We start from the raw sequence: 72089 nt of genomic DNA on the forward strand, positions 1-72089 counted from the left end.
CTTGCAAGTGCTCTTGGACTCTCACAGTGGGTTCCTTGGAAAGCTGGTCTGCATTTCATTTGATTTCTCCAATTAATATTAAGTACAGTACAAACTATATATACTCCATAGTTTCAATTTTTCATTTGTTAAAGATGCTGTGTCTCCTCTCCCTCTACCCTATTCCCCATTTTCTCTTTTCCTATTCGTAATATTTAGTTAAAAAAATGCTCCTAGCACTTCAGTTCCATATTAATAGCAAGTAGCATTTGGCCCCCCCAAGTGCCTCACAAACTAAAAAGAAATATATGACATTGCTCAGATGTAGCCACACTGGGAAAGAAAGCTGGCAAAGGCTGAAAAGGACAATTCTCCATGTTGGATTAGATGAGAAAACTTAGATTTTCGTAACTTGGGTGCCAAGAATTAGACCCTTAAATTTACACTAATTTCATAATTCGTACTAACAGTGTTTGAATCTGGTTTTCTAGGATGCTGAGTAACAGGCAGCTCCAAAGGAGCTTTTCTGGGTCATGTATTTAGATGTTTAAAGATGGAATTGGAAGTTGGGCTGTAGGTCCCCGTTTTTCCTGTGGCAGGGGTGGGTCACTGCCACCTACTCGCTGCATAGGGGGTTGGTTCCCAGCCACGGGTGCAGCTGGGACTCTGCACTACCACCTCGGCCGGGGGAAGCGTGTACACACCACCTGCACTGTCTGTCACCTCCCCAGTGCCTTCTGACTTTGGCTTTGCATCAACATCCCTCTAAAAATGCCCATCCCCTTCCCATGCTCCACAGAGGTGTCCCTGTCTGAGGAGGGGCTGGGGGACTCCTGCAGAGCCAGGTCACTTCCCCCAGGTCCATGAACTCAAGGCCAGGCTGTTTGGCTGCCCCTTTTATAGACCAGTGTCACTGCTACCCCACATCTCCCTTCTGGGATGTGCCTACAACTCCCGCTACAGAGTTAAAAATACTTCCCTGCCCCTCATTATTCACCTCAGCAGGTCAAGGCAGGGCTTTGATTTAAAGGGAAAGGCATTCCCAGAGATATGGTTACATGAAACACATGCTAAAAGGGCTCCTCGGCATCAGCCTTTATCTTTGCTTGGTAAGTTCTAATGACATGCACATGACGAGGGTGCCGCGGGAATGAAGCGAGCCTGTGGTAGGACCCTGTTTGATTTAATAAATCTAAAAATCATGATTAAAAGGGGCTATTCCCTGGTTTCCGTTCCCTGCTCTGTGCTTCCTTCCTTGGTGGCCTTTTGGTGAGAACACATTTACCTTAATGTTTGTTTTCACGCAAAGTGGCTCATGGTTTATCCAGCAGACAGAAAATATGTAGTCTGGGACAAATTCTCAGCTTCTACAGCCCTGTGCTCTCCTGTTTATGTTATAGCACATGATAAGTGAGTTCTTTTACTGTTTGGAGTTTTGACAACCACTCGTCCCCAGGGACTCCAGGCAACGGATGCTGCTGGATCCTCAGTTTCTCCTTTGTTCAACACGTGGATCGTGTTTGTGGTCAACTGCAGGTGACTTCATCACCCTCTTTCTGTTTGTTGTTTTATATCAGACAAAAATACAATAGGCCATCTTTCAATAATTACTGTAGCAGAGAGCTATACAGCTCCTCATCTTCACAAACAAGGAAAGGGAATATTTTAAAAATTGCTTATGAAAAGTTTGTGTGGTTATTAGAGCTGGAGCTTTGTTTCTTTTGGGTGTGTTCGTAAGGGGTTTGTGCCACTTGCTTAGGTCAGCTCTGAGTGAGGGTTTTGCTGGAGGTGTTTGGTTTAAAGCTCTCTCTTTTGTTGGTGGCAGCTGTGGGTGAGCCCAAACTCTCTGAAGAGCTGATATTTCTTCTTCTTTTTTTTTGGCTTGCAGATTTTTTTGCCATTCCAGCGCCTCAGGTTTTATATTTTCTTAAGTATTTTTGGAACAGAGTAGGGAGCTGAGGGGGTAAAATCAGTTTCTATAGAATGAGTCATATCCACTGATATTGCTGGTCATCACCAGTGCCGAGCTGTGGTTCATCTCAGCCTGAGGTTCAGCTGCACCCATTTCAGTGTCTGGTGCTGACTGCACCTGGAGCAGACTGAACAGAAGAAATAAAGACACATTAGCTCTGATTCTTGTCCCACCAACGTGACTACAAACCCAAAGGCTCCCCATTAAAGTCAGCGACATCACACGGGTGTGAGAAGTTGCTCAGTACAGCCGCCAGACTTATCTCACTGTAATCCCGGCAGCTATTTTTCACATGGGTGCCATTGCTTTGCCCATTAAACCTTGTTGGGGGAATGGAGAGCAGTTTTTCTCTGACAAGAATGCTGACAAAGTGCAGCTCTGCCATCTTTGCCTGTGCATTGCAGGTGAGCAGGGCACCGTGCGGCTGCTCGGGGGCTGCCCTGCATCTCTGCTGCAGGCAGCTCAGTTGCGTGGGGCAGCGGCAAGGGAGCAGAGAAGTAAGGTACAGGAGGTACCAAACTGGCTGTCAGGAGTCTGAAGCTGAAGAGGAGACTGAGGGGTGACCTCAATAATGTTTATAAATATGTAAACGGTGAGTGTCATGAGGATGGAGCCAGGCTCTTCTCAGTGACAACCAGTGGTAGGACAAGGGGTAATGGGTTGAAATTGGAACACAGTAGGTTCCACTTAAATATGAGAAGAAACTTCTTCACAGTGAGGGTGACAGAGCACTGGAACAGGCTGCCCAGGGAGGTTGTGGAGTCTCCTTCTCTGGAGACATTCAAAACCCACCTGGACACCTTCCTGTGTAACCTCATCTGGGTGTTCCTGCTCCAGCAGGGGGATTGAACTGCATGATCTTTTGAGGTCCCTTCCAATTCCTAACAGTCTGTGATTCTGTGAGTCTACCCTGAGCCAGAGCTGCTGCTGGCCCCGAGCTGCCATCGGGAATTAAATAAAGCAGCCTTGACACACGTGTAAGTAGGAGAAAATGTCTTTAAATCCAAGACCAGTAGTGAGGTACCACCTGTCCATCACTAAGGGTTTGAGGTCCACCAATGCTGTTCCTCCACTACTCACCGCTGATGTTCAGGCAACCCTTTCCACCCCAGTTAGGGTTGCATCTTGCCTTGCCTCTGCCTCTCCTGTTTTGGCTGACAAGTGAATGCTCTAGAGTAACGCTCTGGTTGCAGCAAGGTAACTCAGAAACCACTGCACAGCTGTCCAGCAGAGGCAAGGTACAGCTCTGCACACGTGTTCAGAGTGATGAATATCTTGCAGAGCATGGCAGCCCTTCCCTTGGGACTCAAGGCTATAGCTTGAAGTAAAGGGCTCCCGCTCCTCACAAGGAGCCATGGCCACAGGATACCCAAGTCGGGGGAGAGCCCTGTCCCACTGACCCACCTGAGAGATCCCAAACAGCTCCATGCTGGAGCAGGGTGCTCAGAGGAGAGATGGACTTTTGGTCTTCTGCTCCTGCTGCTGGTCAAATATAGTCCACACCAAGAGTGAACACATCATCTCGAGATGCCCCTGAATGCTCCCTACCTTACATATCGCGAACAGCTGTCTTTGGGCAGGGTTCAGATCTTTCAGGCTGCGGGGGGCACTAAATATAAACTTTGGGTATTTTGGAGGAATGCAGTGGAGGAAGGAGGCATGGGATCTTGCCCTCTGATTACAGAAGTTTTAACCAGAAAAATGTTTTTCTAAGTGAAACCCCCTAGTGAATTCAGTTTAACTTTATGCTTAATTACAGGATGATGTGGGGGCACAGCTCCTGGCGAATTTACTGTTTGCCAGAACTGTGTTTTTAAAATAACCTCTCAATCACAGACAAGACTGACCAGATTGAAAGAAAACAAACACACAACAATTAAAAAACCCCCACAAAACAAACAAAAAAATGCAAAAAAACAACAAAACAAAGCAAACAAACAAACAAACAAAAAAACCCAAAACAAAACAAAAACAAAAAAACAACCAAACAAACAAACCAAATCTGTGTCTCTCATTGCTTCCCATTCTTGACTTCCCAATGGACAGGATGGGGAAGAAGGAGTTTCTAATGTACCCCAGAAGTCACAAGGTTTTGACCTGTATCAGGCAGACAGTGGTACCGTGAACACACAGTCATCAGCCCCTTCTCCTGTACCTGCGTATCACCTGCCCACAGGCCCCAGCAACTGTGCGGGGAAGCAGGAATCAGGATTGGAACCCTTTTTCCAAAGCCAGAGGAAACTCATTAACAACGTGGAAGTGCAAAATCAAATGGCATGTGAAGTTTCCAAGGTCGATGTGTGTCTCAGAGAGGGCATCTGCAGAGTCAGGAGGTATGGTTAGTCTATTATTTTGTTGCAGTTTCTGCCTGGGGACCTGGATGTTATGGGAATTTCTGCTAAAAAGGGAAAAAGGACAGAATCATACTTTCTTTCAGATCATGCCAGCAGATCAACTAGAATAAATCTAGAAGTAGCATACAGAAAGGAGAACTATCGCTGTCTCTAATATACCTACTGAGGCTGATGTGAATAAAAATTATTTAAGGTATCTCCATGGGGCTGCATGTGAGGGATGACAACTCTTGACAAGAATAAAAGCATGAGAACCTGCTCTTAAATTAATGTGCCATGCAAAATGAGTTGGACATTGTCAAGACCTGACCAGCAAAGACCTACAGACAGCCCAGCTCACTGCTCCTGGCCCTCAGCTGCAGTATGGAAAAGTGTTGCTTCTTATAGGGTTTATTGACAAAATGTTCTTTACATCTGCTAGCAAAATATGGATAACTGCTCACATTTTTCAATAAGGATACCCTTGCCCAGAGTAATCTCATCTATGTTTAAGCACTTTCTTTGAACACCTGAGATTAGGTGTTTCATCACTTTAGACTTCCTCTGTAGATGCCCTCCCTACCCCGCTTTGCTGTTGGTGGGGCAGCCAGGGTGGGAACCATTTCTGGTGGTGTCCCAGCAGGTCCATGAACATCTGCTTTTTCAGGTTTTCAGGAAGGTGGTCCATGCCGTATCTCTACCTCTCCAGCACAGTCCCATGTATCACAGCTTTTAGGACTGAATGGTGCATAGAATGATTTTGTGAACTAATCCCAGCCACAAGAGAAAACACCGTGTGTTGACGAGGTCCAGAAAAGTCTGTGCCCATCATAAGCTGTTGTCTTATCTGCTCCAGCTCGTGAAGCCACATCCAAAAGCCCATTAGAAACTGGAGGACACTGTGTTACCCTAATCCATTAAAAGGCTGCAGCCCTGGGGGAGAGAGCACACAGCAGGGAGCGAAAAGTGCTTCTGCACAGAGGACAGCCAGACCCAAATACATTTTCTTGGAAGGCACTTTCTGCTTTTTATTTTGTTAGCAGCCTGCTATCAGGCTGCCTGCTGAGGATATCTGAAATGCACAGTCGTGGTCTTTAAGTACATGCCATCATTTACAAGACATGTTGTCCTTCTAAAAAACATCAGGGTAACTTCTCTGCAATCTGGAGCCTTTGCGCCCGTGTCATACCGGTCCGTGGCACCGCAAGACATAAAACACAGCTACTGGAGAGCCCGCACGGATTCCTCACAATGCGCGTAATGGAAACAGGTGAAATTTAAACAGTACACTTAAGCACTCGTCTAGTCCCCATTAGGGTTTTGTAACTCTCCTTTATTTAAAGAATAAATTTCTGACACTTAGAAGAAGTTAACCAACTGTGTTTGAAAGCTTTAACATAAAACAGCCTCAGCACTGTTCTTTCTCTTGGGAAAATTGTTCAAATCACTGTTAAAATGTCTCTGTTGAGAGTATGGAAATATTTGGATTAAACAGCATATTTACTTTCTAAAAATGGATGCAAAGTACAAAATAGAATCCAAATATATGAATGCAAGGAAAACACACATGTACACAAAAGCAGTTAAGAAACAACCAATGCAACACAGGTTTGGAAAGAAGTTTGTTCCAGGGGTGTCCAGGAAAGAATGCTCCTCGAAATACTGAGCTTTGGGTATTTTAGCTAATGTGGTACTATTTGTACAGAATAATACATGTCAACATAAGTAAATGAAATCAAGATTATTTTAAGGTCACATTGTGTGATGACCTGTGCTTAAAGTGTTATCCTAGAAGAAAAGGGTTGAAAAAGTTACAAATCCCCTTGGATCCATCACACATCCCTAAAAGAAAATCACAGAATCACAGGATCACAGAATGTCAGGGATTGGAAGGGACCTCAAAAGATCATCCAGTCCAATCCCCCTGCCGGAGCAGGAACACCCAGATGAGGTTGCAGTCATTTCTTACACACCTGTTTTGCTAAGTAAGGGGACAACTCCTGAGTGATTAATAGGACTACTGATGTTGGACAAAAAATATTTTGTCTATGTGATTTTCCCTGCTGTTTCTGCATTTCTTACAGTGTGCTTGGAAACTACAATGAGGAGGCAGGTATTCCATAATTTTGTGCAAGGGGTACGTGGTGATAGCAAACCTTTCTTACTTGGGCTGTTTATTTCCCCCTTTTAAACACTGCTACAGGCTCATCCTTCTGGCCACATGCTGCAACCTCCATTAGTGTCCAAGATTTATTAAAGTGTAACATCTGCTGTCTCAGTGCCAGCGCACCTCAGATAATATTTTGGATATAAGCTGTAGTGATCAGTGAATTTTAATTGGCTAGCAGTTACCGTTTAACATCCCTTTCAGTTACTGCTGAATAGAAAACAACACAATGCTAAATATAATCCAAATGAGGCACAAAAGTGTTTACTAACCGTGTGCATCCAGCCTGCATTGTTACTGATCATGTGTTGCAGTTGTCTGGCACCACAGTGAGGTATTTCCCAAAGCTTTTTTAAGTTTAAGACCATAGGATGACAGGACCACTCAGGTGGAAAGGGACCTCAGGAGGGCATTCTCCTGGACACCAATTCTTCACTGGTTCATTTTGCTTCTCTTCTTGTTCGCATCACTGTTTACATCTTCACTGCTATAACCTTCCTCTTAACCAGTTACCCGTTGGCTGCCCAGATTGGGCCCCTAGTTTGCAGTGAATGAACAAACCCTCCTGAAGAAGGTGCCTAATTGTCTCCCACAGTCAGCAGAGAAAAATATGTGGATTCAAGGGTTTCCAAGAGAAACTTTGTCTGCATTATTTGCCTATAGCCAGATGTCTAAATTAGGTAGATCAACTTCCATACTTCTTTGTTTATTCTCTCTCTTCCTTTCTACACCACACTGCTTTTCTTAACTCTCTCTATATGTGTCTAATGTGTTTGTGGGATCACAATTTTAGGACACAGAGTAACATGGTCTTAACTTCCAAACATTGCTCACAATTGTCTGGGTCAGCTTTCTTTACACTTGATTTTTCTCATAAGTATTTTCAGCTTTGGTAAATTGGCCATTCTTGAAAGCTAATTGTCCCTCCTGCTCTGGCCAGGGTGCAATAGGAAACAGACTATTTTCAGCTGTTACTGGAATAAAAGAATACATTGGGATGACTGATGGCCCAGAGTCCAGCCCTGCTCGAGCCCTGTGGGCTGGAGTCCAGCACCACTTCACCCTCCCAAAGGTCCCCGGGGAAATTCTCCTCTGCAGGAGAGGGACCTACAGACACCCCTGGACAACAGAGAGTTAACGCACTCCTTCATCCAGATGCTTAATTATTTCCATACAAGCAAGTCAGGCTGCGCACATTTAGTTTTGGTGATCTGTCAATTTAATTTTGGAGGTGAGGGCAGGAGGCGGGGAGGTGACAGCTGAGACTGTGCTGGCAGCAAGCCCCAGCAGTGCAGAAATGTTGCTGCAGCAGCAGAGCAGCAGGCTTGCTCCCCGGCTCTTACTCTGAGTCCACATCCCCGGCTCACGATGACAGACTTCGCAGCTGTGTTCACGCCCCCACGCTGATGTTGAGCAGACTTGACACCAGTACAAAATGTCCCTGTGATATGGGATTTTTCAAGTTTCACCAGAGCTAGATCCGTGTTTTTGAAGTCTGTTTGCAAAGCCAGTATCACCAAGTCACTCTCTGACTGCAAGGGCAAATCTGGAAACCTGGTTGTTTCAGACACGTGTGAAGTTACTGGACTGGGAGCATGTATCCTTCCTGCATATGTTAGTTATCCTGACCAATTTTTACTGCTGAGGAAACCAGAGATAGAGCCAAATACAAAGCAGAAATAGCCATTCCTTTTGTGTTATTTGATTTTTGTCCATTAGTGACAACAGGCACCATGTAAAACTCCATAGGAGCTTGTGTCACCCCACTCAGGTGGAGAAACGAAAGTAAATAAAGGAACATGTTTTTCAAGAAATGGGATTTGCCTTAAAAACAAAGCAGGATTGACAGCTAACCAGGAAACTCCACGTAACAGTCACAGCATTATACTCTGCTGTCTGTGGAAACATTTGCCAAGTGAATCACAACAAACCCCTAACAATTTCTGCACTTCTGAGAAGATGGAAACAGGCAGTATTACCAGTGAAATCATTAGCACTCCAGTTGATGAATGATAGGAAACATTTGGTATAGTGTCTTTCTGGTAAACTCTAGAAACTTCTTTCCCCTCTGGTGAAGGAAATCTCACCTGCTCAAAGGAAGGTCCTTTTCAAAGTTACAGCAGGTTGCCCAGCTGAGTTTTGTAACCCCCTGAGGATGGAGATGTCACTGCCTCTTTAGGCTCCTGTTCTCCTATTCATCCTTCCTCAGAATAATTTTTCTTTATGCAGAATTAGGGTTACCTATGTTGCAACTTGTTTCTATTGCCTCTTGCCTTCCTCTGTGCACCTTCAAGAAAAGTCCAGCTTCATCTTCTCTGTAACCCTCTTTAGGCAGCTCATGATGCAGTTAGGTTCCACGCAGGCATCTTGTCTGATGGCTAAACAAGATCAGTTCTCTCAGCATCTCCTCCTAGCCATGTGCTCCAGTCCCTCAACAGCTCGGTGGCCTCTTCTGGACTCACTCATGTGTGTCCATGTCTCTCTTGCACTGGGAGCCCAGAACTCAACCCAGGACTCCAGATGTGTCTCACCAGGGCTGAACAGAGGAGAAGGATCATCTCCCTCAACCTGCTGGCCTAATGCAGCCCAGGACACCACTGGACTTTGCTGCAAAGGCACACTGCTGGCTCACACTGCTTTTTGTTCACAGGATCCCCAGGTCCTCCTTTGCAAAGCTTCTTCCCAGCCAGTGGACCCACAGCTTGCATCGTGATAGTGGGTTATTCCGTGCCCCCCAGCTAGACTTTACATCTGTCTTCACTGAACTTTATGAGGGCTCTGCCAGTCCGTGTGTCCAGGTTGCTGATATCTCTCTGAAATCTCTGATAACTCTCTTGACCACAGAGATCTCACTGCAGAAAGCAATTGATTTGGTCAGGCACGATTTGCTCTTGGTAAGCTCGGTGGGGCTGGATGCCCATCACCTTCTTCGCCTTCACACGCTGGACATATCTTCCAGGAGGATTTGCTCCATAATCTTCCCAAGAGCTGCAACAAAGCTGACCAGCCTGCAGTCCCCTGCAGCCTCCTCCTTGCCCTTCATGAGGACAGGAGTGATGTTTACCTTTTTCCAGTCTGTTTCTGGCTCTGTCCATCTCATGAAGTCCACAACTACTTCCCTGTGCTCTCTTTTTCTGATTAAGGATTCCTCTCTGCTGAATCATGTTCTTATACTGTTAGAGGACATCAGAGACATCTGCTCCAATACATCCAATCACACAGCACAGAGGCAGGATGACTGTTCTGGTGGGATTTTGGTTCTTATTAATTTTGCTTTGGCAAGAGAAGAACTGCTGTAGGAAAAAAGTCAGCTGTGGTGAGTTTAGTTGCTGTCTTTCTGGGAAGGAGTGCCTTTGGAGGGTGACACTGGGATTGCCCCCATTGCACCAGCCGCAAGTGCTGTGACTTGTCAGTGGCAGATGTTACCATTAGTTAGATGTGCCAGATGCAATTAAAACATGTATGTGCAGGTATCTCCTAGAGCCAGAGTCTCCCTGTGGAGGACAAACCTCTGTGCTGGTGATCAGGGGCCAGCCCGGAGTGAGACGCTCTCCACTGCCTCTGAGGATGCCATGAATGAAAGGCAGCATGTGGACAGCCTCCAGAAAACAGGTCGTTGTTTGGAGAAAAATCCTTACTTTGTTACCACGTTACCATGTGGCACAGCCAAGGGGCCTGGCAAATAACCCTCTTTATGTGCCTATGTGCCAAGGGAAGGGCAGCGAGGAGAGGGAAGGATGCTGACAGGGCTTTACTCATGCATGGGTATGTGAGTAAAAGCACAGGGTTAAGTGCATTTCACCTAGATATAGATACATGTGTGTATGTGCTCATCTAGATACAGTTGGTGGGTAGGTAAAATGGCTGATAGTGTTAATTACTGTTTACAGTGCCAAATCAAGAAACAGCTGCAACATTTTAAAAACGAGGGAGTAGCTCTTTTCTCTCACCAAACTGGAAGGAAATTCAGGTTGAGCCACTGAATCCGGGATCTGCTCTAGTATAAAACTGCATAGGGAGAAAGCCAGTATCACTACCAGGACGATACACTCTGTGGAGCCAGCAGTGAGAAAGAAGTTAATTTTGAGCTCGAAGTGTGAAGGGGAACAAGATCTTGCCTTCAGGACAGATACTGGTGTCAAATTTGGTTGTGAAGACATACAGCGGGGTTTGTTAGAAGGAATGACTGCAAGATGCTCCATGCATTTGCTTGCTGGGAAGATGTTAAACCATCATGGATGTTGGACATCTTGTGGGAGAGAGAAAATTCCTTCCTCCAAGAGCTTTTTGAGCAAGTGAAAGCTGTGAAGCAACTTAATGTTCTTGCATCTTGTGATGCCTTTTAAGGGCTAATCAAAGCCCACAATCAGGGAGCTGATTTTTATCTGAGGACCTGGCAGGACCAGCTGGCTGCAGTGAGATGAGCGTTCTCTGGCCTCATGAGCTCCAGGAGAAAATAGCTTTTCCCACCAGTCCTGTCTATCATCTGCCCAGTCCTGCTGTGATACGAGGCAATACATGCAGAATCAGCTCTGTAGTGCCAGAAAAATCAGAGCTCATTTCCCTGCTGACATTTCAGGACAGGACACCTTTGCAGGGCGGATTGTGCTGTGTCTCCCCATGGGACTGTGGGTGTCACTTTCCTTCAGCCAAGGCACCACTGGAAGAGAATGACAAGCCCAGCCTCCAGCAGGGCTGGGCAAAGCTTTAATAAGCCATTCATCAAGCTTATTAAAGCATCTATGAGATGCAGCAGATTTGCAGGATCCCTCTGAGTGAGATAGGTGCATTTCCCAAACCCTCAAGGGCGCACACTTGGCAGAGTCACTGGGGCAGGGGAAACCAGAGGGCCAGCACAGAGCCTGTGCACCAGTTTGGTACCATTTAAACAGTGTTTTAAGGAGAAGTACAACACACAGGGCTTGTTCTGGCACACAACCGTGCAAAAAACCATTTTGAGGCTAGAGAGAAAATCTGCGTCCACTGGATGTAGGGAGTGAGAGAAGCGGGGACAGGACATTAATTTAAATTGTGAAAGCTAGCCTGTCTCAAGGTTGGCTTTGCAAAATCTGCTTATTTGCATTCCCCTGATATTTCCTGTCCTTCTCCAAGCACAGGGTAAATTAGTCATTCAGATTATGAGTTATTTGAGCAAGATAAAAAATAAATGACAGCTCACCTCTGTCTGTGAGGTTGAGTTATCTGAGAAGCAGTGCTGTTTGTGTTTGGCATAAGCCTTACCATGGGAAATGATGGAGGAGGAGAGAGGAGAAATTTTTGGCCAAAATGGAAAAATTCCTAAGTTCGTCACTGCTGAGCTGGAGCTTTACAGGGGTGTCTCACAGCTTCTAGCATGTGGGGAGTGGATGAACTGGGGCCAGTATTATTCAATATATTAATCAATGATTTGGACGAGGGAGTAGAGTGAACTATCAGCAAGTTTGCTGATGACACCAAGCTGGGAGGAGTGGCTGACACGCCAGAAGGCTGTGCTGCCATCCAGTGAGACCTGGACAGGCTGGAGAGTTGGGCGGGGAAAAATTTAATGGAATATAACAAGGACAAGTGTAGAGTATTTCATCTGGGCACGAAAAACCCCAGCTTCCATTATAAATTGGGGAATGACCTATTAGAGTGCAGCATAGGGGAAAAGGACCTGGGGATCCTGGTGGACAGCAGGATGGCCATGAGCCAGCACTGTGCCCTTGTGGCCGAGAAGGCCAATGGCATCCTGGGGTGTATTAGAAGGGGGGTGGTTAGTAGGTCCAAGGAGGTTCTCCTTCCCCTCTACTCTGCCCTGGTGAGACCACACCTGGAATATTGTGTCCAGTTCTGGGCCCCTCAGTTCAAGAACCACAGGGAACTGCTGGAGAGAGTCCAGCGCAGGACAACAAAGATGATTAAGGGAGTGGAGCATCTCCCTTATGAGGAAAGGCTGAGGGAGCTGGGTCTCTTTAGTTTGGAGAAGAGGAGACTGAGGGGTGACCTCATTAATGTTTATAAATATATAAAGGGTGAGTGTCACGAGGATGGAGCCAGGCTCTTCTCAGAGACAACCAGTGGTAGGACAAGGGGTAATGGGTTGATATTGGAACACAAGAGGTTCCACTTAAATATCAGAAACTTCTCAGTGAGGGTAACAGAGCACTGGAACAGGCTGCCCAGGGGGGTTGTGGAGTCTCCTACTCCGGAGACATTCAAGACCCGCCTGGACACCTTCCTGTGTAACCTCATCTGGGTGTTCCTGCTCCGGCAGAGGGATTGGACTGGATGATCTTTTGAGGTCCCTTCCAATACCTGACATTCTGTGATCCTGTGATTCTGTGATTCTGTGAACTTCAACATCTGAAAATTAGGAATGACAAGACTAAGTCACACATAAAGTTAGCAGCAAGATCTTTCTTATAGGGATCCCTTCTTTTCAACCCCTATGACCATCAACAACAAAAAGGGAAAGGGCAGATTTCTGGGATCACTAATAAAACATCCGTTTGAGCTGCCTCGAAACCTAGGAAAGTTTAACTGAACTTTCTGGTGCTCAGACCTAGTTTCCTCACTTACAAACAGAAACCCTCTGGCTTAAGGGGAATTGAAAACAAAACCCATCAAGTAGATAGATAAACAGGATAATAATAACAAGTCTTTAAAGCAACTATTTCACTGTCTGTCTTCTCAACTACAGCAAAAAGGGGGCTTGGTCCAGACACCATAAGTAGGAGTTGTTGAGCATTGCTCAGACTTTGACCAAGGCTGCATAAACCACCCTCCATCATTAAATGTTATCTTTGGTTCATATGTGCCCAAGTAACTCCATCTGAGACCCCTCAGTACACCTCAGAGACAAAAAAGTGTCAGTGGCATGGCACAGAAGTGCACAAGTGCATCCCTCTGCAGGCATGTTTCAAAATTCAGTGGTGCTGTGCTCACTGCTGCTGGGGACTCAGGAGTTTATGCAAACAGATGCTGTAATCCAGCACCAGGCAAATATTGGCACAAGCTTGGAGTGCTTCTCAATGTTTATTTATTATGAACTGTAGTGAAACCTTTCCCAGTGGCTCCTGCCAGCTCTGGGCAGCAGAGCCATTGTGTGCTGAGTGGGTTGATGGGCTTGGACTTTGTGTTGCCAGAGGTTTACACTGGCACAACCCTCCACCTCCTCAGTCTCACAGCTTCTAGCCGAGCTGCTCCTCAAGAAGCACAGGTGAGCATGTCCCAGGTGCTCACCAGGAGCTGCCAAACATTGCTGGGGACACCACTAGTGTCACAGGTTAGTACCATGCCAGGGTGTGCACTAAAAATGGGCTGGTGCTCATCGCTTTCCCCATTCTCTTCCTTTTCATAGTGCTTGTACAGCTTCAGGCACTATCAATCCACCTTGGGAATGACATTCTGGAGCAGTTTAGAAATGTGCTTACTCAGGGGATGAGAGTGCTGTTCATCATGCCAGCCACGACTGTATCATTTCCAGCATCCTTCCCACTTGCTATGGCAAGTTACCCCTGTTGCCTCCTTTTCCATGTTTGTGAGTTTTCTGAGGTGTAGAATATCTTCTTATGCAGTTTGTATATCTTCTTACATGGTCTTCCCAAGTCTTCTCAATGCATAAATAATGAGAAATAATCTTTTCCAAACTCTAGACACTAAAGCTGGTCAGGAAAAAAAAAACAAACGCTCATTTTGTGGATCAGCAGGAAACAGCAATTCACACACCTGCATTTTCTTTGGCATAGCAATATCGTTCTTTGCCTTGCCTTCATTTACTTGCCACACAACTTTCTTCAGATTTGGACAGGACTCTTTTGAGATAAGAACGCTTTCAGATGTAGAAAATGAAATCTGTACACTTTAAAAAAGCAGTTTTAAGTGTCTTTTCCCCTGCCAACATATTTTAATGGTGTAGCAAAAATGTATTCCAAATATGATCATCCCACTTTACAAATCTTGTGCAGTCAACTAACTGGCAGCTGTTGGGCCAACTGTTTCCCATTTCAAAAAAAACACCCCAATATTTATTTATAAAAGGAAATGTCCAGTCAGACATTCTCTCCTTTCTGTTTTATAGATGCCTGTTTAAATAAAACCTTATTGCATTACTCATCTATACAGTCCACTCTGCTCTGCTCAAGGTTTAATTACAGCTTTGTCAGGAGCAAGACAGAGTAAATAGCAACATATAGTGGATCTGGGTACTGGGGCTTATTTAAGAGCTGACACAACTTAATCTCTTGACCTCTGCCCTTTCCTCTCACACTCACTCGGCCACTTCCCCCAGACCTCCACATCTCTCTGTCAGGCAAGTGATGGCTGCCCTGGGATGCTTGGGCAGAAAGCTGGGTCAGGTCCTGCTGTGCCCCTTCTTCTGCTGCCAGCCTTGGGCATCAGTGGCCAAAGCCCCTGAGCATCCTCAGCTCTGTTCCATCCATCTCCCTAATCCCCAGGATCTTCTTCCCATGTTTTTTCTTTGTGAGATCAATTATTGACAGAGACTTTTGGGTTTTGGGACAAGCTCTTCTCTCCAGAACTCCAAGCCCTTGGTTTTCCCAACCTAAGTGGCCCATGTGGAGAAGCCTGGTGTGTGATCAGCCTCCTACTTGGTGACTGTCTCATGGCTCTTTATTAACTGGGGTATTCAGGTTGTGCTGTTTTTCTTTATCTCATGTATTATCAAAATTTGCAAGCAGACCATCCCAGCAAGTAGCAAGTTTCTGCTTCAGAGTTCAAAAGTTCGATTTTGGATAGTCACACACCCACACACATACCCAGTGATCTGCTGCCTGTCAATGTTCACAATTTAAGCTATTTTTTCGCCTACAACAAGCTTCAATAGTGTGTTCTTCCAGAGAATGGAAATTAGCTACAATTACATTTACTCACTTTAATTCCTTCCCTGTGATGAAATTGCTGGTCCCAACTATTGACATTTTCTCTGGATGATATGTCAAGTACCAATGTAAGCAGGTTGCTTTTTTCCATTCTAGAAAATGTGTTACACAAGTTTGCAGTCCAATGTTAATCTACAGCAAATTGTCTGGGGAGACAGAAGACATACTACACTGAAGGAAAATGCATAGAAGATGTAGGAAAAATAATGGGTTTATGCCCTTGGCATATTTTTCCAAGAACATTGCTCTGCATGAACCTCTTAAGTGCAAGGTTTTAACTCGAGCACAGTTCAGGAGGGCTAAGACATTTCAGACAACTTGAGAGAAGACTCTGCAGTTGCTGCAAGACCCTTGCCTCCTACTATAGCAGCCATAAGAAATGGAAGGTGTTAGTAATGCTTGTCTGAAAGAGGTTCAGCTTTGGTCAGCTGTCTGTGGCAGTAAGTTTGGAAATGGCATCCACCTCTTGAGTCAAAGGAGAACACCAAGCAGGAGCCAGAGAAACCAGTGATGGCCCCAAGCACAGTCGAAAGCTGGGGTGAAAGTCAAGAAAGTGGAAAATACGTGGCATGTCAGATGCTGGGTGCAGGACTTGATTGTCGGGCAGGCACTGAGAAAAGCTGACAGCCTGTCCTATCCAAATGAAGGAGCAATTTTCATTTGTTAAATTCAGCTTGTTTCCCAGCAATTGAATAGTTTACCACTCACCCAGTGTGAGGTTCATTCCCATTCTTTCGGGGATGCCTGTCGCACACAGTCCTAGAGATCCTGTTTTGCTGCCAGGCTGCTTGTTTGGCTTTGATGTGGCTGTTGCACTGCATGCCCAGACACATGCTAAGACTCAGCATGATGGCACCTGCAAAATGTGTTCACAAAACCAAAGAAATTCATTAGAGAACACAGTGGTGTGAGAACAGCAATCCAGACCTGGGGTGAATGAGGACCTGCCTGATCCTGAAAGCATCAGCTCATCCTTTACCATTTCAGGAGAAAGGCAGAGACAGAAGCAGCATCTCCCAGGACAAAAGACAAAATGTAAGATCTCCATATTTTCTAAGACAAAATGCAGCTTGGATCTTCTTGCTGCCTCTTGTGCATATAGGCAGATGTAGAGTAATTGCCTTTTTTATTAGACTGTAGGCTGTTAATGGGGTTTTGCTAGGCAGCCTTGTGAATGATTACTGGGAAGTTTGCAGAACTCAGCCAATGCCTTTTTTTCCTCACATCTCAGTCTTTTCTGAGCAGAGCACCTCAGTGCACAACACTAAGGCACAGCAGCTCTGCCATGCATGCACAAACAGCAATGTCAGTCCTGATATTTCTGTATAGCAACATAAAAAGTGGGAGTGCAGCATGCTTGCACGCACTGGACGATGTGGATGTGGTCATGTGCGCTGGAGGAAGAAGCAAAAACATCCAGGGCTTGAGGTAAACAAGCAGATGATCTGGGCTTGACTTGTAGTCATCCAGAGGTTTTTCTGTCCTGATGTGTTCTTGCTATGCAAAAAGTACGTCCAGCACAGGAGTGGCACCTGACTGCCCACCACCACATCCAACCCCAGTTCCAGCATGGAAGCTGATACCTTCTCTATCAGATGGTGGAGCTTTCTGGCCAAAGGCTCTGGCAGGGGAAGAGCTCTCCCCTTGCTCCTTGAAGGAAATGTCCTGCTTCAAAGCAGCACTAACCAAAGCCAGGTGTCCTTACAGCTGTCTCTGTCTTTGTTGCTACAACCATCCCCACCTTCTCCCCAGAACAGGAACCATAGCCAGGCCCTCCTCGCTGCTCTTGCTTCTCTTCCTGTCTACCCTTACAGCTGGTGCTTAGCTTCACCTTGTCTTGCTTGTGACCTATGTTGTACAAGTCACTTCAGGTGCCACCAAGGACAGCAGTGGAAGAGCTCAAGAGAAGGGCAATCTCTGCCCAGCCCCTTACTAAAATGCCAATTTTAGGTAAAATTGGCTGTACCCCAAAACTGGGCCATGATGTGTTGTGCCTGTTCACAAGATCTCCCCAGTCTGGAGGTTGTGGGAACCTGGACACCACCTGCTGCAAAGGACCGGGCACGTTCAGTTTCTCCCATTTCAGACCATCTGTCTGAAGTATAGGCAGGTTCTTGGGTTTGGGGGAAAGCTCAGCTGTGCGTTACTTACACCAGTGGTAGTTCATGTCAAATACAGAAAATGTGGTCTACTTCTGACCGTGGGCTACTTGGTAGCAACATGTGGATGTTTCATACCGTTATGGTAGTCCACCTGCATGGCACTGCTTCACTGGAAGAGTGCAATGCTCTGTGCCACTATGGGCAGGCTTGCAGAGATACGGAACAGCTTCTGTTGCATACAGAGGTGCATTTTATGCTCTACCTTCCCTTGGCTGTTTTTTTTCGTTTGTTGTTTGGTTGGTTGGGGTTTTTGGGTTTTGTTTGTTTGTTTGGGGTTTTTGTTTTGTTTTGTTTTTAATTGTGCAAGCATGGAGTTAGCCGTTATGTTGGTTCTTTCTTCTTTCCTATGTTTCTATATTATTTTTCTCCACAGAAACAACTGTTCTAATGCCATGTGGGAGCCTAGAGTTAAGGTTATGTTAACATTTAGATACACTGTCTTACTTTCTGAAATTTATAAGTTAGTAGTAAAGAAAAACACTCAAAGAAGAGATTTGTCTGGCAAGATTTCCAGTGAGAAATTTATGCAGAGCTTGGAGTTAAGGAAAAAATCACTTCAGGCTTGAATTATGCAAGTCAAAATGTTTTGAAGTTTATTTTATTAGTTTGGAATAGTCTGACAAAAGAAAACATTGCAATATCTGAAGTTAGAAAATGAGGTCATTAATTGATTTTATCATTGAATAGCTTCTTATATGAGGAGAGTTCAGTTTAATGCAGCTACTAAGCACAGGATATTTTTCCATAGATTGTCAGGTACCAGTTGTGCTGTCTAGCATTTATCTGTTGGAATAGTCCTGGTACCACCAATTAAATTATTTGTGTAACTGCTGGAAAAGAGAGCAGGATGGGATGTGGTTCCTCGCAACCATGAGTAAATCCAACCTGGTCATTCAAAGCTGAAAGGCATGAGACAGGGAAGACAAGGATTACGTGTTCCTTCTGCTGTTGGAGAACTGCAAGTAAGTAAGCAATATCCCAAGAAATTGAAACATTTGTTTCTACTTTCTTAGATTTTGTGTGTTTTAATAATTGATAAGAGAAATGAAAAGAGAAGGAAGAGAGGTAAAGGAAATACGTGGATGAAATTCTTGACATACAGAGTAAGGCTGATGTGTTGGTGTACACATGTCAAACATGGGTGAAAATTTTGATTAAATAACATTTCACATTTCAAATATAATTCAGCTGAAACATCCACAGCCTTCTATAGTGGAGATTCAGGTGAGAAGTAGTTTTTGACAACTGCAGAAAGATTTAAGTTTTATTACTCTTTCAATGAAACAGAGCATATACCACAGGAATTCCCACATACATCACCCTGTCCATGGGCAAAACTGTGAACTTTCAATTCCTACCAGGGAGAATTCTAGGGAAAATTAGAGGCTAAAATTTCTCCAGGTGTCTATGCCATTCTTCAAATCGCTGATGTTTGAAACCTTCTGAAAAACTACAGTCTAGCCAGACTCAGTTTGTAACAAAACATATTATGTTCGACCTGGGCAGTGCTCATTGCAAACTATTCATTTTATGTTACTCTTGCCCACAAAACACATGAAGGTGAAAGTATGCCCTTAATTTTAGTGCTCTTGGTGAATGTGTTAAAGAGGCCTGTATAAAACCAGTACTCGTCTGTGTCTACATTTATGAAGAATAACATGCATGAGTATATAAGGATAGGGAAGATAAGATTTAGGCTAAAAATACTTGCTGTTAAATGTAAAATGTCTCCCATAACTTTAAGGGCAGTCGTTTCTATTTAATGCCTGTTTACATGTTCATAGCTGGGAGTTACCTGGGGTCTGTGGTTAGAAGAGAAGCTAGACGGGGGAAACTGAGTGTGCTGATAGCTGCTACAGGGTGGTCAGAGGAAACTCTTGGCTGTGTATGACAAGCTTCAGACAACCTATAAAGCCCAGGAGTGCTAGACCACCCCAAAGGACATCTGATGGACTCTTGCAGGCCACGCCTTACACAGGCACTGAGACCAAATATGATCCCAAAAGAGGTAGGCGTGAGACCAGGTTGGAGAGATTTCTGCAAAGCAGTTCCTGTGTAAACCAAGTCAAGTAAATAAAAATATGTGGTGCTTACTCTGGCCGTTGGAAGTGGGCATTTCTCTGTAGGACCTCAGAGGAGCCAGACCAGTGCTGCTGAGACTGGGGTGGAGGTGTTTCTGTACGCCTTGTGGTGGCTAAATAAAAAGATGGTCCTAGAAAGATAGTCTTTTCCTTATCTCTATCTTTCTTTCATGTTTGTATTTACAGCCTTTAAGTATTTTGTAACTATTTCCTCTCACTTGGTCTTCATCCTGTTCTGCATCCATTCATTGTTCCATCCATCCACACAGCCTCCCAAGAAAAGGATTCCTTTCACCATGCCAGCACTGCTCTCTTTTGTAGAACAAGGTCTGTAGGCAGGAATGAGCTGGGGAGGGAAAATTTTCTCTCTCCTTCCCCCCGTTCTTACTTTAATTGTAGACACCTTTGTTTTCCTGATGGGCAAAACTTCAGGATGGCCAAGACTAGGAAACCTGAGGCTGGTCTGCTCTGAGAGACCCATAGCCTTAGCCCTACAAACAGATTCAGAGAGGCCAGATACCCCATTACTCAGGGAGGGCACTGAACAACCGTTTCACTCAGCTAGAAAGCCTGGATTGTACCTGAGTGCCTGGGAATATCCCCAGGCTGTCTACCCTGTTAAGTTGATAGCACAATCTCATAATTGTCTTGGGGAAGAACAGCTATCCCACCCCAAACAGTTGCTGGACACAGTTCAAGAGGCATTCACGATAAGCCATTTCAGTGCAAGCATCTTGTTGCTTCAGTGCTGGCCCAGCACTGGGCATGCCCCATATGCCAGCACAGGCAGTCCCTGGGCTCACAGGGCAACCTGTGCACTCCATGGCTGCCCTTGTAGGAAAAGCTGTCATTGCCAGGAGGCACTTAGAGGAGCATCTGTGAGGTGTGGGAGCAATGCAGACTGACAGGAGACATGCAACCCCTTCGGGAACCACTGATGGCACGAGTTCAAGAAGAAGAACATGGAAGTGATGTTTGTATTTTGGGCAGGGTTGCTGGAGAACTCAGTGCTGGAAAGATGGGCATCAGTGGTTGAGTGGCTGTAGTTAGTTCAAACCTGGTAGCATCACAGATGCCTTTTTTAGAGAGGACTCCTCACGTGTGCACCTGGCTCAGAGGCTGAGGGAGGTGGGTTTGTTCACAGCCCATTTAACCGGTGTTCAAATGCGTGGTGAGAGCAGCAAGTGTCAGGCATGGCCAGGCCTTGGCATCCCAGGCTTTGCTGCACCATTGGAGTGAGCAAACCTGACTGTCTGGGTGACTTGATCACTGATTTTCTTTAGGGAAAGATGATTTAAAAAATGAGAAAATAATTTCGAAGTGAGGGCTTATTTTTCAGGCAGCAGCACAGGCTGGAGCTCCAGACACTATGCCAAGACCTGACAATGCAATAATAGGAGTCCTCAAAATAGCACAAGGGCATGAGCTAGCCTGCTCTCAGACCCCTTTTTTTCATGACTAATTTTGTTCCTGATAACACATTTCTCACCTTCGTTTCACTATTTCTGGGCTGTCTTGTTATGCACTAAAATGTTGTTTCCTTTGGCTATTTGCTGTAAAAATTACTCTAAAAAGCAGATTGTGAATGAAGAACAACATGTGCCAGTTCTGTTAGAAAAAGGAGACTCAGCCCACAGTTTGGCAGAGTAACAGGAGGAGCTTGAGACTGTGCCAAGGAGGGGGCCAAGCCCAAAATAGACCCTAGTCTGAATAGATGTGTAGTGATGCCTTTGGGCCAAGCAGCTTGAACACCTCTTTCTGCCGGCAAGCCATCTGCTTGCCTTAGACCTGCAGTGTTCCAGTTTGTACGTGTTTGCAGGGACAGAAGGAAGGAAGAAGAGAGGGAGGGAGGGAGGGGGGGAGGGAGGGAAAGAAGGAAGGCGAGGATAAGCAAATGGGTATGTGTTGTTGTAGGGACAGAATAGTTTCTGCAGTGACACACTGCTACTCCAACCAGCTGCTGTTACAGAGAAAGCCTTCCCTCTTCAACATTATCAGACAAATGTTTTCTTGCATCTTCTCGTTGTTCCTCAAAATCCTCTTGACAACCTCTCACAAAGCATATTCGGCAAACATCCTGCCTTCTCTGTTCCCTGTATCTGTAAGCTCTTCCAGACCTGTACCCCTAAGGCCTCTACCAGCTTTTTCTTGATCTTCTGAATTACTATGTTTGTCAACACCGGGCAATTGAGGCTGACCACCTCCAGGGCCTTTGGTGAGCTTCACATTCTTGTTCTCACCTTACTGAACCATCAGCATATTTGATGGTTACTCTGTGTATGTTTTGATGGTTCTGGGCTCTTCTGAGGTTCCTCTCATCTCTCCAAACAGACCTTTATGTTCAGCTTTGATTTTCGCATCCACAATCTTGCAGCCTTTGTGCCTCTGTTTTCCAACTTGGCTTCTTCAACCCATTCTGAACAGTAAGATCTAAGTCCTTTGGAGTAAGACTTGTTCTTTGGACAAATGCCTGAGCCAATGTGGCATCATTTTGATGCTGCATCTATTGCACACACACCAGCCAGCACCCTGCGAAGGCAGCAAGAACCAGAAACTGCTGTGCATGCTCTGACTAGGGCTTTGTTGCCTGTTTGTGAAATGAAGATCAACCCAACTCACATCATGTCAGCTGTGAGACTAGACTCTACAATGTCAGTCTAATGAAGCAAGACAACACTCCTCTTGAGATAGCACATGATCTAAAAATCACATACAAAAGGGCTGTATCTGTGCTGGTCAATGAAATATGTGTAGGTCTGTCCTCTGAAGGTAAGGCCGGCTGGCCCAGAGTGACCCACAGGTAGATCTCTGAGTCTTCAAAACTGTAGCCATTTGCAAATTATCCCGAATAAATAGCTAGGGCTAGTACAGTCAAGTTGCAGTGCCCAGGGATGTTCCTCTGTTTAATTTCCTGGGAGAAGTGTAGCCAGGCTCTCTTTACCGCTGTGCATCACAAAGATACTCAGCCTGTCCATGACCTTCCCCGAATCCCCATTTCTTCCCTTAGCAGACTTGCACTCTAGCTTCCAACTCCATCTCACCTTTATGCTTCTGTCTCCAAACGTTTTTTCTCCATGTGAACAACCCTGTTTTCCTTTCTGCATCCTCTCCCTGGTACTATTCTCTTGTCTCCACTCTCCAGGCCTCTTCTGTCCCATTACTTACCATTTCTTCAAGTGTATTTATGATGCTGTGATAAGAGTAACCTCTAGCATGTGCTCCTACCCGCAGCACAGGCATGCATGGGGGCACAGGTGACAGTATTTGTCAGCAACTTGGAGGGAACATGGAAAAGATGCAACTCCAAAGGTTTGGAGAAAGCCTGCACACTACAAGCTTTTCTGGGAAACAGACCTGCCTTTCTTTATTGCAAATTCAAGGCTCACTCTGATGCTCTTTTGCAGTGGTAAACCTTGCTTTGGGCATGATTTGGTTTTAAATTTCCAACAATATGGGAACATAGTTGGCCCAACAGGTAGGACTCCCACAGAGGTGGCAATGCCCTTGGTAGACATGTGTCATGCTGATGCTTCAGCGACATGTGTGAGCCTCTGTTGCTGATGGGTACCAATGAACCCCATAGCTCAGCCTTGTGAACCAGGCATGACCTTCAAACTGACCTCCTCTGCTCCACATGGCAATGAGGCACTGACCCTTCAGAGCAGTTTAGCATTGAATGAATAAACCAGACCTGAGTTATAAGGGCTTCCTTGCTAAAGAGAATTTTACATTTCATCTGTTACAGTTGAAATAAAGAGTTACAGCCCTAGGCAGTCTGCAGTGGCTCTGCAGGAGACACACAGCATGTTATCAGTCCTGGGCAGTGTGTCTCATACTGGCTTTCTCCTGGCTGGAAGACCTGATGCTCCCTCATGCAATGGCTGGAACACTGTGATTCATAGCATTTTCTTCAGTGTCCATGTAAAATCCCACAATATCCATTGCATTGGGCTTTGTCTCAAAGAATCAGTATTCCAACTGAAAACATTGATTAAGACACATAATCCGAAAACGGCTGTGAAAGAAGTATAGGTTTTCTTACATAATTTAATTTATCTTTAATGAAAAAGAGAGGTCAAGCTGTATAACAAGGCTAATGCTTCTTTTTTATTGTCTATCATGATCCCAACACTCAGGAGAAGTTCTATAATAACAAAACATTATGTTCATGTAATATAAAGGAGATAAATTAGAAGATAAATGAGTGTCACCAGCAAAATAATTACAGAATAATGAAAATAATTTTAAAACTAAATGTACTGCATTTGGACAAAGTTCTGAGGCAGAAACAAACGAAATTAGCAGTGCCTCCATTTTTAAAATTTGGTTTATACACTGGTATGAAAAAAAGAACCATCTGTAACACTTAACTCTTCATCCCAATTGAAATCTATTATTCAGTGCCTGTGGGTGGTAGGATTTGGAATTAGGATTGTCTTGAGAAGACTTTCAAAATATTTCACGAGTTTTGATAAATCAGGTATTTCTGTTGTTTATGATGGAGTGATTGACTTCTGTGATTGCGATAGTGCTTCCTCTGGTGTTAGTGTCTCTGCACATCCACCTTGTCCAATGACAAAGTTTATGGCTAATTTGTTATAGTTATTTCAGCCATTTCTAGCAAATCGTTGCTATGGAGGGGATATAAACTGCTGACATCCACTCATTATACCATCAAGGAACAGTTATGTTCCATTTTGAACTCAAATATCTGAAATAACAGTGTCTTCTGTAGCACAACTCTCTAAACCAAAATGACATGTTAATGAAGAAATGTCACTGGCTATTTTTCCAGAGGGTTTATGTCAATGTGAAAAAAAAGATGGAAGGTTATAGGTCCCAGAACAAGCTAACCTCTAGGTCTGAGAGTTGACTGGCAGAGGCTTGAAACTCAGAGCATAGAAATGGCTAACTGCTATTTGATTTCTCTGTTTGGAAAAACAGATCTTCATTAGTCTCAAAAAGTAAACAGAATGCTTCAACATTAAGACCTCATGGTAGGATAATTTTCTTCTCTTAACAGAAATAATCTTTAGCAGACCAGATTTGTCTAAACATTTGTGTCATAAGGGGATCAGGCTGGTTAGCTCTATTATCTAAATATGTTTGATTCACAACATCCCAAATTCACTGTTCCTTTCATAGGTCACCACTTCACAGAAGAGCAAATGAAACACCAAGCACCCAACCTCTGTGCAGAAACCAGCATCTCCAGTAACCCTGGGAATGAACCCAGAACCTGCAGTCAAAGCTGCAGTCTGTGCTTTGTACTTGGAAGTTATACCAGGCTGATCTTCTTGGATACAATGTCTTTGAAAAAATCTTGCCTTAAGAGTGATTTAGTTCATTGAATGGGTTTTGTTTTGAGGTCGGTCACTGAAAGATAAAAATGTCCATATGGAAATTTGCTTGGTATGTGTCTTTGAAAGTAACACATACACAGTCATATCCCAGGGAGGAGGACCTGCATTGATTTTTTTCCTCTTCTCATCCATTTAATGGATCCAAGTGTATCTTCATAGCTGCGTAATATTCTTCAGGTTACATTTCACCTTCTTTGCTCACCTTATGGCCCTCTTGACACAGTGCAAGCTCTTTCTGAGCACAGTCACAGTTAAATACAAACGCCATCTATTTTATTGGAGCTTATATTTATTTCACACCCTCAGAGAATTGCTGGAGAAATTACTGATAACAGACATGACTGCAGAGCCCGTCCCTGGGGCACTTTCCCGAGCACAGCTCCTCAGAAGATTCCTGTTAACCACCTGCCACTCAGGACCAGATCTGGAACTCATCACCACTTCTATCCACGTTCAAAACTTTTTTTTTTTCCTCCATAACTTGTTTTTAATAAGGCACAGTTACAAACTTATTTGGTTTATGTTCCTAGGGGCTGCCAAAGATTTGAGTAAATCAGGAGAGGGAAGCTGATTTTACCCCAAGGCAATCTCTCTACAATCCCTTCCCCAAACCAGCTCATGCTGACAGCCCACTTCAGAGAGATTTATGTTTTCTCAAATGAAATCAACAAAAAGCCTATGGTGTGAAATGAAGGGCAGTGTGGTATTTCCACACCCATTCTTCGCTCCCCTGTCAGGCTGCTGAGGCCGGGAGAGGAGAGTGGCAGGTAACCCTGGCCATCAGCGACAGACAGTGCTCACACAGGGGAAATGCTGCAGGGATTCACTCCACTGGTGTCAATACCTCCTCCTCTAGCTTAGGTGCCTCTGGTTTAAAATTTCTGAAGAAATAGTCTTGAACAGTAAAGATCTTAGTCAAAGTTCTCCAACATTCTTATGACACAGCACATCAAAGTGCGGATAGGAAAGACACAGAACATCTGGGGATGATTGATCATCCTCGAATAAACCTTCCCAAGTAATTGCCTTCCCTATCTAAAAAAAGTGCTGTGGATACCTCATTTCAGCAAAAACACTAGTAGGGGGGATCCCAGAGCTGCTGCTCAGATGGGGCAAACGTGCTGTCACAACCCCTCTCTGGGGGTCTCCCTACCAGGAAGGTCTCGCCTGTGGTTAAGCCATATTCCGTGGCCTCGTGTCTCTTCCTGGATTGTGTTACCGCACAGGAAACTTCTAAGCAAACATCTGTCTTTGGTGGTTCCTCAGTGTCAATTCACTGAGATTACATTTGCTAAGAAAACAAAAAAAAACCCCCAAGAACAGTAAATATGGAAATGACAAGCTACGTAACCTGAAGTAACTGCAGCAACAGCAGCAACGGTGGCAGTTCTGGGATGGTGAAGGTTAAGCCCTTGATGGAGCAGTTGACAGTAAACAGAAAGAGGGAGGACTCAAGGACACAATCCAGCAGCACAGTCATGGTGTAGTTTTACTTTAATGTTAAAAGTAATGCTTATTTTAACACTTTGTGGTAAGTGTCATCGCAGTAACTATGGGATGTTTTCTCTAACAGTTACAGCAAAAATCTGGGAGCTGAAGCAAACCTGAGTAGAGAACACGAGCTGAAGTAGAAGTGGAGATGCAGATTCGTTTGTAAAACAAACTTTAAAAGACAAAGTAGCAGAAAGAAATGGATGGGTTTTCCTGATGAGTTAGAACAGCACTACGCATCCATTTTATCTGCTGAAACACATATATGCTGTGTGACGATAGGAGATCAGAGAAGAACTACAATAAATGAAGGAGGTGCAGTCCAAGACTGGCCTCACACTGAGCAGGTCAGATTCAGCTCTCTGCTCCCTCACAGGATACCTGTGTAAGATCTCAATTCCCCACATGTGAAATAGGGATAATCCCTTTATTAGAAAGTTTTCACTTTCGTAACCAATTAAAGACCATGGAGTGTTTCAGTTTTGGGGAGGAACGATACAAAAATATTAAAATATGTAAGATAAACTGAAGCCCATTTTTTCTGGGTTTTAAAGTCTGAATATTTTAAATTTATTGTCCTGTTCTCCTTTCTCTGTTTTTTTATTTCCCACTATGACATATAAAATATTGCCCACTATTAGTTATTGTTCACTACTGTTGTTAATCTAGATTTTGCAAACTATTTTGTCTCTTCACTAACTTCTCTGAGCACTCTCCTTTGCCACTGCAGGGATTATTGTGCTAATAAAAAAGCTTGCCATTCTTGTTGGAGTCTTTGAGTAGGAGATGTCTGTTTCTAATTGTTTTCTTATTGTTGGCTTTGAACTTCACATCTTTTGTGCTGATGTGTGCCTTGAAAGCCCTTCTCAGGGAATATAGTATTACTAATGTGATCAGCCCCCATGGCAGGATGTTTATATGCAGAGGAATGTTTTGATCTGTGGCTATAGCCTGAGTCTGGATATGGCCTGGGTTAATTTGGATGCTGTTTTGTTTGATTCTGACAGACTGACTTTGCTGTGTCTTGGTTTTACTCCATAGGTTTAATTTCTTTGATTTATCAATGGTAGGCAAATAATATTTTTTCCCACTTTTACGGACTGTAGGATAAGTGCTATGTTGTCAGCAATTCCTATTTAATATGTAGAGAATTTCATATTTATGAGCAGCACTATTCCCCTTGCTCTGTTGAATTAATAGCAGATGCCCCTGAATTCGGTTTGTTTATATAGTATTTGTTACTTTTGATTAAATACAGTGCAGTCCTTGTGACATGTACAGTACTTACATTTGAGTGTTACCAAGCAACATCACATGATTTTTGTATCTGTGATAGTCACAAGGGACTGTGAGGTGCTGGCTCAAAAGCTCACTTGCTGCTGCTGTATTGCAAAATAAAAAAGAGAGAAATCGTTCCCGATCTGCCATGCTGGCTCCAATCTGTAGTCAGTCTGGTCTAATCTGGTCTCCCTTGTCTGGCATCAGCTGAGAGCTGCAGAGGAAAACTGAAACAAATAAAAGTTACAAAATCTGAGAGATATATAGGCAATTTACAATGTGATTCACAAGATCAGAGCACTCTCTCCTGACTTACATGGGTGGCCTTGGGCAGATAACTGTCATTACCTTTATTAAACTTTTAGGATAGCAGATGGAAAGGAGTTCAAGTGAGTTGTATGGCAGTTTGTGGGGGTTGATACAACCCTGGAAGGGGATGTGGCATTCCCTGCCTTGGCAGAGGTGGCAAGGGAGGGCTGGGAAAGGACCACTTTGGCAGCATTCAACTGCTACTACTGGGAGATGTCAGGGAAGCGGGCAGAGGCTGATCCTCTCCTGGCTTGGAGCATACCTGTCACTGAGGACATGCTGCTCTCAGAAAGGTGATTCTCCCAGCTAGGGTTAATTAGCACTTTTATGACTAAGGGAAAATGTCCCAACAGATCAGCAGAGGACTTCAATGTGCCATGAGAATTGCTACTACTGCTGGTCTCATAAGAGAGCTGGATGAAAACTATTTGTAAGATGGCTTGTGTTGCTCACCCTGGACATGCAGGGGGATGAAGGATGAGACCCAGGATATCCATTTGGTACCTTCTTCTGTGACAGATGCACTCAACTCCTTAACCAAACTAGTGGTAGCTTGGTACAGGCTCCAAAGGAGATAAAGGTCTGAGTTGCACCTGGGCTAAGAACTCCTCTAGTTTCTATCTGTTCTCTGAAAATCCACAAAGGAGAAGAGTGAGAATTTATGTGTATGAGCTTGGAACACCAGTCATACCATTAACACATGAGTAGCACAGGAAGAGCAAGTGGCTTTTTCAAGACTCATGTATCAAGAAGCAAAGAAAGGTGTGGGTACAAGGAGACTCATGCTTACTTTTCCCGTAACATGTACTTTTACTATAAGCCAGCCACTTTATCCCATCAATTTGACAGCCTAAGTGAGCTTTCTTTGAGCTCTCCTAGCTAAGCAGCCTGACTACATGGCAGTGATCTCCCCTTGAGCTGGGACACCTCTCAAGGTTGCTCCTCAAGGCAGAGAGACCTTTTACCAACAGCAGATCTTTGGTAAGCCACTGATATTGGGCATAACCTTGTAGTGTGGTAACTGATTTTGTCTTAGTAACTTTGATTTGTGTCTTGGTCACTTTGATCTTGTCTTGGTATTTTTGAATCACTATTGAAATAATTGTAATACAGTAATAGAGTGAACCTTGCTATTGTACTTTTTGAAGTCACACTTTTACAACATCATATTAAACCCACTTTTCTTAATATCTTTAACAGTGGTTCTTTAAGCAATTAAAATCTTCCATTAGCAACAAATTGGCATGGTCAGCAGGATCCTAAATCAGGATTTGCAACATCTCCTCAATCAAGGAGCATAGGCTGTACAGAGTGATCAGAAAAACCTGGTCTGTGTCCCTGGGACCTGCCCCTCTGCTGAGTGCCTTAATGACAAGCTAATTTCTCACAGGCTTCTGGCTGTGGAGGATGTCCTGCTAAGGTGATTACAGCTGAGCAACTTGATCTCTTGAGGAGACCTCTCAATTCATTCCTCCCTCAAGCTTAGGAGGACCCAGAATTCACATCCCTCTGATTCCCCTGTCTTGATCCCCCAGATCCACTCCCTGTCTCTTCCAAAATCTCCCTCCATATACGCTGGACCAGCAAAAACATCATGCTTGTTAGTGGTGCCGATATTTCTTGTAAGATCTTTGCATGGGGGATGCCCGAAGCAGGGTACGTTGGTTTAGTCCAGAAAGGGGTCTGATTGTGGATTTAAATACTTGAATAATTTTGTTACAGGAGCCAGTTCTGTGTTTGCATTCATTGCTGACTCCATCCAAAGTGTTCAGTGCCTGGTGGGATCAGCTCTACACATTTGTCACAAGCATTTCAGCAATCCAAAACCCAAGTCTGCCTCTGGTCATTTAAGAAGACAGTCCGAACCATCAGGGAATCAGCATGGTTCTCTGGGCTGCAGCTCCCATGAGTTGCTCAGAAATGACAGAGAGCCAAGCAGGGTGCAGAGATCTTCTTCAGTCAGCATTTCTGGAGCATCTGCAGGAATCAGCAGCTTCTCATAAAATGCTTGTGAAGATGAAGATGTGGTCCCATAAGGCCCTTCATCACAATTTCTGTCCCAAAACGAGTGAACTCCACCCTTTACATCAGCAGTGGAGCAACTCCTTCTGAACATGAATTAAAGGTGTTTTTTTCCCCAGAATATTTGAAACTCCTCTAAGTTGTCTGTGTATTGATGCTGATAGTATGATTTTACAAACAGCCTCTGTTGCTGTGAAGATAAGCCAGGCTCTGCATTAATGCTGTTGCTGCACCTTCTAACCCAGAAAAACATCCCCAGCTCTCTCGACCTCCAAAATAGGAACTGTCAAGCACAGTTTGCTGTTCTGTCAAGATTGTAGGAGTCTTCTAGGCAAGAGGGATGTCTCCTGTGAGGGCAAACAAAATCCAACATTTTTTGAGTTCCTAGTGATTTTATAGATATTTGTAACAGATTTCCCAACAGTGTATGGAGGTTTATAGCAAATAAGCAGCTCATTTTAGCAGAATGCCTTCATTTAATTTTCTTCCTCTTTCTTCATCATGAAAGCATCTTAGACACAGAGCCATAAAAATGTTTGCCATGTAGTGTGTTCTAATAGCAATTTAATAAGCCTCAGATTAAAAGATGTGGAAAAAAGCAAACTATAATATATAAATAAAATCAGCATATGTTTATCTATCGTAAATTCATGTGACTCCATTTTGCACAATAAATATATGTGTGTAGCAATGAACAGCCTCACACACAGAAACACACACAGACACCATGGAAGAACTCAGATCAAGCTACTAGTGCCTGTGTTTTTCTCTATATGAAAATCATTTAATACCAATAGTTAGAGGTTTCCAGCAGAGCTGAATGACACAGTCCATGCTGAGCAGGAAGACTGGGAAATATCTATATGAACAACTGTCAGACGTTAATGTTACACATACAGCCTTGAAAGTGAGTGTGTGCAAATAACATCTGGTTCTCAACACCATTACATCAAGTGACACCACACAGCAACTAGTCCAAGTGTTAATCCCTCTTCCAGTAGAAATAAGAAAACACCTGGGATGGGAAAAATCCTGTGGGAACAACAAATGGGAAAAAACTTCAAAATGTGTTTTAAGGCAAGATTTTCAAACATACCTAATGGCAGAATCAAGTATCAACCACAAAATTTAAAACATCTAGCAGGTGTTTGTGGGAGGTAGGTGCCTGGTCAGCCTTGTGATTTGTGCAGATGAAGACAAGTCATGCCTTGCAGAGTGTACGTTGGGGTGGACAGGGTAAATGGAGGGAGGCTGGGGCAGGCTGGTGGCTAACGCAGGAGCTGCCAGCTCACAGCCCACAGCACGGGTCCAGGTGGCAAAAAACATTTATCTGGCTTTCACTTGTACAACATGCTTTCCAGTCACAAGCCTGATCTTCACAGGTACTCCCACGAGCTGCCTGGAAGTGCTTTGCCCCGATAGGTGCCTGGGACAGAGGAGCACCAGGTGGGACAATGCCAAACCTCCTCTTTGGCCATGTTTCATTTCCCTGACAGGACGAAGTCCTGGTAGAGAAATGTTTCGTTCAACACAAAGCACTAAAGGATATTTTGCTTCAGCAGCTGTGTCACAGCTGTAATCACAGATGGCGTGTTATGATGCTGACATGCAGTCTGCATTGTCATTTTCACTGTGACCTTCAGGTCTGAGATTGGTACCTAGGGAATAGTTAGATTTGCCCCAGGGTTCTCCCTTTTTTCCTAGTGCTAATTTATATGTGGTTGACATGCCTCCTTTCATTAGCAAAGAAACCCCCACATAGCCCTCAGCTCCTGTATGAGATTAGAAACATGGATATTTAAAAAGCAGTATTTCTTTTCAGAACTCTGCCCTTTTTCTAGGGATGATAGACATTACTAAGAGTTCTGTAGTAAGAATAACTTTTAATAAATATAAAAAGCTGTTATTTATACAGGGACATGGATAAGAACAGTACCTGGCCACAACAATGGCAAGAGAAGCAGGTTTTTAAAGAACACACAAACCTGGCCACTTTATGTGGTGCTTTCGCACTATACTTCCCCATCATCTGCTGTGAATCACTAATCTAGATGAGAGACATCAGAGGGTACATACCTGTTTTCTACAGTGGCAAAACATATATAAAGTGGTACCTTTTTCTAAATATTCTTCCTGATGATGCCCACCAATTTGTTGGGCTTTTTTGAATGCTTCTAAACCCTGAGCCAATGATTTTGGAAAACTGCACATGAGGACTCCAAGTTCTGTTGCCCATCATGTAACACCATTTCCATATTATGCATGCTTGAATTATTATTGTATTATACATTTAAGTTTTGAATTACCTTAAATTTATCTATACCAAAGCTTTTCTAGCACTGTTAAGTTTACTCAATTTTGTGAGGCCTTGCTGGAATTCTCCACCGTAGGCTTTTCTTTTCACTCAAAACACTTTTGTATCATCTGCAAACTGCACATTTCGTTCACCAAGTCACAGATGAAGATGCAGAATAAAACCTATGTCAGCAATGATCCCCAGAGGACTCTAGTGATGACTCTTGTCCATTCTGGAAAGTGACCATTAAGACTTATAGTTTGCTTCCAATACTTTAATCAGCTTTCAGTCCAAGAAAGGACCTTCCCCCAGCCACATAGCAGGATAACATCTTTCACAGCCTTTGGTGTGGAACTTTATCAGAAACTTTTTGCAACCCCCACCATTTGGTATACCCAAGTATGAGTGCACTCTTCATCCATGTGCTTCCTACCACACTTCCAGAACACCATCAAGTCAGAGACATCTCTTCACAGAGGCTCTGTTGAGTCTCTCTCAATAGATCACTCTTAACACATTTGTTCAATGATCCTACTCTTCATTATTGTTTGCCATCTTTCCAGGGCTGGAAGGCAGAGTGACTGACTGATAATCCCCTTTTTGGACCCCTTTTGTGGATAGGATTTTCACTGGAAATCCACAAGATCTTCGGCACAGTGGCCATTTGCACTGACAGTTCACGCACCTGGGCCCACAGCCCCCTAATTTTGTACAGGAGCTCTTCAGCACTCCCAAATCAATGCCATCCAGTTCTCGTGACTTGTTCACATGCAGCTTACTTTTCTAGACTGCCACACCCTGTATCTTCATCTCAACCTGATCTAGTTCTTCTGACTTGTTTGACAAAGAATGTGTTCAAGATCTTCCATTGTGAAGACTGATGCAAAGAATTCACTGATCTTTGCTACTTTGGCTTCAGCATCTGTGAGTATTCCTTTTATATAGTGGTCATCAAGTGGTCCTATGAGTTTCTTTACTGTGTTCCTGCTTTTGAGCTACTTAGAGAGCTTTGAAAGGCATGCTTCAATTCTTCTGTAGATCTCTTATTTTTCTGTTTACACTTGACCTGCCATGTTTTATGGGTGCTCTGTTCCCTCATTTGGGTAATCTTTCCATGCTGTAAATTCCGGAGTTTTCCCTTTCATAAACTACTTACTGTTTCTGTTGAGCTATGCACAGTTTTTGTTGGAAGGCTTTATTATTTTTTTTTGCATGAAGATGCATGCTGGTGGGTTTAGGCATACAGACAGCATTTTAAGAATGATGTTACCTTTTAGAGGTCTCACACTTTCTACATTCTCATGCTGTATCCTCACCGAATGGTGTGTTACACCTCCCCATAATCAGTCCTGCTCCCTGACTCACTGGGCCGCGTGCAGAGCGGCACACTCGCTCTTCAAGTTCTGCCAAAGCTGCTGGGACTGGTGCTGCCCAAGCAAACTCACTGGGAGACAGGCACCGTTGTTCAAATCCTTCCACCTGATACCTGTGAAATTCCAAGTGGTTTTGAAGTTTTTCATTCCTAAAACATGCTTTTGCATCTGTTTCAGGCACATGTACAGTAAAAACAAGCGCAAATCTTAGAAACCAGACCACTGAAAAATTACAGAGACTACAAGATGAGTTATTGCTCTCTCCCTTGGCCCCCCCTCAACAATTTGTACTAGGAAGATGAGATCATTGGTTGAAAGAAAAATCGGTTCTCCAGATGTGTGAATGGTATCGAGGTTTTTTCCTTCTCTTATTAATGTTCTTTAACTGTATCACTTCACCTATTGCAAATATGCACAGGTAATAAAACATGTGTGATGATGTATGCTTATAGTTTTAACATTCTAAGGTTTTCTTACTGCATTTTAGAAATACAATTCATGTGCTTCATTTGTTGCTGCATCTCTAGGATTAGAAAAGGATCACTGGAAAAGGATTCAAAAATATGTATGGTTTACAGGCGAGTTTCAATGAGGCATCTGATTAGTACACAATTTATCTTATGTTTTTAAAGGCGAATGAATTCAAACTATGTAGACAGTGTTTTGTGTCCCAGAGGTCCTGTTAGTACTTAGTATGGTCTTCTTATTTGCTAGAATAGTCCTAAAGAGAGAAGTGATATATCACAAACGTAAGTGAAGGAATGTTGGATAACATAAACAAAGAATAATCAGGAAAACTGGACCAGTGTTACTTGTTTAATAAATCATTCTTTTGCAAGCATTTCATAAACATTAATTTTCATGTCTACAGTCTCTATTTCTTCTTCCTAGTGACACAGTTTTATGATTGTACCCTCAAGAATAATCCCTATTGATTGTCACTCACAATTGTTTGGCTCCGTTCTCTAACCCATCAAAACTAAGCCTGTGCCTGGATGTGGGAGGAATAAGAGAAAAAAGCAGATCACTTTGTGAAAAGATGTACAAAGAAACAGCCACAACTTTTTACCCTGACAGAGCACTGAAATGTAAGAGACTACTATTTCAATTTAATCCCCAAAAATGAGGTCCTACCTTGAGCCATGTCCCTTGTAAGTCAATCAGGAAGAACAGGCACAAGCCCACAGAACGGGGAGGGTGAGTCACACTCCAAAGGCGCCTGTTCCTGTCCTGCGACCGCAAAGGGAGTTCATACCATGAAATTCAGATCCGTCCAGCTCTCAGACTTCTGGCATTACTTGAAATGAATTATACTCAAAAATTATCTGCAGCACACATATACGTGCTGGTCACAGTTTGCATCACGAGGAAAGAATCGTATGCTGCAGAGATGACAGAACTACTCAAAACCCTGAGTCACACTGTGCAGTGCATGGCTGCTCTTCTTTATTCCACGATAGTGTATTGGTAGGTGGAGAGATGGATATAAGCAGGTGGGCTTCTGGAAAAGTATAGAGCTGCCCCGAGTCACATCTGGCCTTAACAAGTAGGTTCAATATGAGTAACACATGGACTGTGCAATGGAGTTGGGGTAGAAGTCCAGCATCCTCCAAGTAAAGCCCATAAGCAAAGGCCATACATGGTGTCAGATGCCTCAGTTTTCCTTTCCCATTTCAGTTTTTTTCCTCAGACTTTGTGAAGTTTGTCTAAGCTTCCAGCTGGAGTGTGCCAAAGAAGTCCTACTTTTATTAAAATAAAATGTCTTTATTTGTGCCAAGAGAACTGCATTTTCGGCAGCACTGAAGAACTTGGCCTTGAGACCCAATGATGAAAATCCCTTCTTCTTACCACATCTGTCCAAGTTCTAGCAAATCATACCAGAGCTCCAAAGGTTTTCATGTTCAAAGATGAGAGACATGGATGTGTTGATTAATACATACATTTAAAACAATTCTTTTCAGCCCTTTTTGCAACTGCAGCAGAATTATTTTCTTTCCAAAGACAACTCTGGATCACATTTTTAATTGTGTGTATAACAGTAAAAAAAATATTTATTAAAGAAGTTAATCAGGTTTAACTGTACAAAACTTACAGATTAAAAAAAGGATTGCTATAAAGACCAAAGATAGGACTCAAGGGAATGGCAGGAAGATGTGCCAGGGGAGGTTCAGGTTGGACATTAGGAAAATGTTCTTCACCCAGAGGGTGCTGGAGCACTGGAACAGGCTCCCCAGGGAGGTGTCACAGCCCCAAGCCTGACAGTGTTCAACAAGAGACTGGACAACACCCTCAGACACATGGTGTGAACTGTGGGGTTGTCATATGCAGGGACAGGAGTTGGACTTGATGATCCTGTTGGTCTCTTCCAACTCAGGACATTCTATGATTCTGTGATTCTATTGGTCAGTGCCTGAATGGAAGATATTTGTTGATTGCTTATCTTCTTAAAGAAAAGGCAATCTTAAAACTTTTGCAAATCAGTGGGTTTCACAGTAATGCAGCCAGCTCATGTATGTCAGTTATAATTTACACGCAATGCACTTTTGTTTAATCAAACTCCATTCCCATCCTCCAAGATGCTCTAGAGGCTCAGGCATCTGCTGAGACTGTGCTTCAGGACCAGCCTAAGCTAGAAGGCCCCAAGCATTATCTGCCTCCATGTGCAAACAATATGCACATGCACAGAGTGCTTCTACATCACAAACACAATAAAATCAGATTTTATGTTGCGTGAGCACTCATACCAAACTCCAGGGTGTCAGTAAATCCTCTCCAGTAAAACCAATGAATTAGACTTGTTGCACTTTTTAACAAAGTTTGGGCCCGCAGTTAAAGAAGGTTATTGCAAAACTGCAGAGAGTCCATTTGGGTGCTACCAAAATGGTCAAAGGAGCTAGAACTCCTGGCCTACAAATTAAGGTTGAGGACTCTAGACTTGCTTTTCCTGGTAGAAAGGAGGCTAAGAGAGGGATTTCATAGCAGCTTACAACTTCTTGAAGGGGCAGTTACAAAGATGATGGACAAACTCTTCTTGGTAGTGGCAGATGTCTAACAAGGGATAAGGCCACAGATTGTAGCTTGGCAAGTTCAGGCTGAGCATTAGGAAAAACTCATCCACCTGGAGGGCAGTGCAAAACTGGAGCCAGATACCAGAGGTCTGGGAATCCCGGTCTCTGGAAGTTTACCAGGCTTTGTTAGACAAAGCTGCAGTTGGCTTGGTCTAGAGTTGTTGATAGCAGCACTGTGAGTAGGAGGCTATAGAGAAGACCTCCTGAGGTCCCTTCTCACCATTATGATTCTATGATTCTCAATGTTTTCTAGACAGATCTGCTAGTTAGTAAGCACACTGTCATCTGGAAGCTTGCAGGATTTATGAATGTACATTATGTCCATTAGCATCAGTGAGAAGAGTGACCATAAATCCCTCCACACTATTAATATACCTCAGTGTGCTAACTTCAGTTCAGCATGCCAAACAGAACAGTGAAGGAAGATGGAGATTAAAGTGTTGCTTTCCAGTCATCACTGTCAAATTAGCATAAATAATTACCATTACAGCAACAACAAAAAAGCAAATGATTAAGCATTTGCCTGGAGGCATATATACAGTTTGAATACTTAGCTTAATTATCTCAGAAATGTGATAAGTCAAAAGTATTGTCTCAGCTACAGCTGTTAGGAGATTTTCCTTTCTTACAGTAACGGTTTTCACAAGTCTGAATTATTTGATACACTTCAATACTTTTGAACAAAATATTAAAAGAGAAGTAAAAAGTCTCTAAGCATTTTAAGTTGATTGTACATTTTCTTTTTATGAAGATGGCTACAATCCTGGCTACATTCTAGTTAAATATCTAATTTCTGTGTGTCTTCCTTCCCTGATCTGAGATGTTGCAGCACCCAGTGCAAGGACCATCACACAGGCAGCTGCATTTCCCTCCGACTGCAAAACTGGTCCATGAACACCTCACTCATCAGAAACACAGGAGGGCTGAAACAGCTCTTGTTTTGACAGGCAGGCTAGATAGCAACAGATGCAGCTAAAAATATCCTCAGATATGCTCTTTCAAGGCCTTATTTTCAGTTGCCACTCAAACACAGGGAAGGTGAAAGAGACCATTTCTACCACAGCTGGAATGTGACCCAGCTGTCCAGGTCCCCACGCTGTGGTCCTGGTGTAAAACCCAGGGTGAAACCTGGGGCTCCTCTTTCCAGAGCCAGGTCTCCTCCTGTGAGGAGGTCCTCAGCAGATTCCTACCTCCTCCCTCCAACACAGGTAGCTTCACTTGGCTGGTAAACTGTGGACACTGTGCCACGGGAGCAAATTTCTGCTCCTCCTGGTTATGTAAAAATATACAAAAATACGCAGGAGTTAGACGCACAGAATCACAGATTCTATTTTATTTAGCTTCTTTTTATTTAATGTAAGTCAACGCTGTAACACTGTACAGGCAGATAAGACGGGTGCAGATTGCTCAAATAATTCTTATGCTGATGTTTCCTAATCTCCCAGTGTTTAACCTTGCAATCTTAATTCATTTTTAACATCGATCTTGGTACATGATTCTTTAAGGAACATGATCATGATAACAAAATAAGTGTCCATAGTTATGGGAGTGTTTAAATCCTAGATTATCTTTTTTTTTTTTTGCATGCATTGGAGCATGTGAAAATTGAGAGCACGTCTACTGTAAGACTCTTCTTCTGGCGCTCCCCATCTGTCACACAGTCACTGATAAAGAGAAATGTTTGAGGCTCATCCACAGTGTAGAATATTTGAGAGGCAACATCTGAGAGCCCAGGGGAAAACTGGACACACAACCAACTGAGGACAAGCGAGCAATATCCTGTTTGTCTCTCAATCCCTCTAGCCTGCATGGATCCTGCAGAAGAAACTTTAATGTGCATCACAAAGTTAAACACACAGCCCACTGCCAGCTTTGTCCTGCGGTGTTACTCAATAACAGTGAAAGCAGTGCACTGGCAAACCTGAAGCAAAAGTATGGCTGTGTGAGCAACTGATGGAGTGATTTAGTAAATGTTTGGTTTGAACGAGGTGTTTTGTCTGATCTGAAACAAGTTGCCTCATTCTTCATTTTGGTTTGGGTCATTTTTAACAAATGTAGAGATGCAGACCCCAGAGGGTAATGAGGAGAAGGAGGAGGCTGGGTGCAGCACTAGCCTCAAATTCAAACCTCATCCCTAGTGCTGTGTTCAGAGCTGAGTGTGGTTTACTGCCTGCCACCTTCCCCAGGGAATTTAAGAAATTCTGCAAGGGGGTTTTCCTCTTTCTCCTCTTTGAAGTCTTCTGCTTTGTGTATAAAATACTCAAATATTTGTTGCATTTGCCAGGTGAGTACTCTGAACATGGGGCTATCTCTCATGCAGCAGAAATTTAATAGTCTGATACAATATTGAGTGAAGTCTCAGAACATCATAGATTTGTACAGTAGCTGAGGGACTAAAATACTTTTTTTTAAATGTTGTAGTCATCAGTTGAGACCCTAGCTCTAGAGGGGGCAGAAAAAGGACATTTTGGTCACATCTAGCTAAAGGCTAACAAGCAGTCTTTCCTGTGTGATTTGTACATGGAGGCTGGGTGTCCTTTCAAGACCTGCATTAGTTGAACCTGCTACAGAGCAGGGTAAGGCAGTCTAAAGGCCTTAAATCCCTCTTACTGACAGCAAAGGGCTGAGTGGGCTTACATGCCATAAAACTGAAATAACACCAGAGTGAATCAGATACAAAGGCTACCTGTAAAGTCAAAATTAACCGAGTGTGGGATACCTGTCCCAAAAAGCGGGCCCTTGAGGGCAGCTCTCAGGTCCCCAAAGAGTCTATATGCTGCAGTGAAGCTTTTTGTCCCATGGCCATGGGTCCCAGCTGGCTGGAGGTACAACACACTCCGTGGTCAGTGGGACGTTACTGCTCACAGTTAGGAGGTAGGACACTGCTTATGTTTGCACCTGGGACACTGTTGTCCTCAGCTGGTGTGCTGGCATGGCAGGGGTTAGGCTGACGTGTGAGCTGCCATGCCAGAGGGGTGGGCACAAGGAATGGATGCCACTTCCAAAACGGGCTGGAAACGTCAGCAAAAGGATGGGAAGTATGAGGCACTTAACTTCAGATGCAAAGCTAAGCCCAGTGAGGAGTTAACAACTTAGAGATATGAGAGAGTGATACTGACAGTAACAGACATTTCGGTCAAAGTACTTTAGCATCACAAGGTACCCGTCAGGCACAGTCCTTCAGCAGTACTGAATCTAACATGGCCAGGGGATTGCTTGCTGCAACCCCCTACTGCTAGAGAGCTCCATCATAGAACAACATAGCCATGCTTGTGTTGCTGGCTTGCTTTCAATAACCAAGCCATCTCAATCATCGTTAGTTGACGTGGCTCTGCACAGTATTGTGCTGGTCCCTGGAGATGTGCCTCAAATTCCACTTACGTCCAACTGTAGATACCTGACTACTATAGTATTAACATTATATCTTTAGGCAGCCTTTAGACACTGAGGCAGCCAGGCAGTAATTATTTAATAAGCTTTTCAATATATTAATAAAAATGCCTCCAAAGACAGCATATGCTTGTTATTTTGCTGAAATGAAACTAAATTTTCAGTTCCAGAATAAGGGATTTGTTTAAACTAAAGAGCTTTGGTCTTTCCGGTTTGTGATTGTTTCCTTCTAAGATACAAGCCAAGTGAGTATTAAATGAGCCCAGTGTGGGGAGAAGAGGAAAAAGTGAAAATATAATTTGTTTACATAGTGAATGCTCCACACAAGGTTCATAAAAACAAAGCCTATTATAAAAAGTGAATTAAAACCAAATTGCTTCCAGGTTCAGGGAGTCTGATGAGCTAATTAAGTGATGTTTTTCCAAACCAAATCCCTGAAGTCTCCAGAGAAGGTGGGATAGCTGAGGGACACACTTTCAGACCACCTGCTCAGTATTTCATTTCTGTTCACAGCACAGATCCACAGCCTGTGTGGCACAGGAGCAATCACAGCCACCTTCACCAAATCTCTTTGAGATCCTTCCAGGAAAGGTAAGTCACCTTGCAATGATCTGGTGTGTCTTGCAGTGACCCGGTGTGTGCCATCGCTGTCCACAGGGTGAGGCCAGAGTTGATCAGCTTTGTGTTGTAAGTTTTCTCTGTCTGGCAGGCAATGGCAGGTCCTCTTCACCTCCTTGTTCAGAGGCTCGTAGCAGAAGGAGAATCTATTTGGACATTCTCAGTGACTGGCATGTGCATCAGCATGCCAAGAGTGAAGCCAGATAAGCAGAGACTGTTCACAGCATTACGGCAATCCAAGCAGTTATCTGCAGCAGATTAAATGCTACGTACAATCCTACATACAATCTGTAAGTTTCTGCTGCATAATGTTCGGTGTCTCTTTACTAAATACATTGTTAAAAAATCCTGCTGACTTCCAACAATGCCTACTGCAGGGATGAGGTCTTTTGGCAGCACAAGCTGGGACAATTCCCAACTTGATTCCAGGACTTCAGAAGTGCCAAGTTTTGGATACTACGTAACTTTATCTGAGACTGTTTTTATCTATACCCAATGCTATAAATTTCTCAGAAATGTATGCATATCTAGACTCACGTTTTTCCTAATCCACATGTCAGATCCTGAGCTATGTAGATTTGTTTACTTAAGTCTTGTATTCCATCAGTTCCAAGCACATGGCAGGAAAAGCCCAAGGCTTAAAAACCAGTACCTTCAGCTTAGTCTTCTTCCATTGTTTTTCCAAGTATTATAAACTTTCCTTTTTGGTGATTCAAGCAACTGAAATCCCAACTTCATCACTTCTTTGAAATACTGATCTGATTTCATCCATTAGCCGCTATGCATGAAGGGATGTACCGTATTTCATGATTTCAGCAAAACTCACACCTAATTTACAAACCCTGCTAAAAAAAAAAAAAAAAAAGCCTTAAATTAACAGAAGTAGGTCCTGCTATGGGATGGCTTCAGAAGGAGGAAAGATTTCAGGATTTGGTCCATTGTAAGTGAACTTTGGCAATTCTTCAGGAAACAAATTTAGATAAATTGCAGTAGAACCTGCGTTTCGCAGAAATGTAATTCTGAGTCTTTCAATGTACAAAACAGAGTTGTAATCATTATACAACATTATGCAGATCTGGCTTTAGCCTGAAAACACTGGAAGGCCACAGGTTCTTTGTAATGTAATGTATCCAGCAATCAGAGGGGAGTTTGTGAACTGAGAACATCCTATGGTCTTCTGAATTGAAAACAATTTCACTGGCTCTATCACAATCAGAAATGTTTATAAAGGTCAAGAGACTCTGACTTTTGTCTCAGTGTTTTCCTTAGGCTACTGTCAAGACTAGTACAATTGTTGTTTCAAAGCTTTGTAATTCTTACTTGTACTTTAAAACCAAGAAACATTCCTTAAATGGTAGGGGTAATATAACAGTAATTTTCAAACTTCACATAACACACAGTAACACATTGATATTTTTATGAATCATGGGCCAAGTATGCTTCCAAACAGAGAATTTTATATTCCAATGGGTACACTATTCATTCCATAGTGTGTCATAAGTAATTGCTCTCTAAGCTCCAAAGCACTCTAACACACTAAACCACATGCAAAATGGAATCTCAGAAATGATTGTGAAATTAACTGTTTTGAGAAAAATTAGTCTCCAGCTACCCAGGCTCTTCAGATTGCAAATCCAGCCTCATTCTGATACAATTAAATTGATTTCTTTTCATACAGACTTCTAGGGAAGGAGCTGGTGTGTCTGTGCTTGGATATACTCAATTCAATAAATGTAAATATGCAAAGAATTTTTATGCAAAGCTTTTGTTGGCTTGTTGCACTGTTAGATTAAAAATTGGCAGTTGCACCAGTTTCCTCTTTCAGAAACTGAGCTATTTTCTCAATTTAGATGTGATTCTACAGTCCTGTAAGATGCTAGAAAATAAAAGGAATCATTGCATCCTTTCCTATCACAACATGGAACACTCAGTGGAAAATAATGTCTCCCGCCTACACTTTGGTGTTAGGAAAAAATAGGAGGATAACTTAGGCTGAGTTCAAATATGAACGAAAATTTTCTAAGGCTGCAAGGGTTCTCCTAAACACCTCTGGTTTTATTCATTCTCAATGTGGTCCCAGAAACCCCACCAAACAGTTTTTTTCATGAGCTTTCTTGTAATTTCTGTTCTTGGACTGAAAATACAGGAGAAACAATTTTGTTCTCCCAATTCTCTACTAAAACTCCTTATACAAATCTGAACTTTAGCTCTGCCTTTGTAATGTGGGGAAGGGAAGGGAAGGGAAGGGAAGGGAAGGGAAGGGAAGGGAAGGGAAGGGAAGGGAAGGGAAGGGAAGGGAAGGGAAGGGAAGGGAAGGGAAGGGAAGGGAAGGGAAGGGAAGGGAAGGGAAGGGAAGGGAAGGGAAGGGAAGGGAAGGGAAGGGAAGGGAAGGGAAGGGAAGGGAAGGTTTGCTGAGGGTGCACTTAATCTCACTATGTTCTTGAATAAGTTATTAAATAGTATTTGTCCCAATATGGACCCTTGAGGGACACCACTCATTACTAGTTTTCACTTGGACATTGAGTCATTGACTGTAACTCTTTGGATGTGGCCAGCCAGCCAATTCCTTCCCCATCTAACAGTTTGCCTGTCAAAACCCATATCTCTTCAATTTAGCAGCAAGAATCTGGGGGGAGACCATATCAAAGGCTTTACAGAACATCAGGAAGATGTTCTGTCCACTGATGCAGCCACTCCTTTGTAGAAGGCCACTAGATTAGTCAGGAAACTCATAATTTACTAAGAGTGATTTTCCTAGTAGCAGACAAGAAGGTACTGCTTTCTTCCAGAACACAGCAGATCTGTAATCTGGTATCTACATCTTATTTCTGGTCTGCAGAACTTCCTCAAACCCTCTTTTCATATATAAGTCATGCAGTAACTGGCATGTAAGAGAATCAAGCATGCCCTGAACCACTCAAGAGATGCTCATCTAGAAAGCCTCCTTCTTAGGAAGGGCCTCACTGTGTTTAGGAGATAGACAAATGTACTCTGGTCATAAGGGTGAAGATATGAAGCTAAAATTTTCACTCACAGTCTGACCTAATTTTTGATCCACAAAAAGACAACACTAGTGTCATAGTGTGCTGAAATCTCCTTCAGTTAAAACAATTACTGAAGCATATGGACTCTCCAAGCTTGCAAGTGTTAGATCCTAGAGAGTTAAATCCAACAAGAATGATAACTCAACAAGACCACACTAAGACTGTAAAGACAACAAAACCATCAAAATCTGAAAAAAAGGCTGATAAAAAGGCAAAACTTTCCCAACTATCATGATCTTTAAAATATCTCCATTCTCTTGCTAGGCTTTGCATTTTTGAGGAGAGTCAGCATGAAATCACATTTCATACTGAGACACACAAGTGACAGTCCCTCCCATATTCCTGTCAGCAAAGAATAAATTGGATTAGTCTCAGCCAACGTATGGCGTTCTGAAGGTGTAAACTTATGCCAATAAGAAGTAATATAACTCTCCAATTTAAACAACATACTGCACAAAGGAAGCCAGCAAGAGCCATACCAAACTTGAGTTAGTCATAATAGGCAGCTGCAGAATGTGGGATGCCAGCAGATTTATCCAGCCCCTGGTGACCATTAAATAAGAAGGGCAAACTTGTTTTGCTGAACCTATAAATGACACATAACATCATGTGCTAGATCTTGGAAGTAAGATACTGGAGGAGAAAACATGATTTCAAGTCATCACTTTGAATCTGATCTGTAGTGACTGCAACTTGCAATGATGCAATGACCAGGCAGTAACACATGAGAAATTGTGTCATGGCTTCACTTTATTTATCTGCTGCTACAGGCATGAAGCAGAGAAAGGGCCATCCTGGTTACTGGTAGCTGTTATTATGAACTGGGAATAGAAGTAGAAACTGGAAAACTGACCCATGATCTCACCTTTCAGAGAGGTCAAAACTGGGTTACACTGGACAAGCAGGGGAGGAACAAGGTAATCTACTCCTGCTGCTTGCAGTGGACTATGGACCCTGTTTTTCAAGTTGGAAACTAAGCACCAAACACACAATTCTTCATGACATGCCTGGTCAAGAATAAGGTTAAAATAGATGTTACTGAGGTCGAGTTTCCCAGATTCACACCAGCGTGACAGAGGGTAACAAGCAACTACTTGTGCATTACATTACAGAGATTTTTTTTTTTTCTTTTAATCTTGGTGCCTGCTGGTGTGCCCATTACAAGCAGCCAGTTTTTTCACTCCCTTTTGGGTGAGCTTTATGGGAGATATGCTCAGATTCTGGAGACACTGAATAATCTGTGGGAGCAGTCCTGAAGGACACAACAGCTGGGGGGTGTTATCTGCTGCTGGATCATATGCTGAGCAGAGTCTGTGTACACAAACACAATTCCCTCCTCACATTAGCAGCTGAGAAGAAATTGAATTACTCAGAAATAAAACAAGCCTTCATAAATCTGCAGGAAATCTGCAATATTCATGTGCCTAGATGACATTCAAGGGGAATTATTTTGTATAAATAAATTTTAAAAAGACAGAGCACAATTGCACAGAATGTGGTATTTTGATCCCATTCTCACTTGTTGCAACCAACTTTTTGATGGCAGAGTGTTCTGTAATGATAATGCAGGGAAGTCTAACACATTTGAGTTTGGTCTGTATTACCTGTTTAAGAGGCTTTCAAGACTATTACAGGGATAGTACTGTGCCTGTGTGAGCCAGCACGACAGCTATTACCATCTCTGGAATAGCTTGTGCCCAGCCTTTTACATTAGAGCAATTTCCTGCAAGGCAGAGAAAATGCTGCCCAGGACATCCTTAGGTCTTTGGAACAAAAAGCTCCACCATATGAGCTGCTAAATAAAAGAGCCTCTGTTTTTGTTTAACAAACACTAATCTGAAAAATACATTTAGTGTGACAGCAATATCACCAGGTAGGAGGCTGTGTCTACAGCACTACAGTAAATACCCAGAGCTTTTCTAGCCGTTCTTCTCCATCTGTCCTAATGTTCCTCTGAAGAGTGCATATTTTGAAATAAGAAGCTTATAATAAAATGGATTAATGGTCTTTGCAGATCTCTGTCAGATGTCACACTATTCTCTAACAAACCTGCTCTTTGTCAGCCAGCATCTTCCCCTGACAGCCCAACAGTATTTTAAAATGTTGGATGCCACTGTACTAGGGGCAGTAAGCAACCCCAACCAATATGAGCACCTCATAATTATTAACATGCAATTGCCAAATTAAAACAAAACCATCCATTTATGTGTATATGAGAGATAAGTGGGGAATAATAGAGCCAAAGAAGAGAAAGATGTTTGGAAAGAGGGGTATGAATGCAGTGGGGTGGAGGTGTGAAAGAAGAAAAACAATAATCTGTGGACTCTCACAATCAAGAGCCAAACAGCAGCAGCCATATCCCAGACGAAAAAATGAGGAATCAAGAGCAGTCTAGTAAGACCCATGGTGCATTTTTCTCCTGTTGTTCTTGATAAAATCATGCACCAAAGAAAGACATTCCAGTGCTGGCTGGTGAAACCTGACAATGGAAATTTTGGTAAGCCAGTTCTGGCATAGCTGTTCGGGTAGGATTCAGCTCACTGGCTACCATGGCCAAATTTAGATCCCCACATGTGCACTAGGTATCTCTGATCATTTTGCTGTCAGTGGAGATACAACAAAGTCAGCAAGGAAGGCCAAAGAGAGACTCAGCTAAACATAAAATAGGTAGGAACCTACACGGTTATCTGGACTCAGCTGACTACATTGACCAGGAGCTTGACTCTTGTCTAGAGAAAAGCATCTTGAGCTGCTCTTATGTATCACACTTCCAGCAACTATCTATCCCAGAAGACAATGGTCTTTCACGGGTCCTCTGTGGTACATGCCGGCCCCATGCAGCTCTTTTGGACACCCCAGGGCACCTAAATCAGCAATAGGCACCTAAGTTTAATCAACTGAATCCTATGCTAGAGCTCCACTGTTGAGATTTAAGGGTCAGATCTAGAATCCTGCAGACGGAAATGTAAATAATGGTTTGGTTTTTTTAAATGTGAAAAATAAGTATCTTCTTATCTTGACTCTGCTGTTAGACATGCTCCAGCCCATGTTTCTACATATCTGCCTTCATGTTTTTTCAAGCATTCTATAGAGCTTTAATCGTAAGAGTCCCATTAAAAGTAACTCCATATATATATTAAAGCCTCACACATGGAAGAGGTTAATAACCAGCAAGGCATTTTTATTTCTGTTTTGTATATAGTTATGTTTGTTCTGTAAATAGGAACATGCAAATGTACTTTAATGCAAATGTAACCTTTCCACTTCTAAGAGCTGAATGAAAAAGGTGTCAGCATCAGTTGGTCTTATAATAAATTTTATGGCATCTAGAAGTTGTGTAGATGGAAAGCTCAAGAGTTTTGTTCCAAAATTACTGAAGAAAACAGAAAAATACAAGATTTATTCCTTCCTTTCATCATGCAAGTTTTCAATAAATGCTGCTAGGCTTCATAGTGGTGGTGTAGTAACATTTTCAGGGAGCACACTTGTAAGTAGCAGATCTGACAAAGATAGTGACATGTTTCTTCCGTTCTGCTCAGACAAGAAAAAGATTGACAATTAGCACCTTCTTAATGTCATTTGGAAAGCCAACACTTAAACCATAATCTATATTCCATTAAAAATCTTCATTTTTTTTCAAAGATCTCTGGAACTAGTCCTATTCACATAAATGTGCCAAAACTAATAGGTGGGATAGACTGCTGAGTTTAAATTCAGTATGATTAAATCATTACAATTTTTATTGCAACTTTATAGAACTTTATTGCACTTGCTATATAACGGATCCTACTCTGAAGATCTTCCTGTCAGTTAGCCAGTAAGCAGAGCCCATGCATTGCCCACAGGTAAGCAGGAGAGCAGCTGTGGATAGCCTGGTCGTAGCCGGGCTGTGGGTGGAAGGAGTAGGAGGAAGACAGTGCTAGGCTTTTGGTATCTGGTAAACTTGTATAATTAAGGGAGGAAAACCAGGAAAAAAAAAGAAGGGGGCGGGGGGGGAGGGCGGAAAGAAAAATGTATAAGTGGAAGAAAATGAAAGGAAACCTGTATATGGGGAGATTAGCCAGTTATTTGAGTTCATAAGTCCTAGCGGGTTTTTATGCTGCGCTTACCTTATGGAAAATGTCTACGCAAATTCACGTCAGAGCTTTGGCTGACTTGATGCCCCATTACAGGGTATAAGAAGTGAAGAGGATTGAGAGAGAATCACAATAATTCAATTTTAAGTCTACATTTGAGTTGCAGGGGAAATCCAGAATAATTCAGCAGAGTAGCAACTAGAGAACCCGAACAGCGGACAGAAGGTCAGCAACAACTGATGAAATGCCAGCTACGTGTGAGGTACTTCATTGATTTTAAGGCCAGAAATAAAATTTACAATCCAATCTGATTCAGCATTTCACTGAACAACTTCCACTGTGAACAACTATTTACAAAGGTACAGAATTCATTTTATGTGGCCATAGAAAAGCTATTGTGTGTCACCAAAATAGAGATAATAACTGAAGTTCTGCATGGAAATTAGGTCATCTAGGATTAGCTTAAACATAGAAAAGAATGGGCTGAAGATGCAGACCAGAGGGGATTAACAGAAAGCATAAACACCAAAATAATTTAGTAACCTCTTAATCACAGATCTGTTCTAGCAGTGGTAGTCATAAAGAGGGTCATTAGCTTTTGTACATTTGTACTTCTGGAGAAAAAGCACCTTTTCAATGAAATACAGAAGTACATAATGAAGAGCAAATTGTTTTATTTACTAGGGAGCTGTAACGAGGTAACACAGTTTTCCAAATTACATGCTTACATGGAAATTACTCCACCAAAAAAAGACCAGGGGTTCATCTAGCTCGGCTGCCTACTTCTGGCATCAGGAGGAGTAAAAACATGCCATGTAATGCACCTGGACTGCTGTGCAAAGCTGTAGCACAGGGAAAAAATCTCAGCCCCAGCATGAGCTGGCAAATGCATTTTGCCTTCAAGCAGGAGTCCAATTTGATTTCTCCAGCACTCCTTATTCCACTTGATGTCTTACATTTTGTTTAAGTCTAGACTGGAATCTTTTAAAGTATCTCTTCTCATTTAATTTCTGTGCTGGTCCAAGATGGGTTTGAGTTTGCCCCTGGGACAGAGCAGGACAAAGAAGATGGGTTTTTAAATCAGAAACTACTGATCAGGACTATGAACCCACTGTTTGTTACTGCGCACAGCACTTTGTCAGCATTTTACTGTGTAACTTGGAAGACCATCTCCCATCATGGGACTAGACAAACCCATAATGGTTAGGATAGATATGTGGTCTCTTATTGCAATTCCACATAAGGTTGCACCTTTGCAATGATGGGTAGCATCTCTCTTTAACTCAGGTTGCTACTGTACATGTCAGCCATGTTCTTTAACACTTCATAAGGAGTTGCAGAAAACATTTTTGATTGTTTTTAGATTGTTTTCTGTTAAAAACTGCAGCTGGAAGTGGGGCACTTCAACAGAATATCTAAATTCCCACAAAGTCTTTCAACAGAAAATGGCTGCAGATCACCAGTTCATCCTAGGGTCCTGGAACCCTGGTTAAGAGCTGGGCTGAGCACTGTAAAAACCAAAACAAAATAAAAAGGCAAAGATTTTAGAATCTATTAGTAGGACAGAACAGTTGACCAAAATTGACCAGCTGGGTGTTCCTGCCATCCACATCATACACCATATAAAATTGGGAGATCACGAGGGTCTTGCTCTCTTCATCCATGGCTGGCATCTGAAGAGGACCCTGCTTGTTCTCCTACCTGCAATCCTGGGCCTGGTTCCAGTCTGTGCATCCCTGAATCCAGTTCCTTTGTACTGCTGAATCCAGTTCAGGTCTTCCAGTGTTTGTCCTGCAGCCTCGAGCTGCTGCTGCATTAGGTTGGGAAATTCAGTTATTGGTTTTGTATATTGGGCATTATTTTTCTCTCATTATTAGTATTATTAGTAAGGCATATTTAAATTTTCAATTTGTAAGTCTCTCTCCGTTTTCCTCCTGTTCCCTTTCCTGAGTGCAGAGGGCAAGGGTTTAATAAAGAACATCTGCCACACTTTATTGTTGCCCTTCAATAAATGATGACATTCAGTCTTGCTTCAAATATTTAACCATTTAAGTGGATCAACCAAAGACACCTTCCAGTTGGGAACCTGTCCTTCACAGGAAGGCACCTACAGTGCACATCAACATCAGTCCCCTGATGTCCCACACAAATGTCCTGATTCTCAGTCAGACACATGTCCATCCCAGGCAGCCTGCTTGCAGTGTGCTGGTGTCAAATAGGGCCAGACCACTCAGGGCCAGCAAGTCTGACAAAGTATGATCACAGGGTAGCTCAGGAGCAACCTCAGAAGGCCTCAGGTCCAACCTCTTGCTCACAGCAGATCAGCTCTGAGGTTAGCCCAGGTTGCTCAGGGCTTGAAATCATTCAAGGATAACTTGAAATCATCCAGTTAGGTCTTGAAATCATTCAAGGACAGAGACTGAACAGACTCTCCAGGTGACCTGTGCCTCTGCCTGAGTGTCCTCATGGGGAAAAATTGTTGCAGGCTGATCCTTCCTTCTTTCAACTTATGCCTGTTGTCTCACATCCTTCCATCCCACGTTATCTCCTCGGTGATCTCCCCATGGGCCCTGGGGACTTCTGTGAGGTCCATCCACCCCGAGCCATCTCTGCTCCAGATTAAATAAGCCCAGATCCCCCAGCCTCTCCTTACAGGGCCAGTGCTGTGCAGTATTCCATGGTCAGATGTGGTCTAATCACTACTGAGTGGAATATAATGACTACCCTTGATCTCTGGCTCTGCTGCTGTTCATGCAGCCCAGGTTGTTGTTGGTCACTGTTGCTGCCAGGAGACTCGCTGCTGGCCCATGTCCCACTCACTGCCTACCAGTACCCTCAGGACCTTTCCTGAATAGTTGCTCCTCAGGTGGCTGGTCCCAGCCTGTGCTGTAGCAAAGGGCTCTTAAATCCATGGGGCACGATCTGGCACTGGCTCTTGCTGAATTTCAAATTTATTTCAGCCCATTCCTCCAGACTGACTACCTTCCTCTGAATTATACCCCTTCCCCTACCATTGAATCAATAGGTCCCCCAACTTGTTGTCATTTGCCAATTTGAGAAAAGAGCACACCATAAGCCCCTGAATCCAAATGGATGGGCCATACATCGCATTGCCTGTTCACAATACAACAATAAGTTCCACCTGGCTCCAGCGAGAGCCTTCTCCGGGCTCAACTCCTGCAGAGGCGGCTACCTGCGTTCTCAGGCTATGTATCCCTTGTGTTTTTGATTTGGTGCCTGTTCTGTGTTGCCTCCAAAATCCTCTTTCATGCTAGAGTATGGCTGTGCTCCCACATGTTTCTTTCATATCTGTTTTGTCCCCAGTGTGTTTATTCTGATGTTCTCACCACATGATATTTTCTGCCATATGTTGCAGTGAAGCAAGAACTGTGCTTCCTCCGCACGTGTGCCAGTGGGTGCCAGAGGCACACTTCCACTACATGTTTGTGCTCGAAGAGAAGCTCACACACTTGATGTGTCAGAGGCAGCTGACACAGGAGCCTCCAGAGATCCATACTGCTGGAAGCGCAATGCAAATTGAACCCCTCTTCAGGACCTCCCTCTCTGGTCAAGCTGAGCATGGTAGCACCATGCAGAGCATGTGTGGAGCCACTGAACAGTCCCGGTGGTACAAGTGACATGTGCTGGGACATGGGATCTACTGGTCATTCCCAACAGGATCTTTTCCAGCCTCTGATTTGGAGTAGTGGAGTCATTTCAAGCACACATGGCAGTGACTGGATTGAGAAAGCAGAGTCCTCGCAGGATGAGGTTTCAGAGTAAGACGTGTTTCCTCCAACTCCAGCTGTATGAAGGTTAGTCCTCTAGTCTAAGCTGGCTGTTAGGATCCCACTATGCTAGAAGACTAGAAAAGAAGCCTGAACTTATCCTTCCTCCCCTGTTTCAGGATAGGATGGGTCATCCTCTGGAAGTGCCTGTTTCTCTCCAGTGATTAGAGGAGACCAAACATCCTTAGATTCTCCTTCAAGTGGCTAAATTTGGATGAGGATACTCCTGGCATTTTTCGGGCTCTGTAGGTGTAGTATATATTCAATGAATGAGGTTTTCTACTATCTCTGCAAAAATCAGAGATCTGATGGGATCAAGGGAAACTCTTCATCTCAACAGCTCAGCTGCCTTTCATTCACCTTGACCCCATTAGTCCTCAGGCATGTTATTTAGTTTGCAAACTATTTGGAGCCAGCAACTGGCCCCTGTTTGGTGGTAAAGCAGCTGGCACATAGTTCTGTACAAACAAGCAATAATAATGCTTTCTAGAAGCAGGTGTTTGGAACCTGTTCTCAGATGAAAATGGCTCAGTCTAATTTAATGGAATACAAATAATGTGCTACATGCAATTATCTCCATATGAATGTTGGACTCCTCATTAATTAAAAGGGGACTTGGGGAATTTATTACATATTATGTCAATCTGGCCTCACAGGTAAATGTTTTCCATACAAATGACTTCGGTTGTCGATCCTGGTTTCACTGACATCCGTTGTGAAAATGTCACCAAATGCAGTGGGATGCAGGAATGACTGTGAATATTCACTTCTCCCTTTAATATAACTACAGAAATATTATAGGCTGGTGAGATAGTCTCCAGATACTGATAATTTTCTTTGCATTTTTAAAAATCTTTAAAGATCATGTATCAGTACTTGAACACTGATGCTGTTTCTCTCACTTCATAGACAGATTATACAGCTCTTGAGCTGCTACACTGATTATCAGTGGGTGTCTCAGACAGTAGAAAGCAAAGATGTGAGATAGGTGTCCGTCCCATATTTCATCATGTATTTTAAAACACTGAGTAATAAATATGTTATCTGTTGAACTGGAAATGATTCTCCCTTTGGTCACCCACCTGGACCAAACAGGTTTTTATTGTAATCAGACACTCTACAGACAATGTTAGCAGATTGTTTAACCTGCTGGAATTTAGTAAAAATTTATTATTATGTGCTTTCAACGTGACAGAATATATTTCAGAAGAATACATATATTTATATACACACTCTATAATATATAAATTATAGAAATTCAATGTAACAGAATTTTTATTTCTGCTGAAATTGCCTCTTACATCTCCATCACCCCCAGCAGCCTTTCACAGAGGTAGATAGCAGACCTGTGTGTCCTTTGTCACCCAAGCCATGGTGCACCTTCTTTGCTAATTCATGGCTCGGGATGTTATTGCACGCTTCTAAGTTAACTTAGCTTTTGGCTTCAAGGACCCAAACATCACTTCACCAATCACTTCTGTTTATAACTGCATTGATTTCAGTGAAGCTATTACTAACAGCAGTGTAAGTCAGACAAGAATCAGGGCTTACTTCAATTTTCTGCTATGATTACCTACAGATTCAGAACTCCAGACAGAAAAACATGGGCAAAAACGGTGCTTCTGAAGTGTCTTCAGATTTGTAATTTCTGGTGAAAAAATGTGGATGTTGTTTCTCTGACCCAACAGGTTAAACTTGCTTTTGCTTAGTGGAGAGATCTGCATCTTAATTCTGACTGTGACAGGTTCTGGTCAAAATGTCATGGGACAGGCTTCTCCAAGAAAAAAAAAATGTTTTGAAGAAATGAAATTTGTCCATGAAATCTCAGGGAAGAGTGGCTGGAAAGCTGTCTGGCAGAAAAGGATCTGGGGATATTGAACATGAGCCAGCAGTGTGCCCAGGTGGCCAAGAAGGCCAACAGCATCCTGGCTTGCATCAGGAATAGTGTGGCCAGCAGGACCAGGGCAGTGATCGTCCCCCTGTACTCAGCACTGGTGAGGCTGCACCTTGAATCCTGTGTTCAGATTTGGGCCCCTCACTACAGGAAAGACCTTGAAGTGCTGGAGAGAGTTCAGAGAAGGGCAACAAAGCTGGTGAGGGGTCTGGAGCACAAGTCTGATGAGGAGCAGCTGAGGGAACTGGGGCTGTTCAGCCTGGAGAAAAGAGGCTGAGGGGAAACCGTATCACTGTATATTATTATTATTATTATTATTATTATTATTATTATTATTATTATTATTATTATTATTATACTAGTAGTATACTGCTAGTATACTGCTATTGTTATTTTTTTGTCAGTATGGCACTGTTTCACTAAAACATGAAGAGGAAACCATGTGATTTACAGATAGAAAATAAGGTGTTTCAAAACAATAAAAAATGAATTTTATATTGTATTTCTTGTTATGTATAATAAGGTGTGTTCCAAATTTCTGCAGTTCAAAGCTCAGAACAAACACAAATACCACAGTGCCAAAAAGTCCCACAGAAGGGAATTCCGCACTTTGACCAGCAGTACTAAAAGCCCTGAAATTCTCAGTAGGTCATAAAGCTAGGATTATCACCATATGGATTTGAAAAGAAAAATGAAGCCTGAATATTAGCAAGTATTAACTAATTAGAAGGTTCATTACACTGAAATAGCATGGCAGAGTAACTTATGGAAGATCTTGCTCTTGTAGCACTGAATACACTGTTGGACAAAAGCACTTAGAAAACTATGCTGCAGACAAGAAGACAATCTGACTAATTCACCATAGCAAAAAAAATTTTCATTCTTACTATCTGTCCCTCTCAGTGAAAATTAGATGCTGAGTTCTATCAAGAAGATTGAATTTGGTCCAACTGCTGCAGAGCCTTTCGGAGTTCCATCATTTCAGCTTTCAAAACTGCTTAAGCTAATTCAAGAAATTTCCCAAACCTGAAGATTGCCTTTTATCTTTCAGAGGAAACGATTCTGAGCACTGCACAAGCAGCATTTTCACCTCTGCGGTTTGAACTCACTGCAGTAATTGGAAATGCAAAGTCTTTAAAGTGAGCCAAAGTGTGCTTCTTGACACTTTGCTCTCTGCATCATGCTTCCACATATGCTCTTCTAGATACACAAAGTCTGTGCCAAATTTTCTGGTCCTACCATGCACTGACAAAGTAGCGCTTGTGCTGAGAAGAATGGCACAGCTGCTGTTTTGGATTTGTGGTTTCTACTAACAGTTCTTTTAAGCAGTTTTTTACCTACATCCAAGTATCAAAGTTATTTGATACACAGAAATGAAATATATGGATGATTGTTCATTTTTTTGTTCCATCCAGTTCAAAATTTTCCAGTTTCTATGGTGAAAACCATGTGATATCAACAGTAAATTCCTGGCTAAAGTTAAAACATATTCCACTCTCTATTTTCCAGAAACAAAATATTATCATATTGTGCTGCAGGAAATGAAAATTTGATTTCCTGAAAAAAAAAAAAAGAAAGCATTAGAGGCCTCAAATCACTTAATTTTCTGTGATTGCTTAAAAGATTTAATTTTCTACAAGCTATGGTCTGGCCACTGGCTTCCACAGCTTTTTTACCTTCTTGTTGGATTGTGATATAATAGTAACAATATTAGCAATATTTTTAATGAGGTATGATAAAATAAACAATACATTGGATATGACTCTGTCAGGACTTGGAGGATTCCTGTTAGCATGCAAGCTTCACGTCTGAGATATCCTCAGCCATGCTAGCTCTAAGAAACAAATCAAACTACCCACACTCACCCACAACACCTCCCCTGGGCTTCACCTGAGTAATAAATCTGAAAGCAAGATCCCAGGCAGGTCTCTAAGGTACACTGCAGCCCGCACCTATTTCTAGATGAAGTCTGCAGCTGACATTTTATGTCTGCAAAACAATAAAACCTACTAAGGTAAGAATAAAAACTTCTCTGTGCAGGGGTGGGGGGGAAAGTGCCTCAGGAGACAGCACTAAATGTTGAGGTGCACTTGCATTGAAACTAAAGAGTCCCCAGCCTCTCTGCCTGCTGCTCCCAAAGACAGAGCACATTTCTTTGACCCTGTCTCCTCCAAAAAGAGCTACACCTGTGCATTTTGATATATCTTCTTTAGACATTCAAAAATAAATCACTACCTGGATTTTTTTTTTCCAACTGAAAGGAACAGAAAAAAAGCATATTACTTATTAGTCATGTCAAAGAAACCACTCCTAGAGGGTGACGCACTGTTGAGAAGTTAGCATAGCACAGCACAGCATAGCATCACACAGCAATGAAAACAAGGTAAGGCAATGTTTGGCTGATTTCAAGCTCAAATCAGTGTAATTATCCAGCTCAGATCCTCCCTACACATACCTACAGTCCCCTTATTTTCACTTCTTATCTTAAACTGTGAGAACTCCATCCCAAAAGTTAATTCATTAAGGAAACATTTCTTACTATGCCTTGCCTATGTCAGTGGCAATGGTACAAGTGTTAATGTTATATTTATTAAATATCGTCAAATTTTTTAAAACCAAATATTGGTAAAATACCAATACACCTGTATTAAGAATAGGTTCCTTTTTCAGTGAAGAAAGGTTATTAAACTATCTGTCCAGCTGCATCGGCCTTAAATTCTAGGAAAATTAGGGCTTTCAGCTTAAATATTACCACAGTTTTAGCTGCAGCTATTACCTTTGTTAAATGTCATTTTGCAGAGGCCAGGTTAGTTTTGTACCAGCCGAGATATTTGCTTAAACAGCTATACTCTTACAGAAATCACAGGACTGAAAATTTCTCCTTGTGTGGGCTGGTGTAACAAGACTGTTACCATAGACAGCTCAGTGGTGTTCCTGACAATTTTCAATAGCTGCTAAGAATAGGACATCTAAAGCCATTTCCTTCAGTTCCCTGTTTGGGAAGGTAAGGACATGATGACAATGATCTAGAAAGCCACAAGAAGTCACTTTCAACTCTGTTTTATTTGGACGCCAAAGCAGCACAGGCAACAGTAAAGGAAAGGTACAAAAAGGCCCAGTATTTATGGTAATGTACAAGAAAATGTAAAAAAGTTCTGCTAAGAATGTCAGGGAAATAAAGATGGGATGCTGGGCTGAAAGCCTGGAGACGTGGGTTTCCTCTGGGACAGCCCTGGGGTTCAACAAAAGTCACTTCAACTCCCTTGTGTCTTGAAACTCTTCTCTGTCAATGGGTTTAAGTGACCATTTCTGTAAAGCACTTTCAACCCAAGAAGAAATAAAATTGTGTGAGGACTAGATATTAGTTAGACATTAGTGAGTTATTACTCATCCACAGCAAATTTGTGATTCAATCTTCATGGGTTTCTTGAGACAACAGTAGCAGCTGCTGCCATGCTGACCACAAAAGCAGATAAAAAATAACCTATCTTTATCAGAAAAATGGCTGCATCAGCTATGTAACTCTGTTCTCAGGAACACCCCAATTACTAATTTCTATACATCGAGTTTGATCATTCCACATCGGTACAACTTAGTAGATATAAGGAAGCAGAGACATGGAGGCTTTGCCCTCCTCAGCTACTCCTGCACTGCACAGTGCCACACTTTTCTTCAAGATGTACTGCTGGGTCCAAATTTATAAGTTACATGATCACAGTTTGGATGCGTCATTTCCTTCAGTCCCTTCTTGTGTTCCCTTGACCCTATCTCTGCATCATTGTCACACAATGTGGCTCTCCCAGCTCTGTCACGGGTCAGGCCCCTTGCACGAGGAGCGGCAGGTGGTGTCTGACCATTGCAGCAAAGCCTCCAGCTGGAAAATTTGAATTATGGGGCAAGAAGGAGATGGAGAGAAAGACAAAGAAATAAAGCAGCAATTACAGTGCCAGGCATGAGGAACATAGTACAAGGAATCAGATCAGGAGGCGCCAGCTGGAAATGGAGACTGGAGCGTGGCAGGGGATAGAGAGAGATTTAGTCCAGAGGAGGTAAGCCTTCATCAATTCAAAGCCATCCTGGTCTGCCAAAAGAAGGAAACTTTCCTCCTGTTAGCAGCTCTGCTGATTTTAATGGGCTGTGGAAAGCTGGTATAGCTGTAGGTCCTGAGCTCTCCTTGAATTATTTATTATGTCAAATAGTCTGTAAGGAACAGACTGTACCACCGCATAGTGCTGTTCCACAAAGATCAAAGTTTTTAGAAAGAACCCACCTACAGGGCTGCAGATTTTGGGAGGCAAGTCTAACCCATTTACCGCTCTGGGTGCTATATGAAAGCCCACTTTGTTGGATCAGGTGAAAGGAACAAGCAGGATTTTATTGTCTGATAACAGCCAATACAGGAAGCTGAAATATTAAGACTAATCGTAAATTTGTTTCTAACAATTAACACAATTAACAGCAGGGCTTTTTTGCCAGATTTGCGTGCTTTGAAGCACAAACACTACAGATAACCACGCAGTACATTGAAAAGCACCACACACAAAAGGACTGGGGAAAGAAAATGACCTTTGAGCAAAGGAAAGGCTGGAGTGACTCAGGAAGTAAAATCACAGCTTTGTATCTTTGGATGGCCAGTTCAGCAAAAGGAAAGTAATGGGTATGAAAACAAGCACAGATTTTAACCACACCAAATGGAGCATTGTGTAAAACTTACCACGTATTTCTGGGTAAATTCAGTCTATTTACTCAGATTCAGAGAAACTTACTCAAAACCTCTTAATAACAGGAAGTCAAGATATGGATTTTGGGGCCCTTTCAAACTGTACACTGCTCATCAGCCGTTGGCTATAATCCCATGGAAATGAGAGGTTACCTATTGTTAATCTGCAAGGATTTTGTATCAATAATACAGATTACTGACACCTTATATTCACAGCATTGTTTTTCTTGATGAGGGTAACATCTGCTTGTCCCTTTTTCCAGTGGAGAAAGCAGACATCCCACCCAACCCTCTGCTCTGCAAACCAGTTGCACCCAGGGACCGTCTCCTAATAAAACAATTATCTTTACCATGGAAGATAATTAGAAGAGACTAACTCTGAGCCTGATTAACCAATAAAAAATGCAAACCAACTTCTCACATAAATTTGAGATAGAGTTAATTGATTAATTCTGGTTAAAAACAGCCCTTTTCCCAAAAAGAAGGGTAGGGGCTAAGGATTCACCTGTATGGTGGTAGACTGTCCTTGTTCATTAACATCTTCTAAAGCAAAAGCTCCTCTTATTTAACAGTGAATGCATAGCCTAAAACTCTAGTAACTAAAACTCCTGTAAAGACCAGACCATGCTGATGTAGTTAGTTAAAAGTGTTGGGAGAAGCCTGGAACTCATCATTTGCCAAAGCACAACCTGCCAAATCTTCAATGTATGTACATATATTAGTGCTTCAGCTATTTTGGTAAAGTTAAAGCACGAAAAATCCCTCCTGGAATGGCTCCATTATACCAGCATAATTTCCATGGTAGGTACCTGCATTATAAACAAAAACCTGCCCTGATTTGATAAGATGGACCAAGCTCTCCAAACAGGGAATGATGCTCTAGGTGAAGTTGCTTTCAGCCAAATTCAGCTACTTCAGTGGCCATGGGCAGAGCCACAGCTGCTTTTAAGGTATGATTCCCCTCTTGCACCTCAGATATAGGATGAAAGAGCATGGTCTCAATGTGCCTGTTTACTACCTACTAAGGAGGCACGACGGCAATCGCTAGAGCAGATGCAAACATCTACAGGGTCAATATTATTTTTGGTCACATAAATTACACCCTTTGTGTCAAAAAATGGCACTACTACTTGTAGCTGCGATGGATCAGAAATTAGAAATTCGTATTCTGCTGCATAAATCACATATAAGAGAACAATAGCTGATATCTGCTACATTGCAGCTCCTTAAAAAATATAGTTCTTACAGAGGTAATAAAAGTGTTCAGATAGTCCCTTTGATTTGAGTGACATGCACTCAATTTTTTATGCTGTCAGTACTAAGTGATGCTTAAGATTTCTAAAAATATGTATCTCACTTTCCTAACTCACAGAAAATGTGGGGAAAAAATCTATATTAGGCTTCATCTTGACACAGAAAATAAAGCTGAATATAGAAAAGGTTGCTCCAATTGGATTGGCTGCTTCAGAAAAAAGTGCTTGTGCATTGATTACAGTTCTTACAGCAAATGTCTTGACCGCTAAACTTGGTAGCTTGAAAGGGCTGGTTTCACAAAGATTGTTATGCTCTAAATTGGTTAAGAGAATGAATTCAAGTAGAAAGACATGAGTTCCCTAATGAAAAGTAAGGGTTGCCTGATTAGCAAAACAGTCTGGTGTAAAGAGAAAGTAAAGTAGGGATAATAGTAGCAATGCAAATAACAATATATGGTTTTTAATAATTACATATTAAAAATCAGAAATTTAAGAAAATACAAAACAAAGCTGTATTGAGTTTGTGTGGCAAGATTTTCATAGATGGCGGACTACAGGGGTGGCTTCAGTGAGAAGTTCCTAAAAGATTCCCCAGCTTTAAGACAGACCTACTGCTGGCCAAGGCCAAGCTCATCAGCGATAGTGGTAGCGCCTCTGGGATAACGTATTTAAGAAGGAGAAAACAACCTGCTGCACTATAGCAGCTGGGGGAGAGGAGTGAGAATATGAGAGAAACAGCCCTGCAGACACCAGGGTCAGTGAAGGAGGGCAGGAGGTGCTCCAGGCACCAGAGCAGAGATTCCCCTGCAGCCCGTGGTGCAGACCATGGTGAGGCCACCTGTCCCCTGCAGCCCATGGAGGTCCCATGGTGGAATAGATCTCCATCTGCAGCCCAGGGAGGACCCCACACCAGAGCGGGTGGATGCCCAAAGGAGGTTGTGGGCCTGTGGGAAGCCCACACTTGAGTAGGACGTGTGGCTCCATGGGGGACCCAGGCTGGAGTGGTCTGTTCCTGTTTCCCCCCATGGAAAGGGCCCACACTAGAGCAGTTCATGAAGAACTGCAGCCTGAGGGAAGGACCCACGTTGGAGTTCAGGGAGGACTGTCTCCCATGGGAGGGACCCCACGCTGGAGCATGGGAAGAGTGTGAGGAGTCCTCCCCCTGGGGAGGGAGAAGCAGCAGAAACAACCACAACCCCCATTCCACATCCCCCTGTGCCACTGGTGGGGAGGAGGTTGAGAAATTGGGACCAAAATTGTGCCCAGGAAGAAGAGAGAGGTGGGGGGAAGGTGTTTTAAGATTTGGTTTCATTTCTCATTACCCTACTCTGATTTGGTTAGCAATAAATTAATTTCCCTGAGTTGCGTCTGTTTTGCCCATGACAGTAACTGGTGAGTGGTCTCTCCCTGTCCTTACGTTGACCCATGAGCCTTTCATTATACTTTTTCTCCCCATCCAGCTGAGGAGGGGAGTGACAGAGCAGATTTGGTGGGCACCTGGTGTCCAGCCAGGTCAATGCACCACAAAAGCAAAGCCACAAAGACAATTACATGAGCTTCCGAATAATATGCTGTGTTTTAATTATCTCAGGTATAACACAAACCTGAAAAACAATTAAATTCCTGTACTAGATTTAAATGTTAGTCTTGGGCAATTACAAAAAGCTGGTAAAAACATTCAACAAATGTTTCTATTCTTCACTAGGGAAAAAATGCATTGATACCAACTGATGACAAAATACTTTTATTTCAAGAGCAACAAGTGACAATGTCAAACAGCAGTTATTAAAGTTATGCATTTATTTAAGCATATTTGCCTAAATTGCACATGAAAGCTTGAAGAAGCCAGGCCAGGAGTTTTCTAGATCATTCTTTCTGAGGTTTCTGATTCTGTCCTTAAGAAGGTCCAGGGTCTTTTCAAAGGTCTTGACATTCAGAGAAATAGTGTTATGCTAGTGTGACCTCTGCATTTACCAGCTTTTTAGCTTGACATTGATGCTGAGAAAAATAAGAATGTAAGTGACATACACTCAGTTAATACAGAATGACAGAAGTCAATGTATAATCTTTGAATATCAATGTGGAATTATAGAAAACAGATTGGGTGAAACAGCTGAATTACATTTTTTCACAGGATTACATGTTTGGATGAGAAAAAGACTAGTATTGATGTAATAACAGCACTCTTATGTAAGCAAGTTGACTTCAGGCTGCATGACATTTTAAACAATAGAACCACCCAGTATCAACCTGGCATCTATTATGTGTACTAAAAGCTGCCAAACTGATAAAAGCACAATCTCTCAGTTTACGAAGAAGAACATTTTAGATAGATTTGATCATCATTTTTAATACCTCAAGAAATGTCATAAAGGTGTTCTTTGATGGTTCCTTCTACTTATTTCATTATGCTGAAAAAACACATATAATGAGGAACCAATAGGTGGAAGTTGAAGTTAAATGCATGAACCACAGGAATAGCTCCCTGGGGGTTACAGTGGAGTCCTCCTCTATATATGTTAGAAAATCAGGATTTATAGCTTTTCCAAAAATGGTGCTCTGGATCCAACATACGTGAAGTCAGCAAAATCCTACGATTTATGGTATGAAATGGTCAGACCAGAAGATGGCCCCTTCTGGCTTTAATTTATACATTGCTCATGTCAGAGCATTTGCCTGGATAAATACAAACAGTCCATACAGATCCACAGGCAGAAACACAGAGTTAAGGGAAGAATCACTGATACTGAAATGAATTTTGGTTCCGGCTTCAGTGGAGGCAAGAGTAAGGAACTATCTACCCAAACCTCCAGATTTGCTGCACTGCTGTTCATTCCAGCAATGGTGTGGGCACATCAGTCAGCTTCATGCATCTGCATGAAGTCCCTGCTGTCCACAGGGCTTTTCGAGAGGGCAGAGACATTTTCACAGAGAAATGGGTTGGATCAGACCACAGAAATTATAAGCAATATTAGTTTCTTTCTTTACCTTGCAACAGAGCTATGGGTCTGTCTTGCAATTTTGAAGTTAAAAATATATATGCAGATACATACATGCTTTTTTACACAAGCAGAGCATTAAAGGAGCATAAACAAAGTCAATATCAAAAGGGCATATCCTCACCTATGGGCAGGTAGTGACACTAACGGGGAGAATTCTCATTAAGCTATGAAGAGAAATCACTTCCGCTTGCGCATAGGAATGATCCATGGACAAAACTGAGTTGGCGGACAGTCAGACTGCATGAAATTTACCCTTTTGCACAAAGCCATGCAAAACCTACACATTCTTCAAGTTTATTTGAGAACCTAAATGATATATAAGGAATGCAGAAGTCCAGTGCTGAACAGAATTCAAAATATATCCTTGCTTCATTCAAAAAAAAGTCTCAAAAGTGTTTCATCTTGCAACAAGCTGCATGTTACTGTGAAAATGAAAAGACACGTCATCTCCTGGTGGCAGAATACACCTTGGGCTAAATTTTATGTAACTTAAAGCCTGTAGTGAGAGCTGCACATATGGAACAAAGCACAGGTTTTTGACTCCTGAAGTGGAATTAAATATCTCTCAGAGTTTAAGGAACTAACAGACTCAGGAGTTGATGTTTAGGAAGGGGACCTATCTTTCCTTTTGTGTATGTAGCACAAAGAGTGAATCCATATTAGTACGGGAATTATTCCAGCGTGGAGTAGAAGGAGAAAACAGTGAGACCCACGAGTGACAAGAGAGAATCGGTCTATTTCAGTGAAGTGAACATGTACAACCCAAGTGAAATACAAGAAAAAGAATTCATAGTAAATATTATCTCCAAGGCACTGGCATCAGTACTTGCAGTTAGAGGTTATGTTTAATGGCTTCTCCTATAGTAGGGGAACTCCATCTCTCATTGGGCTTTTATTTGCTTCACAGGTTTAATGGGAGCAGGCATTATTAACTACATATAAATAATTAAGCTTAATTTCTTCTGCCTATCAATTTTGTTATTGAGCCTTAGCCTGGAGAAAAACCTCCAGACAAAAATTTCATTCAATTTCCGGAAAGTGTTCTCTTATGGTTGTCGCCGAACTAAAACCAAGGTGGGGAGATACTTTAGGATTCTTATGCATAGGTTTAGGTAAAACTCCCAGAGGTGATCATAATAACCATATCATAATGCTTATATAGCATTTTCTACTGTATTTATAGTGGATGAGATCCTAATAATTACAGAACCACAGAATAGCTGAGGTTGGAAGAGACCTCTGTAGGTCACCTAGTCCAAGCACCTGCCCAAAGCAGAGTCACATAGGGCAGGTTGCTCAGGTCCGTGTCGAGTTGGCTTCTCTGCCAAGCTGCTTCCCAGCCCACTGGCCACCATGTTAACTCTGTGACTGCTGCTCATAGACAGATACAGTTCCACTTGTCTCACTGGCACCCACTGTGCATTAGGGTTTGACTATATTTTCAATCTGTAGAGGATGCATTATGATCACCAGGTCTTGTAATGTTGCTCATGCAAATGGACACATTACTGTAGGAAAAGCAAGTTCAGTCTAAGCACTCAGACAGCAGCAATGATGACAAGATAAAAAGGACTACTTTTATTTAGTGAAAACATAATGTATTGAATTACACTGAAGTTTATTTTAAATGAATACTTGATTGAGTGTGAAATGGAGAATTATATGTGAGCCTGCATAACAAATGATACAATGTAGCAGCAGACTGGCTTAATAAATGTGGATTATTACTGGTTTTACTGTTACAGTACATTATGCAAGCACAGTGGAGATCACCAATGAGACGACAACACAGATAAAGAAGAGAAGGATCAACAAAACACAGAGGTGATGTTACTCATCCAGTCTCACAGCCACAAAGATGGAAACTGAATCCAAATCTCCCAAATTCCAATCCATTCATGCCTTTAAAGCTACATATTTAAAAAGTGCTGATGGAACAATTTCGCTCAGATTTTGTCAGTCTGTTGAAAGGAAACCATCCCCAAAGGTGCTTGGATTTCAGTTCTGTCACAGTGGAAACTAGATAGAAATCTGTTTACATTCCCAGCAGTTTATCTGCTGTGCTCCAAAGGCAGGTGCTGATTTAGGATTGCAGGAAACTGGGGTACATAATCCCCGCGCAGCCTCCTGTGTTTTGAAATAGGAGTTCTCCTGACTCAGCCAACCTGATAGATGTGCTGAAGTGCCATCACATTTTGTGGAAAACTAAAGAAAAAATGAGACCAGGTAAAATCAAAGACCTGTCTGACAATTAGATGATTCACTCCTTGGAGGTGCCCACCTCCCTCCAGAAGAGACTGAGAAAGCCTGGATGACTATTGTAAACCATATCATGCCTTTCAGATAGCGAGATGATAGCAGAGATAAAGCCAACAGTATGTGTGCAATACAGAGGTGTATTCTCCTCATGATGATTGCCAGCAATTAATATAATTGTGAACTTGATTTGCAGGCTCATATCAGCTGAAAAAGAGTGTAAAACATTCTTAAAATGACAGATCAATAGAAGAAGGAAGAGGAGGAACAGACTTCATTGTTTTCTAAGGTCCATTTAAAGCAATTAAAAGGAATACTTTGACCACTTCTTTTTCATATTAACTATTCTGCTGGTTTGGAGACATCTTTTCCAAGATCAAGGAGACAATAGGAAAATTACCTTGAATGAATGCAGTATAAAGTTAAATAAGACATAATTTTTCATTGAAGCTTAATAAGTTACTGTAATTAGAGATTACTCTTTTTTTTTTCTTTTTAATAGCACTTTGCTCATATATGGCATGGAAGTCTGATCTTGGAGAAACAAATTAGATATCAGTTCCTACAAGCCCCACCTCTGTCTGCTACTCTCTATCTCTTCTGAAAGGCTTGTCTTGTCCTGGTCTCTGGATATCACCAGAAGGACCAAAACATGTCACCACACCTTCATGGTCAATTCCCGTCTGTCATACTTTGGCCTTGGGAATTATTGCTGAATTTAGTACATTTTAATGTGTGCTCTGAACAACACAGTACTGATGTTAACTTTGCAATATCTACCAATTAAAACCCCTTAACATTTTATTTAACCAACCAACATTATCGCCTTTCATGATTACTTGACTATGAGACTTCAGTGATCTTTCTCATGTGTTTTCAGAGGATTTGTTCTTCCCCAGGCACTGCCATCTATCAGTTCTCAAAAGAAATATATGGTTAACCACAAACCAAAAAATGTTGCTAATGGCAAGAGACCTGTCAGATCATGTTCCCTTATAGTCAAGACACACGCAGTTTTCAGAAGTATCAGTCAATGTCAAAGTCCTAGATCAGGGGTGTCAAACTCATTTTCACAGGTGGTCACATCGGCCTCACGGTTACCTTCAAAGGGCCGAATGTAATTTGAGGACTGTATAAATGTAGGACTAGTTACATTTATACAGTCCTCAAATTACATTCGGCCCTTTGAAGGCAACCACAAGGTTGACATGGCCCCCAGTGAAAATGAGTTTGACACCCGTCATAGAACTTTAAAGGTCCTAGATCTTTATAGACCTTTCAGGAAGACTTAGATTATGTTTGTAAACTACGTTTGAAAACCTGATCTTTTGGTGGTTTGTTGTCTTTTTTTTTAACTCCTCTGTAACTCTTTCATGGAAAAAACATTGGTATGATCCCATGGATTGCATATAGTGAGGTTTTGACAGAAGAAGAAAGAGTGCAGAGAAGAAGCTGTCAACTTGCAATACCATGTTGTGACCAGTCAGAGGGTACAGGATTTATTAAATAAATGGCTTGTCAAACCAGAAGCAATTTTGGTTCTCTAAAACTGAACTAATATGATCAGATAATTAAACTGATGTCAGACCTCTGGGAGAAGTTGCATTACCAGCTGGAGCATTCCCTCTGACAGAAGAGGATACAGGGGCATAGATCTGCATTTTCTGCTTGTACTAATGATTTAACTCAGCTATCAGCCCAAGGAATATCTGAAGTAAAGAAAGAAACTAATTGTGGATATCCTCAAAAAAGCCAATGTAGTCAAAGGCAGATTTGTTCACTGTTGTAAACAGAACAAAAATAATCACGTCCCTGCCAAAAGGCATGCAAAAAATATGCCAGCTGGGATTTGGTAGGGTGAAAGTTAGGACAATTGTAGCAGTGTGGTGAGTAGATAGGAAAAGTGCACTGAGAAATACACAGGGCCAGACAGCACCACCTGAGCCCTGCTGCTGTGTGCCCTACCCACGGCCCTCTGAACATCCAAAGGTGCCAGGAAGAACCAGAAACAAGCAGCCGTTCTGCCTTGCTAAGTCATAGCACAAAGAAAGGTTCGGATGAGCAGAGCAGGAGCCGGGTTCACTGGTTTCCCGCAGTGCGAGGTCTCCAGCCGCACTCCTGTGACACTGCGTGTCCCGCGCTGACCTCAGCTGAGGCACTGAAATGTGTCTTGGAAGGGCTGGGTCAGGGAGAAAAACCTAGGAAGTGCTTGACATTGTTTAAGATGATATTCAGAGAGTCACAAGAGGGTAGAAGAAACTAAATCACAGAATCCCAGAATGTCAGGGATTGGAAGGGACCTCAAAAGATCATCCAGTCCAATCCCCCTGCCGGAGCAGGAACACCCAGATGAGGTTACACAGGAAGGTGTCCAGGCGGGTTTTGAATGTCTCCAGAGTAGGAGACTCCACAACTCCCCTGGGCAGCCTGTTCCAGTGCTCTGTCACCCTCACTGAGAAGAAGTTTCGTCTCAAATTCGAATGGAACCTCCTGTGTTCCAGTTTGTACCCATTGCCCTTTGTCTCATCATTGGTTGTCACTGAGAAGAGCCTGGCTCCATCCTTGTGACACTCACCCTTTACATATTTATAAACATTAATGGGGTCACCCCTCAGTCTTCTCTTCTCCAAGCTAAAGAGACCCAGCTCCTTTAGCCGAAAAAGGTGAAAATAATTTATTTTAAATGGTCAAGATTTTAAAATGTATGATTTACTATGCACAGTCTTCATCTGTCAAGTAAACATAGAGATTGACACACTGGAACAAATCAGTCCAATTTAATTAATTACCTGATGCTTCAGAGGAAACAGAATGATGAAATACTCAGTCTCCCTATACCCTGTGACTGGCCAGTGCATCGAAGCATAAAGATTACTAACTTTTCTTTTTAACTTTGCCAATTTAATTTGCTTGTGGATGGCCTCATTTTCCACATTATTAATGCTTCCTTGTACCCTTTTGGCTCCAAAAAAATAAACAAAATTTACTATATTTAAAAATCTAATCTATGCTTTGCCCTTCACTTCTGCTGAAAGCCACTGCTGTCCACTGTGTTTGTCCTCCTTGGTGACAAAGAAAATTCAGCAAAGGGATTTTAAAATACCAGTGAGAGCTACTTGGGTCTTCTTCCACAAATTACAGATAATTACTTTATATTTCTAATTATTGTGATCCAGTCTCAGGAAAAAAATATCCCTTTTAATCTTCTAATAATATATAAAATACTTTACAAATGTGTGGCATCCCATAAGCATGTTTTTCTAGTTATTTTAAGTGACTGTGGATTTGAATGCCTCATTTTGAAGATACACATTTTTAGGGCCTCTTAAAGATCACAGAATCACAAAATCGACTGGGTTGGAAAAGACCTCAGAGATCATCAACTCCAACCCTTGGTCCAACTCCAGTCCATTTACTAGATCATGGCACTAAGTGCCATGTCCAATCTCAGTTTAAAAACCTCCAGGGACGGTGAGTCCACCACCTCCATGGGCAGCCTGTGCCAATGCCTGACCACTCTCTCTGTAAAGAATTTCTTTCTAATATCCAGCCTAAATTTCCCCTGGCAGAGTTGAAGCCCATGCCCCCTTGTCCTGTTGCTAACTGCCTGGGAGAAGAGACCAATCCCCACCTGGCTATAACTTCCCTTCAGGTAGTTATAAAGAGTGATGAGGTCACCTCTAAGCCTCCTCTTCTCCAGACTAAACTACCCCAGCTCCCTCAGCCTCTCCCCACAGGTCTTGTGCCTTGCTTTTGGAAAGCAATGAACTTTCCCCTCTGTAAACTAGATGCTGTATGTGTTTGCTCAACACAAAAGAGAGACTTAGAATTGCTGATAACTAAAAAAAAAAAAAAAAAACAAAACAGCTGCAATTCTAATGTGCTGAAGCAAAATAATTCTCTCCAGTGAACTGTTTCCTGGGGATTGCCTACTAACAGTTCTGCTTGTAGCAGAACTGAAGAACATTCCTTAAAACAAACAAGTGTTATACATTTCAGCACAAAGTAGCACCCAGGATCCTCTGGAAATGAGTCTTCCTGGGAAAGGCACTGCTGAGCTGGACTCTTCTGGAACAGTTTATCTATTTGCTGAGACCACCTAGGAATATGGATCAGGAATTGAAAATTTTATTCATTGCCTATTCAAATAAATAGTAATTCAAACTTATTCCTACAGGTTCTGCCTTGGGATATTTAGCAAACAGCTTTTAGCTATTAGCTTGGCTTGTAGCTAAATAATTTACTCAACAGAATTCCTGCATGCTGAACCTTCTGCAGCCTGCATCCCATCTTGCAAGCACCGGCCTCTCTGGGCATCGTTTGCACATAACAGGAACAGAAATAATTTTCAGAGTGCTTTGAATAAATTAACCTGCCACTAGAAATCTGGCATCCCCTGTGCTCTTGTCAGACTTCTTGATCCCATATTAAAAGATCAGTTGTTGATACCACTGACAGCTTTATTATTACTAAGTGACAGCATGTGTCAGAAAATCGAAAGAAAGCACAGCAAGAATCTGAAAAGGTTGAAAGCAATAGACACAGCACTGCTGCTGCCACGGCACAGATCGGAACCCAGCGAGGCTGGCAGGACAGCGACAGCCAGTGCTCAGGTGGTTTCGTTGTCCCAGATAATTCTACTAAAGCACGTGGAAAGAGGCAGAGCTCACCCTGCAGAGCGCTGCCACTGTAGCTGGAGCGAGGCCTCAGCAAGGACCGCACCAGCAGCTGCTTCTGAAAAGTCAAAGTTGATGAGGAAGAAATGTTGGGGTCCTCCCCAAGCAGCGTGGACAGCCCCTCAGTTATTTGTCTCAAGGGTTGCCTTGCATTAGCAGTCACACATTTCAGCAGTGGCTCTGATAAGCCATTGAATAACATTTTATCTCTTGCCAATTCTTGACCAGTTCATGGAGCACATTAAAAGAATGTGCCATTAATCACATCAAAACCAAATACACTTGTCTCCTTGCCCTAGTTGTCCATTTGCTGACACTGACCCTTAACCACGGCATGGGTTCTAGCATTTGGTTTCACATAACACTTGATGAGATCATTTTATAATACAAAAAGTAGTCAGATAAGTTGTTCTAACTGGACAGAATCAATATCCTGTATTATTCCAGCAGCCAAGGTATCTGTGATAACAGAATACGTATTTAATCTATTTTAAGCACAGATGAGTATTCATTTACCCAAACCGTACTCATCTGTCATTTTCTCTTCTGCTATGATTTCGGTTTCCATAAGCTGGGCCATATTAGGCAACGTGATGGGCATTTTGCAGACTGTTTCACTTATGCTACAAAGGTGCAAAGCAGATGAGTCTGACAAAACCAACAAACTGAGCAGGAGGTGGTCTCCAGTTTCAGAAGGGCAGGACCTACAACAGCCCAGTCCCCACAGTCCCCTTCTGAAAAAAAAAACCACTGCTGGACCCATCTGTGTAAAGACAGGCTGAGGGGACATACACACCTGTGCTGAAGAGGAAAGGCCTTGGATGCTGTATTTTGGAGGAAGAAAGTCTGGCTTCCTCCATAGGAGGCAATAACCAGTTCTGCAGGCATCATCAGTTTGCCATGCCTGGTGTCCTTAGCCAAAACAATGGTTGTACTCAACTCTTAAACCATTCAAGGCCACAGAAAAACTAACTCAACCAATTGGCAATGCCACAGCTTTTGTTGCATATCATGTAGGATTTTAAGAAAGAATAATCAACAAATTGTCCATTTAAAGGAAGTTTATTATTTTTTACAGTTGAGGAAAACAAACAAACAAACAAACAAACAAAAAAACATATTACTATAGAAAACATAAAAATCCTACTAGCATGTCTAAGTAAGGGGTGTATCTTGCAAGTCACAACAACCGTAACTTGCAATATATCAGGAGTTCTGGTGACTCTGACTGGAGCACTATGTCCAGGTTTGGGCACTGTATGTGAAGAAACAGTCTGCACTGGGAATCCAGAAAAAAAAAACAGGCTGGAAGAAACTTCATTTTATGGGCATAGTGAGGCACTGGAAAAGGACAGATAAAAAGATTATGGGGTCTCTACAATCAGAGCTTTTAAGAATATGTTGGATCATTCAAATCCTGAATTATATAGATACAAATTATTCCTGGCTGAGGGAGGGAAGATGAGCTAAACAGACTCAAGATCGGGGGTGTTTTGTTTGTTTAAAGTGCTAGGTTTTTATGACAGCCCCCATGCAGTTTAAGAGAAAGTCCTTCAGCATTTTAGTTGGTCAGGTTGCAAGCATGGGAAAGAAAAGCTATCTAAGCAGGCTTAGTTTTTCTAAGTAAACAAACCAAGAAAATGGCAAAGAATCTACCCAACATTACCAGGGTCTCAGCCCAAAGCAGCCTGTAACCCGCGTCACTGAAGGGTGAGTAAGAGAATTGTCTGGACTTCACAGACACAGCCTCAGGTAGCTCCCCCACTAACCCAGGTATTTCTGCTGAGAAGGGGGTGCATTTTCATCTTCAACCTTAACAATGTCTCTTTAAAGCTTTATGCTATTTCAGCTGAAGTCGGACTAATTCAGACTGCTCAGCAATGGGTCATCGCTCGCTTCCAGCTTTCTTTATGTGTATGGACACAAATGCCACACATCATTCACAGTTTAATTTCCTTCTCCCTCAGCAAATAAAAGATATCTTTCTTTTTACCCTTAACTCTTTAATTAATAGATAACTAGATATTTGTATCTATCCCCTCTGTATTAGACATGCCATTTCTACAGCATCTGATTGCTCTCAGGGAATTGTGGGGCTGCTGCAAGCAGGAGACAATGAGAGGCAATTACCTGGCCAAGGAGCACACAGATTTCAAGTCACTAAAGGAAGAAGATAGTCAGAAATGGCAGACATTCATCTACCCTGGGACACATCAAGGACTAGATTTCCCAGAAGCAGTTCTCCCAGAAACTCTCTCAAAATCTGACCCAGCAATCCATTAAGAGCAAGCCAGCCAGCAACATGCAGATGAGCCAGCTCTCAGACTCAGTAATGACTCAATTCAAAATCATTAATGCCAAATACATATAACATCAGCACATCCTCGGAAAAAGTTAATCCCCATAAATCTGAGGAAACAAATTCCAGGCAGTTCTTGTAATGACATGTATTCATTGATACCAGAGGGGAGAAAAATACAGAAACCTTACTCAGGGTATAGTTTCTAGGGTGTATTAGAGATACTCCAAACTGGTGGATTCTCTTTGCAGTCTTCAGCCATTGATCTCACAGATTACACGACTTAAGCATCTACAG

Source organism: Patagioenas fasciata, chromosome 1 (genome assembly GCF_037038585.1).
Source record: "Patagioenas fasciata isolate bPatFas1 chromosome 1, bPatFas1.hap1, whole genome shotgun sequence".
In the NCBI taxonomy this organism is placed as follows: Eukaryota; Metazoa; Chordata; class Aves; order Columbiformes; family Columbidae; genus Patagioenas; species Patagioenas fasciata.